The 72089-nt window shown below is 38.6% G+C and overlaps 1 protein-coding gene across 2 annotated transcripts; it reads right to left on the bottom strand.

Moving 5' to 3' along the window:
* Nucleotides 1-32471: 32471 nt before the first annotated feature.
* On the bottom strand, nt 32472-71595 carry LOC136857280 (ARL14 effector protein). Of its 2 annotated transcripts, XM_068225123.1 has the most exons (5): nt 71483-71595; nt 71252-71369; nt 55816-55878; nt 44936-45079; nt 32472-33198 (listed from the first exon to the last, which is right to left on the bottom strand). In XM_068225123.1, exons 2-5 carry the CDS (start codon nt 71356-71358, stop codon nt 33123-33125), a joined length of 390 nt encoding a protein of 129 aa, XP_068081224.1. In that variant the 5' UTR covers nt 71359-71369; nt 71483-71595; the 3' UTR covers nt 32472-33122. The 2 variants fall into 2 exon arrangements, with proteins under 2 accessions (XP_068081224.1, XP_068081225.1); XM_068225124.1 differs by lacking the exon at nt 55816-55878 and having other exon boundaries at nt 71483-71588.
* Between the last annotated feature and the right edge of the window lie 494 nt (nt 71596-72089).

Below are 72089 nucleotides of genomic sequence, written 5' to 3'. Positions count from 1 at the left end.
GAGCCAACATTATGGTATCTACACATCATTCAGACTGCCAGGCGAAATCGAAACCTTCAACACAATGTCCGGATATGTATATCTGATCCTCGTTGAAACTCTAACACATGAAATGAAATTCGCTACAAAAATGAACTTGAACCTGGAAATCGTAATTAAACAACATGTCCGAATAGTTTAATATATTCCTCAATACAATCTCAACACATGCAGTGAAGTTCGCTAAATAAAAGTAAATTCAAGTCCCGTTTGATATTACGTAATATCACTGAAAACAATAATCACTATCATCACAATATTCACGGCACAACTCGAGTATGAGGCTCCAACTGACCCTCCATGTTAACACTCCAAACAGGTATCACCGTGAACTGTCCAATGAAGTAACTTCCCATCGATCTACACAAGCTAAACTCTCATTCTAATAAAATTCATTTTTTCATACCAGCAATGTTTCCAGTCAGCGATATTTTCATACCATAAAGATACAGAATAGAATTCAACTTACAATAATTAAATCTTGACCGTGTGTCAGAATGTATTTTGTTCGTGACGTCAGCTATCGCCAAAATGCACTTCGCTGGTATCAAATAGAACCGTCACTTAGACTTAAATGCCGTTACCCACGGTCTTATATAAAATAGTAATCATGGGAGAAACATCAACTAGTACCTAAAATATACGTTAAAACGCGCTCACTTGGATTTCAGAACCTTTATATTCATCAATCGTTCTGGATTGCTACAGGACATTCTTCCTCTTATGCAGCCTGTCTCAGAAATATTACATCTCAGCCTATACACCATGTCACAAAAATTCCTCTCCGGCGAAGTACAGGGCTCTTATCTTCGATATCCTGCTTATTCTACAGTACATCACTTATAAAATACAGACTTACTCTCCCTTTAACATCTTCCTAACTATTCTCATATTTCATTTCCATTACAATCCATTACCTTCTTGCTGGAAACTTTTAAATACAAGTGATCCCACGATCAAACTAATTTATAATGATCTCACAAATAACTTCTCGAAATTTTTTCTGACCTCAGGAGCAAAGTGGCATACCGTGATGTTCTGTATCACAAATACACGGTGTCACAAAATTGAAGTTTCCCAAAAATGCCGACTTACGATTTTCTTCACTGGATTTCGATATAAACCGCAAATATCGCTGGACATTACTGCTTAACACGTAATTTATCATCTCAATTTTATCCTGATGTGAATAATATTATTATTACTATTATTACTGGATAGTTTGATATTTGACTTTATCACACTGCTAACCGTTTTTTATCGTTATCATTATTGTAACTTTTACCGGCCCTAACACTATTTCATTGATTTTCATTACAATATTTAACTTCACTTTGAATTTTTCTAAAGAAATTTAAACGCATTTTAAAGCCTCGCGTGCTGACATAAATAATAGACAATTCGCCGCCACGCTAGAATAACGACAAGACACATCATCGTCGTCGCGACACTTAAATTTACACACGCCACATATACAAGGCGATGTTATGATTCATTAATTAATTAATTTAAAGGGGCAAACATTTAAACTTCTAACTACCAAACATGATATTTAAATTAGACAGACCTGTAATTTCGTCGTTGGCATGGCGTTATCTTCGCTTCATTTTATGCCATCAATCTCGGACTTAGCCCCTCATAATTGTAGGACACATTCTTCGCTTAAAACACTGCCTTATAAATACACTGATTCTGCGCTTGGCTTGAAGCAACACACTTCAAATAATGTATATCTAACACTTGACAAAAAAATTTATTATGTACACTTACACAACAGTTAAACCGCCCCTCACCCCCCCCCCCATTAATCTCCGCTACTGCAAGTTAATAAAATACAGGTTGTGCTGAACCCCCTCCCCTACATATCTAACGCGATGTAAATAGATGCGCATATCGGGAGAACTGAGGTGCGGACCCCGATTAGGGAAGGCAGAAAGACAGCCCTGAACTGAAGATGGCCCTCGTTATTAATGAACAAGGATGATTATCCAAGACTACTATAAATGAAACGCTGAATAAACATAAGGACAGGGTTTATTAATAAAGTAGTATTTGAATCAAGAAGCATGGAAAAGAAGCCAATTGTACAAGACAAACCAATAAATAAAACATGAACATACCTTCTCAAGCGTACCTCTCGACATCGTGGAGTGAGCTCAACATAATTAATAATGAAACACTAAAAGTATATTATTACCAGCTCACTGATTCAGTAACAACCTCGTTACAATTAGCATTCCAAACAAATTGCCGTGCGCACGATAATATAAGCAGTATCCTTTTTACGAGATTACATTGTTCACACCACATATCTTTCCTTTTGCTATCCGCGCAACAACAATAGGAGCCTCCCACTCACAAAAGAATGTCAGCCCACACGTCCAGAGAGATCAACATAAAAACGCAAGAAATTAAAGGAAGGTATCAACAAGGCGCTGAGTACAGCATCTCTGGTCCAGAGGTATTAAACAACAGAGGATTACAGGCATGCGCGATGATAAGAAAATAAGAGTATAGACATGGCCGACAGGCGGTTAGGCCGAACCCAAAGTAAAGACATGGCCAAACAAATAACAATACTGTACCAAGAAAAGAAAATAAGGTACAGAAACAAGATCAAAAAATTAAAATCAAAATGTAAATAAACTAAACGATAGCCCACCTTTCACTTCGTTCAGACACCAGCATTCATTCGAAACATTCACACGAGGTGCCAATACACATCACATGATTCACCTTAACACAGTCCCAGGTTTCGCATATTCAACAAGTAGCGTGCACTATGGGAGCACAATATAAATGTATATGTATTTTTATATAATCGGGGAAAACAGGCAGGATCACGTACCAAAGCCCATCAAGCTCAGAATATTATCTGATCAGTGCAGCCACTTTATTTCGAAGATCTGGAATACCAAACTAAATGAACTGGGGATCAAAACTATATTTTCATCGGTACGTTGCCCGCAAAGCAATATGGTTGAAAGAACGATGCATGAAATAGGACGTATATTTAGGGCGTATGTGCATGACAAACACAACTCGTGGTTTTCACAGTTGAGTAATGTCGAACGTTGGTGTAATATCACGTTGCACGAGTCCACTGGATTTACGCCCTATGAAATTCATCACGGCAGGAAACCTACTGATGAAATTGCGAGTATGTTAGGCTTGGACTTGGGAGAGGAGAAAACTAACGATTTTTATATCCAGCTGGCTAGGGAGAATTTAAAGAAAGCAGGAGATAAACGAATTCGCCAGCAGAAGAAGACTAAGTTGGATGAATGTGAGCTTGGTGACAAGGTTTTACTCAGGGTGCCCCTGCCGTCATCAGCTGAAGCTGGTCAATTTTCTAAGTTTTTCTTGTTATATCAGGGATACTACACCGTAGTGAAACGGATTGGGAAATGTGCTTATTCATTAGAAGACAAGGAAGAAAAGATCGTAGGCACATACAATATAAGAAATCTTAAGAAAATATATCATGTGAGTTTGTTGATTAATTCTCATTACTATGTTAATTCACCATGTTTTATGAAGCTGGCATTGCGAACAGGACTTCAGTGAAATTAGCGTGTGTTGTGATATTAAGTGAAGCACGGCAGTGCAATAAACTCCAGTGCTTGGAGAAAGTGCATATAATGAAATGTCTACGAGAATTACTTTTGAACACTAAATGAACGTTTGAAACGACCGACGTGGAAAAGAAATGTAATCTCTGTATGTAAATAATACTGTATAATCAAAATGAAAATGGTATCTGATCTATGTTTTATATGTGTAACAATGAACATCCAGATGGATGATACTATGTATCCAATTTGTAAAGGGTATTTTAAACATGTATCTATAGTGTACCCGATTTCAGGTGATTATGTATATATTTCATGAATCAATCGATTCATTTCATCGATTATTTCATGAGGGAGGCGTTCTGTAACCGTACAACAGGGTTACAGATTCCATTCAGTATTTATTATTATTATTATTATTATTATTATTATTATTATTATTATTATTATTATTATTATTATTATTATTAACCCGATTCATTAGATTTTATATTCTGTTTCTCATCATTTAGACTGTAATAATTAGGTATCACGCATATTATTGTATTTAATCATAGGTTAAGTGAATTTTGTTTGTAAAAAGTGAGATTTGTTGGTTTCAAATAGTCATGCTGTGGCTTGTAACTCTGGCCAGATGAGCTGGCATAGTATTTTTCAATCGAGGCTATGTTTAACCGAGAATGTATTGAGCAAGTAGGTTTCCCGTGACACATGCAAGGTAGTCATCCGTAGTCCACGTGGGCACGCTTATACGACACGTGATTGATGACATCAGTGCGTGGGCACGTGATTTAGACCAAGTGTCTGTATTCGCCAGCTACTGTATGTTGAGGTGGAAGCGATGACCAGAGAGTAGGGATATGAGTGGTCATCACGAGGTTATAAAAGTCGATGGTGAGAGAGATCAGATGAATCCAATCAAATGGAAGAAGTGAGGGAAGAGTGATGGTCAGTGGTCTTAGAGTGGTGGTCAGAGCTAAGAGTTGTGTTTGAAGAGGTCTTGGAATCATCGAGGAGGTCTACAAGTGGTGGTTGGATCCGAGTAGAGACTGGTACTATGCTGATAGTGAAACATCATTTACTTGTGAGGATGGACTTCACAAAGTGTTTCAATAATATTTTCCAATTTCTTACGATATATTGAGTGGACGTAACTACATTGGAGCTTACTACACGCGTATATGGAATGTAGGTCAACTCCAGGTTACATCAGAAGATAACAGCAAACGGCTCCCGACTTCATCTCATTGTTTTTTCCAGGAATTTCAAGTTCAACAGCGGTGTGTGCCGACAGCAGGTAATTAAAGCATCAGACATGTTATGCATTAATAACATGAAGAAGAATTTAATCAGTGGCGATATCACATTTCACTTCAAGTTCATGACAATAGCTTTCTTTGTTTAGATTAAATTTTCTTTTTGAATGTTACAGCAAATCTCACAATATATATTTTGTGTTAAAGTAAAAGACGTCAATGCTTGTTCATTGTGACGTAAATTATAGTCATAAACTCAGTTTTATTTTAATTATAATAAGTGATTCTATTTCCAAGTACAACCCTCAATTGTGGAAATGCAACCGTAATTTACAATTGTCCTGATCCATATCCCTGTATATTGCCAGATGTGTGAGTTTATCACCTCATGCCTTGAGATAATTGAGATATGAGGCATGCTCTACCGAATTTTGTTGTTTTCTTAAAAAAAAGCAACTGGCGCTCAAACAAATGTTATTTATATTGTGTGAAAGAGATAAAGGTATAAGAATAGTGGTAAGAGTAGTCACAATATATGTATATTTTGGTGTTGATGAGGTGCTCATGCACGGATTTTATTGGGAATATAGTTAGTTACTTTAGAATCAGTGGAGTGATGAACCTAGGTATAGTTCCTACCTATTTAGTCGTTTTCAGAAGGTTAGGTAAGGCCTGAAGCAGATGTACCAGTACGCACCTTTTATGTACACGCCCTGAGATAGAGAGAATTATCATCATGCTCTATCAAAATTCGAGGGATCCATTCTGGTGAACTCTGGCGCCCATACTACGGACATTTCGATTAATTATTTTAATTTATTTATTTTATTAAGTTTTGAGTAATTTAATTTATGATTATTTTGTTATTAATAACAGTAAAGTTACAACAGAATTCAAATGAAATATTTTTCCAACTAGAATGCATTCGGCAAACCCGCAATGAACAACCTGGAGAAAGAAATTGAAAATAGTATAACTGGAATCATATTTGGCTTAACCACGCTAGGGTTAGAGAAATTGGAATTCGGAAACCTTACCTCAGTTGCCTTTACAGTATATTAAAATAGTCATCTCCAGGTTCTTAAGAGTAAGGTATCGTCGGTTTTCAGACAGCACGTTGCGAAACATCGAGAAATTTCTCTCCACATCAGCGGACGTTAAGGATTCATACTTGAATCAAGTGAGATCTTCCTCTTCAAAAACACCTACATCAAAACGTTCTCCGTTCAGTATTTCACGTAATTTGCACATAATTTGATGCCCCTGGTTGTTTTCAAGCATGAGTTACATTTTTCCATTTCATTTCAATTCCTCTCTTTTCAGATATGGTTCAAATATATGTTTTTAGTAGAGAAAAGATGTTTAAGAAGTGATGGCTGAACTAATGATGATTCGAAATGAGAATGTACAGAAATTATAGTCGAAAAAGTGAAGTTGCAAAAAAGAAAGATAAAACCTTTTAAAAGAGCTAAAAGTGACCAATAGGCTAATCCAAAAACGTCGAAAAAGGCAAAAAAGAACAAATAAACCCCACCACTTCCTGACCTAACACAATGACCCAGAATGAACACATTGGGCCACGTCGTCGGACACTAGAGAAAGGATTGCTCCTCAACTTCCGAGCTCAAGTTATGAACAATATTTGGCATGTGATGGTACATATTTTGAACACATACTGAACCAACTGGACCAAGCAATTTGAGATTCTGAAGGACCAGATATCGAGAACGAAGAATTATCTACAATCTGTATAAAAATCAGTCTGCAGTTATAAGAATCGAGGGCTTTGGAAAAAGAACCAGCAGTCCAGAAAGGAGTGAGGGAAGACTGCACTTTGTCCCTCCTCCTTTTCAATGTTTATAGAACAGGCAGTAAAGGAAATCAAAGAGAAGTTTGGAAAGGGAATCACAATCCAAGGAGAGAAAATCAAAACCCTGAGATTTGCCGATAATATAGTTATTTTATCTGACACTGCAGAAGATTTGGAGAAATTTCTGAATGGTATGGACGGAGTCTAGGGTAAGGAGTACAAGATGAAAATAAGTAAGTCCAAAACAAAAGTAATGGAATGCAATCGAACAAAGTCAGTAGATGCAGGTGATATTAGATTAGGAAATGAAGTCTTAAAGGAAGTAGATTAATATTGTTACTTGGGTAGTAAAATAACTAACGATGGAAGAGTAAGCTTATTTTAAGTTGCTTTACGTCGCGCTGACACAGATAGGTCTTATTGCGACGGTGGGACAGGAAAGGGCTAGGAGTGGGAAGGAAGCGGCCGTGGCCTTAATTAAGGTACAGCCCCAGCATTTGCCTGGTGTGAAAATGGGGAAACAACGGAAAAGAGTGGGGTTCGAACCTACTATCTCCCGAATATGGAAGAGTAAGAAGCACATAGAACACAGACTAGCACAAGCAAGGAAGAGCTTTCTTAAGAAACGAAATTTGCTGACTTCGAACATTGATATAGGAATTAGAAAGATGTTTCTGAAACGTGGTATTGTATGCAAGTGAAACATGGACGATAACTAGTTCAGAAAGAAAGAGAATAGAAGCTTTTGAAATGTGGTGTTGAGGAAGAATGCTGTAAGTGAGATGGATAGATGGAATCATGAATAAAGAGATACTGAATCGAATTGGTGAGAGGAGATCAATTTGGCTAAATTTGACGAGAAGAAGGTGTGACGTGCCCACTTGGCCCACAGATGTATGACAAAATAATAACGTGGCGGGTCACTTTAATATTAAAATAAATAAATGATATGTCATTGTTTCTCCATAAACAGTATCCCAAGGGCGCCAGTCTTCAAGCTTATGGCTTGAAAACAAAAGTAGATAATTATTATTAATAATAATAATAATAATAATAATAATACGTAATGAGACTCAAAAAACTCCCAGGGGTGAGGTGAACGGAACACAAACCATTAAGTACACTAACTTGGAATTTAAGGATCATTAATAATCATTTCATAAAATAAAATTAAAACAGCTATTTATTAAGATGAAAAACGTGACGTAACGGCGTTTTAACGACATCTGAACTTACGGAAGCAAAAGAAAAACTGAATGAAATTAATTTTAAAAATGAACTGTTGCGCGAAGACTTGCAGTAACTTATGCCATAAGTGACGTATCGGCGTTTTAACGACATCTGAACTTACGGAAGCAAAAGAAAAATTGAATGAAATTAATTTTTAAAATGAACTGTTGCGCGAAGACTTGCAGTAACTTATGCCATAAGCTCACCATATGTAGACTCTGTTGTCTTGAAGCTGATGATGTGTGGATCTCGTACCGGCTGCCTTCTCTGTTGTTGGATTCCAGTCCTACTTCTACATTTCCTGTCCTTAACACTTCCTACTGTACTCCTTATATAAAGTCGTAATGAGTCCTAATTTTAAATGCAAAACCACCATGGGTTATGTTCATGGAGAGAATACACTTGTATTCTTCCGTATTACGGAACAGTAGCGTAGCTAAATTCATAATAAAAGCTCTCCTCCCCTATACTAGTCAGAACCGGTCTCCCGTTGACTACCTCTCGTCATTGAGATAACAAGTCTCAATGAGAGTAACTTTTGAGTAGAATATACTCAGATGCGAAGTGAACTAAGTTAAAATCTTCTCCGACGTGCAGACGTAGAATCGTAGTAAGAATCTCTTCCAAGAGTGAGAATCAGAATGTCCAATAAGAATGTGAATGTGAATCTCAATCTGAATAAGAATGCTAATGAGAATCTGAATGTCCACTCCAGCTCTTGTTGGTGGTATATATCGGTTCAAAAGTCTCCTTCCATCAGCCATATCACATGGTCCAGTAAGATTCGAGGTCTCATCCCTTCTCCTATGTATTGCTGTGAATCCATCACGTTGCTTCATTACGTTCATTCACATAGGCTGAACTTTCCCGCTGAAATAACGCGTCCCGAAGCGGAATTTGAAAAGTGGGTGTTAATAATGTATCAACTGTCTCTTCATGAGGTAGAGAGGGTAAGGTCTCTCGTAACCTAGATGATGTACTTTTCCTGGAATTGGGCTGAAATTAGCCTGCTGACTCTGGTCACCTCACAACGGCTATTGGAAAATTTACTGCAAGTTATAAATATGCATGATGTTGAAATACTTTACCCAATAATTTGTTCGTTCAGAATACGTTATAGCCGCGATACAAAGAAATGAAATGATGATTGAAATGGATGATAAAACCCTATATATACATACACATATTAATTTAAAAATGACCTATCAGTGATTAAATATATACATCTTATCAATTAAATATATAGTTCAATAATTAAAAACATTCAGTGATGTCCCAAACATCACAAAGGGACAGAATGATAGGACACATCTTAAGAGACCTAGGACTCGTTCAGTTCGTTTTTGAGGGAAGTGTAGGCGGTAAGAACGGTAGGGGTACACCAAGGCATGAATATGACAAGCAGATTAGAGCAGATGCAGGATGCAGTAGTTACGTAGAAATGAAAAAGTTAGCATAGGATAGGCTGGCATGGAGAGCTGCATCAAACCAGTATATGAACTGATGACTCAGACAACAGCAACTGCACCAACGCAATTAAATAACATTTAAGTGACGTTTGTTTTGCCACATACGGTATTTAAGTAATGTTCATAATTGATGATCGCCAGCCTACAATCTCCGGCTGCAATGCTTATTCCACCACACACTCCTTTCCAGGAGGCGCAGGAGTCGGGGCCTCTTTAATGGCAATTGTAAAGTAAGTTATCTTTCTTTTGAATGGGAGCTCTACATCTTCTCCCCTCTCCATGAAAACTCCATTGAAAACAAAAGGAAAGCTTGATGCTCCATTCCTCATCTCAGAAACGAGATGGGCTGAAGCACTCTGCTCTCCTGAGACTGCGTGGTCTCGCTCGGTACTCTCCGAGCAGGAAACATCAGTCACAAACAAAAAGAGAATGTTTGCTGCTCACACTGACGTATCAAGTTCAACTTACCTTTCAACTTTTATGACTGAACTAACATATGTACGCGTCCTTCGCACGGGAATTGGTAATCGACTCACGATTCCTTCATGAATTTATGCGAAGTTTCATGCCTGTATTCAAATGTTATGCGGCGTGTTAAACTGATATTCTTCTTCGAAAGCACGTGGTAGAAACGTGAAGCATGATAAAGCTGAACAAAGTGGAGAGAGAATGAGGACGATCACAGAGTTTATTGAACGGTACAGTTCCTTGTCCCAAGTTGTGCGTAATTCTCCTTACCCCTTCTTCTTCTTTATCTGTTTACCCTCCAGGGTTGGTTTTTCTCTCGGACTCAGTGAGGGATCCCACCTCTACCGCCTCAAGGGCAGTGTCCTGGAGCTTCAGACTCTGGGTAGAGGATACAACTGAGGAGGATGACCAGTACCTCGCCCAGGCTGCCTCACCAGCTATGCTGAACAGGGGCTTTGTGGGGGGATGCGAGGATTGGAAGGGATAGACAAGGAAGAGGGAATGAAGTGGCCGTGGTCTTAAGTTAGGTACCATATCGGCATGGGAAACCACGGAAAACCACTTCCAGGATGGCTGAGGTGGGAATTGAACCCTCCTCTACTCAGTTGACCTCCCGAGGTTGAGTGGACCCCGTTCCAGCCCTCGTACCACTTTTCAAATTTCGTGGCAGAGCCGGGAATCGAACCCGGGCCTCCGGGGGTGGCAGCTAATCACATTAACCACTACACCACAGAGGCGGCTCATTCTTCTTACCCCTCGGTTACATATTCTTGTTGATCTGAAACCAGCAGTGGCGCATTTTATTGATTGTTTACTTTTAGGTATTTTATTAACTGCTAATTATGTGTGAATATAATTTTTGTGGATTTCGTTATTTTGACGTTGACTGATTAAGAACTATTTCGTAGTTAAGAAGTTATTGTTATGTGTTTAATTTCAAGTCTTATAGATTATTTTGTTTTGGATTGGAATAACTTACCAAGGGAGATGTTCAATAAATCTCCAGTTTCTTTGCGAACATTTAAGAAAAGGCTAGGAAAACAGAGATCGGGAATCTGCCACCTGGGCGACTGCCCTAAGTGCAGATCAGTAGTGATTGAAACATCTCGGTAAGTTTGGACATTTTCTTCATCACCACTTTTCGCCATGCCTACGCAGCTGAACTGGTACTTAAAACGGCATCCAGAGTGCCACAATACAACTCAGCGACCGCTGAAACTATGGATTGGACGCTCATATTGGGCTTTTTCGATTATTCGTGTACGTCATTCCCTCCCCTAGGTTTGCTAGAAGGAGTTTTACTCCTTCAGTATCTTTTCGAGATAGTAATTTGTATTTGTGCGAAGTTTGATTGAGAGCTATTCTGGAAGATACTGTACACACGTACATCTACAATTTTGGTCATTTTCTCTTTCGCGCCTTTCACTTGTAGTATTTGTAATACCAGTTTCAAGTGGGTTTTTTTAGTTTTCTTAATTGTAACGTTATAAAAAATGGCGCATGGCCTCCGGAGAGGGCTGGTGCGGGTCTTTTTCTCGTAGACGACCTATTAGGCGACCTGCATGTCTATGAAGATGAGGGCCCTACCTGGGATTATTCCTAATGCTGAATACGTCACACACACCCAGCCCTCGAGCCACCAGAATTAACCAATTAAGGTTAAAATCCCCGACCCTGCCGGGAATCGAACCCGGGACCCTCTGGACCAAAGGCTAGCACTCTCGCCATGATTGATTGTTTATGAACTCTTTTGTAAATGTGTACATTTAGAAATATTGTTATGTGTATAATTTTTACGTTTTAGCTTGAAATCATTTTGTTTTGCCTTAAAGTATTTCCTTGAGGCAGCCCAGATTGTCTGGGAAGTAGTTGATCCTTTCAAACAATAATAACAATAAGTTATAACGTAATGTATTTACGCGTCGCATGATAGATATGATGTACACGATTCTGTCACTGGGACTGTCACTAATCAGCCGGGCGACACCGAAAACTGTGTAAACAACATTGATCTAGGTGAATTTGGATTTTTCTCATTTATCACCCCTTCTAAATCACCATGCCGATGGGTGCTGAACTTGGACTTAAACGACATCTGCAGTGTCACTATTCATCTCAGTGACCCCGAAAACTAGGGATTCGACACTGAGACTTTCCTAAATCTCTGACTAACTTTTGAAACATATATATAAATCTGGATTTAACTTGAAAAATATGAAATATCTGCATTTAAAATGGAAATTATGAAAATTAACATTCATTAAATAAAATACACAATCGTCGGACCTTGTACTCACACTTACTTGTTACCTGCTTACTTACACATACGTTATTTGAAGGGCGCCAGCTGCCACTCAGTGCAGCAATAATAGAATGAGACTCTTGACTATCTCTAGGTTGTGGGGTAATAAGCTTACTTTTGACAACATACCATATAAGTTCTGGGAAAAGGAGATTGGCGTTCGGTTTCCTCATTAATTTTGAGGTTAAGATGTTTTACTGTCAATGAAATAAAACTATGAATTCATTTGATAGAACAATATATATTCTTTAAATAATATATCAAAAAATAGTGAGTCTTGTTGCGATAAAACAGATGAGAATATGAAATTATGACATTGCAACTGAAAGAAACTAGGCATGAATTTGTATTCTTCTTGACCGGACATTTAACAATTTATACGAAATATTTCCCTCACTGATTCACTTGACTGTACCTTCAACACTTTGAGTGTAATTACGACGTAATCCTTTGATCTGGTGTTTACTGTAGATGTGTCACGCCTAACTTGGTGATACATCCTTGTGACTGTTTCTTCTCCATATCATCTGACTTCTTTGTAAGTCAATATGATATTACCTCATAGTAGGTGGTATCCCTCTCTGACTCCATGGTAAGCCCTTGCATCCGTGTCTTCAACTAAGTGACGGACCAACCTTTGGCCTCACTCTCTCAATGACCAATGATTAATGGCTCACTGAAGTCTTCTCCATCTCTCGTTCACACTCGTTGACTGACCGACTGCGGCCTCTTCATCTAGTAGACTTCTTCACTGTACTGCTTCCGTTTAAGCTTAGCCTACAAGGAATACAAAGCCTGCCCAATAGCCACTCATAGTTGTCCGCCCTATGGATGCTATATTTGCCGCTAGAGGCGCTGCAATTCAACCTCACATGAACACCTCGGTTGGCGGTATTTCTACACCTTGTATGCTTAGTGGAGACGTCTACTACGAAAGTTGAATGTTAATAGTGGTAGAAATAATGAAACTCAATAATGATTTTATTTTGTCCGAATCCTTGGCTGAATCGTCAGTGTTGAGGCCTTCGATTCAGAAGTCCCCGGATTCGATTGCCGGCCGAAGTGGTGATTATAATCACGTCTACTTAATTCTTCTGGCTCGGGGACTGGTGTTTGTGCTTGTTCTAACACTTTTCCTTTCATATTCAGACAACACACTACACTTCCAACCGCCACAGGAACTTGATATAGTGATTACTAGACCTCGGATTTTTAGGTGCTAAAATGTTATTTTAGCTGCCTAAAACAGACTCTCAAATAGGCTCTACAATATTTTTAGGCAGCTGCAGTTTTACTTATCTCAATATGCATTACTGAAAATACCATGTTGATTTTGCTAAATTCATTATAATTCGTTAGGGGGAATATAAAACAAGTTTCACTCACCTCTTTGCTGCAAACGTCACAGAATATAATTTTACCATCAGATGTGAAATGGGTAAACTCTTGTAAATTAAGGATGATTAGAACCTGACACTTTCGGCTTAACTCACACACTGACAAAACGGGAAAACGGTATTGTTAAAATACGTCAATTATATTACACTGGTGTACTGCTGCGTACCGTTTTGTAAACAAGGCTCTAGAAATGAAGTTCCTGGAAGTAGTTTCCATGAATTTCCTTGCCAAGAGTCAACAAGGGAATTATGGATTAAAGCAATAAGCAGACAATGTATGGTACAGTAAATACGCAGACCATGTGACGGCAAAAATTAAATTACTTATTATTATTGCTCCTGTTCTGATGATAATAATTTCCTTATTCTGTTGTGTAGGTGGTACCAAAGATAAGTTATGGAACCCTAGTGACCGGTCCGTCGAGTGCTGCAATGGCATATATTGGAGGGTATTGGGTAAGAGTTGTCGAAGGCCACATGCCATGCCAAGAGTGTGTTGATAAAATTAGTACAGTAGTATCCAGAGTCCATCTCAACTAACGTCATTAATAAAAATCAAAGACAGAGGTGATCTCACGTCTCAGGTATCCGAAGCCAAGTTTTGTTTCACTGCTGATGAAACTGGGGCAAGTAAGGGACGAAATGTTATCGGTAACACTGTGCAGTCCAAAAATGGCACAAACATTAACCGAAATACTGTTGCCACGTGTTGCTAAAAATCCTGTTCTACAGTGTGGAAAAAGTGATTATCCTGAGGAACTAAGCGGAATAATACTGCAGAAGTTTCTGCGCCCCTCTGTCACTAACTACGCTAATGACATGACAGATGAGTATCGCCGAGAATAATTCTCGAGAAGAATAACAATTTATGAGAAGAAAATATCAAGAAAAATGGTTAAAGTCGTTCCTTTTCACTGAAAATCTACGGTGCGGTAGTAAAAATATCTAGTGCAGACCTTATATCCTTTTAAATGCCAGACATAAATTTTGACAGTTATATGTGTTATCTGAAATGAAAATCCACAGCTGAATTGAACTCCTAGGGGTAAAAGGTGAACATTTATTATTTTCTACTTCATTCCGCTCAGTAACGTATATAATATACAGGAAGTATAGTGTAGAGGTAAATTTGTGCAGGTTTTAACTCCCGTTAGCAATGCTATTGAGTGCTGATGTGAGGTGGTATACTAGCGCTACAGTGGTCAAGACGCGCACTGCCAGGCGGACACTGTTTCTGAAGAGAACACTGCGAGTGAACAGGCTTTGTATTCCTTGTAGGCTAAGGTTTAAGTAATGACTTATGACCGACTGAGGGCTCTCCTTCCCGTAGACTTCTTCACTGTTCAGCTTCCGTTTAACTAATGACTGACGCTACAATATGCATCCACCTTATATAGACGTTGGTTGACACAGCTACGTAATCTCCAGAAATAACAATGACATACTCCCACAACGCCTCAAACCGTTGCATGTAATGGTGAAATCCCCTGGGGCGGCCGACTCTCTGAGCGAATTTCTAAAAGCTCACGATGACGTAGCCATGACGTAGCAATGACTTGGCAGAATCGCCAGTAGTGCAAAATATAACAACGTCATATCAAACATCTGATACATCGAAACTCTCACTGTACAGGTATTTAATGTTAATCTACATATACGTATATATGCATACACTCAATTACAAATACGCAAGCAACAAGCAATGCATAATCGAATTGAATAATAATTATAACAAAATAATAGTAAGTAACCTCACAGATAAAATAATAATAATACGGACATAATAATAATAATAATAATAATAATAATAATAATAATAATAATACAGATAAATTAATAAAAATACAGATATCATCTTGTAACGGAATTTGAACCGTTACAACACTAACGTTGCCTGTTTTCGATTATTTTACATGTCACCTCTCCCCCAGGGGTCTTATCCCTTATCTTTTCGAGATAGTAACTCATATCCATATCGACTTGGATTGAGAGCTGTATTGGGGTATGACATTCAACTTAAAGGCATCTGGAGTGTCAGTATTCATCTAAGCGACCCCAAAAACTATGGATTCGACAGTAATATTCGTCGTTGTTTGATTATTTATTTTTTAGTATCATCCCCTCCGCCAGGGATGCTAGAGTTAAGCCACGTAATTTTTTCCAGATAGTATAGTAAGTCATGTGTGCACCAGTTTTAGTTGAGAGCTATGGTGCAATATAACACATACATCCATAATCTCGGTCATTTTGGACATTCTTTTTTTCACCCCTTCTCAACCTCCATTCCGACTGGGCCTGAAGTATGACTAAACAGCATCCAGTCACGGTGTTAGGAAAATCCTGCCCCCACAGTCATTGTTTGTTTGAAACCTCTGCTGGAACATACATCTATCCATAATCTCGGTTATTTTGGATTTTTTATTTTTCAGCCCTTCTCATCCCCCATGCCGATGGGGACTGAACATAGACTTAAACGACATGCGGAGTGTCACTGTTCATCTCAGCGACCCCGAAACCTATGGTCTCGACACTATTTTCGATTATTTTTATATATGCCACCCCCTCCCGACCACAACCCCTAGGGTGGTTTACTCCCACAGTGCTTTCTTCGAGACAGTCATATGTGTAGCAGAATCTCTCCTTGGCCTAGCCTACAGGCAGAAGATGTTTTTCTTGGTTCAATACCTTCAAGCGTTTTTTGATTTTTTGAAAAATCCAGACGCTTTTGGGAGTCTGTGAAAACTTATATTTAACAACATAAAATATAGCCTGTGGCACTCAGGGATAATGTATCTTTCTATTAGTGAAAGAATTTTTAGAATCGGTCCAGTAGTTTCTGAGATTACCCTCCAAATATACACAAACTTACATAATTCGCACTCTCTCTTTATTATATTACTAGCAGTTACCCGCGGCTTCTCTCGCGTGGATTTCGTGATTTGATAAAAGTAATCTTTCTTCGGCATTGTACTAAGATATTATCTGAAAATCCCCAAAATATAAAAACTCACCGAAAAATTGACTTTCATTTACCCCAGAAACTCTTTGTAAACCACGTTTGTGGTATTGCCTTTTGGGGCTAAGATGACCATGCGACATAGGACTGTACACGTGAGAACGTCTTTTCTCAAGTTAAAAAAAGGTTTATTTTTAAAGGAGATTCCAAATACCTATTTCCACATCTGTTACATCTTCAGGTTTTGAGATATAAGTATCCCCATAAAAAGAGTTCAACCCCTTTATCAGCCCTTCCTCCACCCCCACCTAAGTGGATTTCCCGAAAACAAAAAATACATGTTTCTTTATGTTTAAAGGACTTTTTACGCACCAAGTTTCATGTCTGTAACATGTTAAGTTTTTTACATACACTGTAGATATTCCGGTACTCATTTTAAAAATTCGCCTGCATTTTCAATTCCCCACCCACCCCCAAGTTGATATTCCACCCGAAATGCGTGGTTTTTTTATTATATAGCAGATTCCAAATACCCATTTTCATGTCTGTAACAGATTTCGTTTTTTTAATGTATAAGTATCCTCATACAACTAATTATGTTTCGATCCTTTCATCCCTTCTTAAGTGAATTTTATGGAAACAAAAGAATAAGTATTTCTTTCTTTTTAAAGTAGACTCCAAATGCCCATTTTTACGTCTGTACATCTTCAGTTTTTGAGATATCAGTATCCTAATAAAAATTATTCAACCCCCCTTCAGTCCCTTTACCCCCTCGTTAAGTGTTTTTTCCAAAAACAAACAATACCTGTTTTTTTATTTGTAAAATATAAAAGAAAATACCAATTTTTACATCTGTAAAATGTTAAGTTATCGAGATATACTGTAGATATGCTCATCTTACAAATTCACACCAACCCACTTTTCAGTACTTTTTACCCCCCACCCCGCCTTAAGTGTTTTTTTTTTTTTTCGAAAACGAAATAATAAATGTTTCCTTATTTTTAAAAGAGATTATAAATACCACTTCACATCTGTAACATGTTAAGTCTTTGAGATATATGTAGATATGTTCAGGGAGTATGTGTACCAATTTTGGTCGGCAGCTATGCCCGAACGTACATGCATAATCTCGCTGCTGTAAAATCCCGGAGCTGACGTTGCCATGGTTACGGCAGTTCATTTCTTTATTCGATTCCTAGAGCAGGGGTAGTGTGGTGGCAATATCTCCACAGCGGTTGGTTTTAGGGCCTTAAAACATAGACTTCGGGCCCGTGGGGCTTACCGAGTTTTGTTCTTTGCGTCAAGGGGCTTAAAATGAGCTTTGCCTCGTCCCTGTACGACAAATTCAATATTTCGCCTATTATTTTTATATCTCCCCCCGTTCCCCCCTCGGTTGGTTTTGAAAAAAATATAGCCTATAGCACTCAGGGATAATACATCTTTCTATTAGTGAAAGAATTTTTAGAATCGGTCCAGTAGTTGCTGAGATTACCCTCCAGATATAAACAAACTCAGACAATTCGCACTCTCTCTTTATTATATTAGTATAGATTAGTAATTAGTAATTAGTATAGATTACAGGCATACTAAATATGTGTCAATAACAAAAATGTTAATGTTGAAAAAATTTCTTAGCAGACAAAGTAGGTGTCCCCATACTACGAAAAACGTAAACTTAAGCAATTTCCTCAATTGTGCCGAAAGTTGAAGGGCTAAAAGGTCCGGAAAGGTTTCAAATTGTGAAACTTGGATAGCTCTATCAAACTTTTAAAAAATTCGAGAATTACTTCCGGCCTAAATGTAGTTGCGGAAAAACAGCCTAAAATCACTTGTTTCTTCCCCTGCTTTGGCCAGATGGGTCCGTCCCCCTGCACGGAGCAATCTGGGGTCAGGGTGGTAACGGGTTTCTACTACACTGCTTTATTCAAGTTAAATGTAAAGTTAAAAATTAGGTGCGTTTTTCTTTATTTTTTCAGATAAGTATATACATTGTAAGAAAGACAAGATAAATCATAGGCTACTGCAAGGGAAGAGCAACAAATCACTTTATTCAATGGAAAACAAATTTGTTTGTTGTTGTGCCAATAATTATGAAAGCCGGGTAGTGGTGCAATAAACAATCTGGCACAGAATGATTTAGTATAATGTTAATGCCCAGTGTCAAAATCATGCTAGTTTAGTGCCAACACTGGAATTGTTTAAGTTTTTTTTTTTTTAATCAAGCAATATCTTGCATATTTTCAAGACAAAGTGTTTAAAAAGTGTAAGTTTATTTTACTTTCATTACATCATGCATTTGGAATTTCGTTATTGACCCATTTGACTCATCTGACATGACGTTCATGCAAGCATTGGCCAGCCCTTAAACTCAAATGACAAGAAATTCATGCACTGTACCGAGAGTTAGAAACTAGCTTATACTTTGATCATCCCTGTAAGGCTTTTCCAACTGCGAACTTCTATGAATAGAACAGGAATGTGGCTTGTTTAGAGCTCTCCTTGTAAGAACTTGCACCATTATTTATAGCCTAATTGTAGCCTCTGAAAGCACAAACTGAAACATTTCATCAGGTGTCAAGTCATTCTCCTAGCCATGGCTCCAGGCGCAAGTTTAAGCAAGTGACAGCTATTGCTATTGCTGTGTTAATTGAAAGTGGTTTAGATTTGAGGACAGTGATGGCAATTATAACATTGAAGACGAAATTTGAAATGTAAGTGCTATTTAATCTGATACGAGTGACATTGAAATCATCCCACATGTGAAACCAAAACAATACCTGGGTGTGGGTTAGTAACAGAGATAACCAATTAATTATCCATTACAAGGTCTCCAGGGCCTTGTGGAGGAATGGGAAGATTGGAAGGGATAGGCAAGGAAGAAGGAAGGAAACGGCCGTGGCCTTAAGTTAGGTACCATCCCGGCATTCGCCTGGAGGAGAAGTGGGAAACCACGGAAAACCACTTTCAGGATGGCTGAGGTGGGAGTCGAACCCACCTCTACTCAGTTGACCTCCCGAGGCTGAGTGGACCCCGTTCCAGCCCTCGTACCACTTTTCAAATTTCGTAGCAGAGCCGGGAATCGAACCCGGACCTCCGGGGGTGGCAGCTAATCACGCTAACCACTACACCACAGAGTACTTAGTAATAACATACTTCACAATAAATATTACGTCCTTAAAAATAACGTTTGTTTAGCTGATGGTCCACCTAATCCTGTACAATAACTGTTCGATTCGATTTTTACTGTGTGTTTGTTGAACACCATTTGAACTAAGTTTTGTTCTGTTATTCCTTTCTGTAAATAAGCAGTTGTGTTCATTAAATATAAGATCAAAGCAAATATACTAACAAAGGGGCATTCCCTACTCGTCACCACCGATTTCGCTCAAATTATAGAACATGCAGGGCTTGGCTAGAAATGAAAGTACCCGAAGTGGGAACTCCAGATGGCCACGCGCATAGAAAATAAAGATTAAAAATGTTGAGGCGGCTCTCGCACCGTATAAGCCACTTACCTTAGTGGGTACGCCGAGCACTAGTTGGCGTAGCGGTAATAGCTCGGACTGGTAATTCGGTGGTCGTGGGTTCGACTTCCCGTGTGGAGACTGTTTTCTTCTGTCAACTTTCATATTATTCATTTTCCAATTACGCAAAGAGGTGAATAATTCATTTTATTTATTCATTTATACGAAAAAGGCATAGAAAAGGTAAAAAAAATCGGGATTTCATTGTCAGACCTTTTTCTACCTGTGCCAAGAAACTATTGTTTGTGTACGGTCACCAGGAGCAACCTTCACTTGTCAGGTGAAAACGAATCTTGCCGCGAAACGACTATAGCCAGTAAAGGAAAAAAAAAAAAGAATTTCTGTTTGAACACGTTCTATATAAATAAAATAAATTAAAATAAATGAATAATATAAAAATTGAAAAAATATCCTCGACACGGGGAGCCGAACCCACGACCAGCGAATAACTAGTCCAAGCTCTTACCGCTACGCCAGCAACTGCTCGGCGTGAACGCTAACATAAGTGGCTTATACGGTGCGTGAGACGCGTCAACATTTTTATTTTTATTTTCTCTACGCTTGGCCATCTAGAGTTCCCACTTCAGGGACTTTCATTTCTAGCCAAGCCCTGCATGTTCTATAAATTTGAGCGAAATCGGTGGTGACGAGTAGGGAATGCCCCCTTGTAAGTGTTCATGGCAGATCAATCAAAAATGGGGTAATGTAAAATAACTTGAATGCCACGCTTCAAAACGTTGTAACATTTAACATTTTATAGTAATTCGGAAATTAACATTAAAAAGTTCCATATTCATGTCAACTATACATACACATTCGCTGAATATACTTAAATTGAAAAAGTGGAACTTTTACATTCTTTGTACACGTATTTTGCAGCACTATTCACTCTCTCGAGATGCTTTGCAAGATTTGAGATTTTGGCTATTTGTCTTGAGATTCTCGAGCGAGAGAAATTCCCGTCCCTACCGTCCACTATAACGCAGGTATGACTTCTGCCCATCACTTTTGTTTTCATATGGTTTACACATAGCCCAACAGATTTGGTTTGAAGTGAATGTCTGAAAATGGGTCGTCTTCAGCCACGCTACAATTGGAAGACATATGCACACATATAACCAATAATAAATTAAACACTTTGGTATGCCACAATGTCTGAAAATGACATTCACTTCAAACCAATTTAAACAATAGATCACTACATCTGATGAAAAGGAGTACTTATTCAAATTACGAATGTTCACCTTCAAGCTACATAAAAGAAATTACCCATATTACATTGAACAAACATAAATTATAAATCAAGTTGCTCGTCTATACAGATAGGTATGTCAGCTCCAACAACTCAGGAACATTTGGCTGCTGTAGGAGCGACGACATAGTTCGGCATCAACCACAGCAGTTTTGATGTGTCATTTAGTTTCAAGTTTGGATGTGTTGTTCATCAATGTTTTAAATTAAGATTGAAAACTGTGGCAAACCAAAGTGTTTATTATTGATTATATGTGTGCATATGTCTTCCAATTGTAGCGTTGCTGAAGATGACCCAATACATATGGGGTCGAAACTAGTCCCAGTTTTAAAGACAATATATAAGCTTACAGTATTGTATAGGTGGATCCTTCTCTACCATTTGATAGTGATCAGTTTTCAGTACGGACCATAATGAAACTCTTAACTTATGATTTATCCTTTCCACACTGATTTCATTCATCCCTGTTGCTTTTCCCATCTTTATCTTTTGTACCACTACTCCACCTCCATCATTGTTATATCATCCTCTGTTGTTGAGTCCTCACACGGCATTGCTTCTATCTCCCCTGTTGTTGAGTCCTCACACGGCATTGCTTCTATCTCCCCTGTACAGTTGTTCACATGCAAGAGCTTATCAAAATACTCCTTCCATCTTCTCTTTATGAGAGGTGTACAACAAGGCAGTGCACTATCTCCACTACTTTTCCTTGCACCCATGGAAGTAATCATTAAAGAAATTAAAGATGTAGAACCTAGAGATTTGAATGCATTAGTGTTTGCAGATGATGTTGCCGTTTGGGGAGAAACAGAGCAAGAGGTCCAAAGGAAATTAGATTGCTGGGTCAACAAATTTAAGGAATATAAGTTAACTGTGAGTAAGAAGAGTGCCGGCCCCGTGGTGTAGGGGTAGCGTGCCTGCCTCTCACCCGGAGGCCCCGGGTTCGATTCCCGGCCAGGTCAGGGATTTTTACCTGGACCTGAGGGCTGGTTCGAGGTCCACTCAGCCTACGTGATTAGAATTGAGGAGCTATCTGACGGTGAGATAGCGGCCCCGGTCTAGAAAGCCAAGAATAACGACCGAGAGGATTCGTCGTGCTTACCACACGACACCTCGTAATCTGCAGGCCTCCGGGCTGAGCAGCGGTCGCTTGGTAGGCCAAGGCCCTTCAAGGGCTGTAGTGCCATGGGGTTTGGGTTTGGTTTGGTTTTTGTGAGTAAGAAGAAAACAGTAGCAATGAAATTGAGTAGAACACCCAGCAAATGTGACCTCAAACTTCATGGAGAGAGAATTGAACGTGTAGAAAGCTTCGACTACCTTGGAAGTATTGTATCGAACCAGGGGAGTGCTAAATTGGAAATCCAGAAGAGAGTGACAAAAGGTTCCACGTTCTTCTATCAGGTACAAAATCTAGCAGTTCCCGTAAAAGCCAACAAACAATGTTCAAATCTTACCTCCTGCTGTTAATGAAAAGAGGCATCAGCAAACTGCAAACATGTGAAATGAAAATTTTATGATGTGCTATGCAAAAAACAAGAAGAGACCGAATTAGAAATGAGTGCATTAGAAATGACATGCAAGTGACCTGTATGATAGAAATGGTTTGGGCAGGTGCAAAGGATGGAAGAGACTAGAACCCCCAGACAATACTTGGAAATGGCAGTACCTGGAAGGAGACCTGTTGGATGTCCCAGAAGAAGGTGGCTGGACCAAATAAATGCAGACCTTATCAAGAAAGGAACAACACTGCAGGATGTGAAAGAGGAAAATGACAGGAATCAATGGAGGCATATTGTCCACGAAAACCCTACCCGGCCCACTGGGTGTGTTAATTCCCCATCTTCCTTTTTCACTAGATTTGTGATAACTCTTTCTGTCCTCTTACTTCTTATAAGTCCATACAGCATCCTTTTACTGTCACTAACATCCACTTCCATTTTTTGTGCAAATTCTTCCTAACTCTTCTTCCTTTCTTCCCCAACCACCTTCTTACATCTCAGTTTTCTGTTGAGATACTTCCTTTTGCTTTCTTCTGTTTGATCTCGGTTCCATTCTCACCAGGCCGTCTTTTCTTTCACCACTCTCCTCACTTCCTCCTTTTCTTTCCCTCTTGTAAATGTCGTGCCACACTGCTGCACTAACAAATGCCTTTTTTTTTTCAATTGGCCCACTCCTCTTCTCTGCATTTTCCACTTCAGTAACTGGGATTTGTTGCTTCAATCTCTCCTGAAAATGTTCCTGTACAATTTTGTCTTTCAATTTCCATACTTTTATTTTGCTTTCTCTTAAAAACAGTTTTCCATTTTTCCCAACCGTAATTTTGACATTACAACTGTATGGTCCCCATCAAATGCTTCTCCTGCTAAAGCTGTCACATCCATCAACTTCCTGCAATTTGTCCTTTCCACCAAAAAATAGTCAATGACTGATTTTGTTCTTCTGTCACCCCACCCATATCTCTTAATTTTCCTGCTGTTTTTCTTTCGAAACCATGTATTCCCCACTATACGTCCATTCCTTTCACGTAAGTCCACTAGTTCCTCTTCTTCACGATTCCTTTTCCCATATCCATAGGGTCCAATGACTTCTTCCTTTCCTTGCCTCTTGTTTCCGACCTGCACATTCTGACCTCGCATAATAACCACTTCCACACCTGAAATTTCTCTTTCTACTTTCTCCAAGGATCCTTCAATATCATCTTCCCTGTTTCCCATCTGTCATGCATACACTTGTATGAAGTCCATCACTTCATTCTTCATCTTTAGTCTAACCTTCATTATTCTATCACTTCAACATACTCCTCCAATTGCTTCGAAATGATTAGTCCCACTCTGTTTATTGCCTCTTGGCCACCACTCCAGTATAATGTGTATCCTTTCCTCAATTTATTCCTTCTGTTACCTTTCCATCCCACTTCACTCAGGCCCATTATTTCCACATTCTCCTTCTCCATGAAATCTACCACTTCCTCTGCCTTTCCTCTCAGGGTCATAAGATTTACTATTCCTATCTTAATGTTGGTTACTGGTCGCCCATTTCTCACAGTTCCTCCAGTACCCTGAGAACTGCACATCGCATTAAGCAGGGGACGCCCTAACCTTTTCCGAGGTTGATTTCCTAGTACCATACCATATATAGTCTATTATTATGATGGGGTCGCCACTCCCAAAGGCATTTTATACCTACTGCCAGGTGTTATTCTAGGCCGCTCCACTGGAGTACAGACTACTCCTATAGCTGCTCCTCTGGAGTACAGACGCTACAAGTTTCCCTCTTCCACCACCGATGCCGTACCGAAGTCCACCTTCTACGCCACTGATGCCGTTGGGATCTTCACTCATAACCCTGAGTTTGGGCCCTCCATATTTGTGACCCCTGGAGAGAGGGTGTCCCAGTATTTTAAAGCCCCCAGGAACTGGGCTGCCTGTTGATCCGCTGGTTGTATTGGGTATTTCAACCAGCCCTACTGAATTGTAGGATTGTAGGATCCCCCTATCCGCCACCCGAGGACGCGCCCTCTGGAGGTTAACAGGCTCCCTCGAGCGGGCAAGTAAAGAATATAGACTAAACAGCAGTAAAACAAAAACTGTTAAAATGACTATCAACAGGAAAGGCACAGTTTCAAACATTTTCCTGGAGGGAATTCTGTTACAATGTTTCTAATTTCAAATAGCTTGCAAGTATCATTTTTAAAAGATAACACAAAAAACCAAGAAATATTAAGACTTCAAAAGCTTCCCAATTTTATTTTCAAGTGAGAAACCTACTCTGGGATGATAAAATACACCAGAAAGCAGAACAACCATGTTTCATATCTACTTCATTCCCATTCTCACCTATGGACTCGAAACATGTACCCTTCATAACAAGGCCAATAGTAAAGTCCGGTCAACAGAAATGAAATTCATTAGAACAATGAACCAAAAGGCCAGGAAAGACAAGATTAGAAATGAAGAAAACAGGAAGAAAGCTGGCATCAAGCTTTTAGGAAGAAATAGTCTACAATGGTTTGGACATGTTATGAGAATGGACAGAAAAAGAACCGTAAGGAGTTACTTTGACCGAGAAGTGAAAGTGGGGAGGCCAGTGTGGGGGGTCAAGGAATCAATGGATAGACACAGTGAAATCGGAGGTCAACAAGAGGAATATAAGTGGGATGACATAGAGGAACGGAAACTATATTTTGACAGGTAGAAATGGCGAGCGCTTGTACACCACACCAGGGAAACAGGAGCTACAAAATTATTATGATGTTAATAGGACTGAAGTGGAATTAGAAAACTTTGCAACTTCGACAGAATCAGAGTAAACTGATTGAGCAGAATATGCACAGTGTGTAAAAACAATGCAAACAAAATTATGGATAGCATCGAAAGATCATCATCATTTCTTTGCTCCAGCAAGCCGGGTGCGGTTGTGTATGAGCCTCCTCCAGTTTGTCCTATCCATCCACAGATGCTGCTCATATATGCAACGCCAATTCACATCTCTAATTTCAAGGTCCTTCAATATCTGCTTTTCCCAAACATCACAAGGTCTTCCTCTTGGTCTCTTACGAGGAGCATTGTGGTCAAAGTATGTTCGAGGAGTCCTGCGAGGGTCAATTCTTTTCATGTGACCATACCATTGCAATCTCTTCACTTCTAGAGTCTCAGAAAGCTTCTTTCCAATCCAAGCTGTTGCCGGATATGCACATTCCTTATTTTATCCATTTTTGTTTTTTGTAGACAAGAACGGAGGAACTTTATTTCTGTTGCCTGAAGACGACTCTTTGTTGGTCCAGTAAGTGTTGCTGCTTCTAGGCCATACGTCAATGTAGGTAAATATATTTTGTACAAGCTGATCTTGGAAACTAACAGAAATGTTTCATCCCAAAGTATTTGACGTACAGCGTGACAGAATTTGGAAGCTTTCTGTATTCTGTTGCTAATCTCTTGATGTATGGTATTGTTTGATAACAGAACACTACCTAAATATTGGAAGTTGTCTACAATATTCATCTCCTCATCTCCAATCCTTAAATGAATAGTTGGAGAGTTTCTGCTCATCACCAAGCCAACTGTCTTCATTTTGCTGATTTTGAGACCTAAGGTTTTAAAAGCTTCATGCCAGAGATCTAGTCTAGTTTGTACTTCCGCTTCTGTCTCGCCCCATACCATTACATCATTAGCAAAAACTGGGGCATTAGTTGTTGGATCCTTTCTCTTAACCGCTTTTAAAACTTCATCCATTATGATTATAAAGAGAAGTGGTGAAAGACAATTTCCTTGCTGGACTCCACTCTTCGTTTCGAACCAACCTGACCTTCCATCCTGGACACAACACTTTGTTTCATCATAAAATCATCGTACTTTTGCTATGATATCAGGCACTTTCTTATGTCTTACAACATTCCCATATATGCCTGCATGGTACATGGTCATATGCTTTCTCGATGTCCAGAAAAACAGTTATAAGTATTTTACCTTTCTCCCAATACTTCTCATAGAGCATTCTGGTGGCAAAAATGAGGTCTATAGTTGAACTAGGAGACCTAAATTTATGTTGTTCTTCCTCAAGTATAGGTTCAACATATTTTCTAATCCTGCTCTCAACGATGGATTCGTCGATTTTGAGGCCATGTGACAGCAGAGTTATACCTCTGTAGTTGGTACATTTCTTTCTATCACCTTTTACTAACAATGGGATGACGACTCCTTGCTTCCAGTCATTGGATATTCCATTCTCTTTCCAGATTCTATTTAGTACCCTGTACATGCACTGTTGTCCAACCTCTCCTAGGGCTTTGATCATCTCAACACTTAATTCATCTGATCCAGTTGATGTGTTGTTTTTCAGCTTAGGTATTGCTGTCTCTACTTCCAACCTTGTCAGACTAGTGGTATTTGTGCTGCCATAATCATAAAGTTCGTCGTCTAATGGAGCGACATTTTTGTAACAGTTCAGCATAGTGATGGGCTGTCTGAGGCTAGGTCTCGATATTTCTCGAGACTAGCGCAGGCACTGTTTCTTGTGAGAAATTTTGAGAGATCTCGAGAGTGTTGTACCCGCATTGTGCGGCAAGCAGCATGTCGTAGGCCTACAGGTAGTCGAAGCTGAATGTTGTTTGTGCCAAGTATGCGAATAGCCAACCACGGGCCTTCTCCATTTCGTAAATAAGTGTCAACAAGCGACTAGAACGTTCATTTCTACAGAGTTCCATTTTGACGCAGTATAACATAATTATAAAGGATACACATTCTGGCACTGTATGCACTGGTACGTACACGAATGAGTGGTTTAAGTACAGGATGGACCTGACGGCTACTGTAGGTACACGTACCTGGATACTAGAGGCGTGCATTATTCGAACTTGAGACGAGGCAAGATGTGCCTTGCTGCGTGTGCAACCACCATTACGCATTAGTGTAATGTGTAATCTAAAGTGCTTCAGTTTGTTCCAATTCTTTCGAAAGATAGGTTTACATCATTATCAGACCCCCATATTCAATAACATATGAGCAATGCTTGTGTTTACCGATATTTTGCTGACGAAGGATGTAATTCCTTACAATGTTATAGAGTATTCCCGGCATAATTAGGTACTTCGATATATGATGGTTAGGGAGCGGATTTTTATGTGCTAAAAATGTGAAAAATATTTATTTTTTTATGTGCTGAAAAACTTTAAAATATGTGATAAAAAATTGAAATTATTTTCCTTTAAATATCACATAACTAGTCGCGCTCAAGAAGTAAATAAGTATAATGTTTTGTATTAGAATATGGTGCTACAAAACGTGCTCCTTAAGGCAAAATGATGTCTGTGTATGGAAACGTGCTGTATGGTATATTAATTTTTGATATGCCAGTGTAGATATTATGAATGGTTATTTATTTAAAGGTAATGTTTTGTTTAAATATGGCAAAAGCAACCTATCATCTTTGAAAAAATAGTACCAGTTCGTAATCACCCATCATACGCTGGAATATTAGTTGCTAGAAGTAGTCTCAGAATTGCAGTGAACAACAAAGGTCATCTCCAAATTGTCCATCACAAATGCATGCCGATTATCTCTAAAGAACGCCTTACACTGCAAAAACGATCGCTCCACATCACAGGAAGTCAGACGAGCATAGTTAGAGAGAGGAATGTCACCAACAATAACGCCATCAATTTCGCCAACATGAGCACCTTCTAATACATTAGAAATTTGGCACATTGTTTGAAATCCTCTGTTTTTCCTGAACAAATTTTGATATTTGACCTTTAACAGTCCCTGTACCTGCGAAGCCGGGAGTGAATCTAATTTATTTTCAACAGCGCACACTTCCTTCACTGTTTCGGACAACAGGTTAGTGGATTTTTCAAGTATGTCTATAGTTTTACACAAGAAGCTTAGATTGGCAGATATAAACGCCAAATCATTTTTCAAAGAGCTGTCTTTTAGTATCTCTTAAAGAATCTCAATTGACGACGTGTCGTTATCTAGCACGTTCACAACGGATGCAAAACTTTCGAAATTGTCTGCGTAGTATACCACAGCGCTAAGCCAGGTACCCCACCGCGTAACAATAGGTAGAGGAGGAAGTGCAAGATCCGGGTTTTTCTCTTTAAAGAGATAGATTCTCGAGAGTGCTTTTATGAAGACTTTTTTGCCATTAGACACTAATTTATCCACTTGAGGATACTGAGCCTGCACAGTTTCACATAACCTGTGTAGAGCATGAACAACGCAAGTTACGTGTATCATTTTCGAAAAGCTCACAGAAAGGCCTTCGGCTGCCTTTTTCATGTAAGCTGCATTGTCAGTAAGGAAAAGCAATACATGGTGGTATTTTATACCTTTTGGCCAAAGTAAGTGCATGGCTTCATTGAATAACCTAGCTACAGTGACATGGTTTGCAGCAAGCATTTCTTTACACGCTAGCGATAAGAATGTTCGCAAGCAATTTTGTCATTCTTCAACACACCAACTACAACATTTCCTACTTTTCTGCCACTTGAATCAGTGGTTTCGTCAATGCTCACCCACAATTTTTCGCTATCACATACTGCCCGAATTCTCTGTAAAGTTTCTTCGTAACATTTTGGGAGATAGTTTTTTCCTTAATGTGGATTCGTCTGGAGGCTCAAAATTAATGTACTTTGTTAGGAAATTTCTCAGTCCCGGATTATTTATTTTACCAAGAGGAATGTCGGCACAAACAAATGCTCTGCACACATCTAAATAATACTGGGAATATTTAGATGGGCCTGCATTTGAAGTAGATGGTTCAGCTATTAGTAATTGTCACGAACGCACACGCGACGCAGCTGCAGTATGCTTATTTCCAGACAAATGCTGGATTACTTGAGAACGTTGATCTTCACGTACTGTTTTACCACACAGTTGGCAAAATAAATACTTTTCCATCGGTAGTGAAAATGCTTTTAAATTCCACTACATATTGTTGAAGACGCGACCTTATACTCGACTTCTCTTTTGGCATTATTTTGCAGGTTACGACACATGCATTTACGGTGAATCACTGTTTCAATAAAAAGAATAGCAGCGGACATTGAAGGAAATATTTCTTATAAATCCATACAAAATATGGATATATGGACCCGAACAGCTAACCTTACTCTTAGGAGTGATGAAATTTCACTACCTAATGGTGGGGCAATATTCTTCCGAGTCTCCCATGTTGTAACGGAATTACGTCACCTTATCTCTCCGTGATTGCCTTTCGCTGATATTCTATAAACAAAACCTGAGAGGGCTGACTCATAAAGAGTTGGAATGACATCATGCAAAGAAATACCTTGTGCAGCAAATCAAATCGCTGTCTAAATGTAACGACGTAGCCAGTGACCAGCAAGTTTTAGAACTTATGAAGGGAAGTCCATAAATAGCCGAAACATTCAGATACATTATGTTAAATACACTGTTAAAAACAATACCGTAATCGTAAAATGAAAATATGAGCACTGTTTTATAACACAGAAGCATTTTAAATTTTATTGATCAACAAATATTGTCGATTTATGTGCTTATTATAGATTTTCTTAAAATATGTATTTACATAAAAAAATGTGAAAATATGTGTTTTTATGTGAAATAAGATTCAGTTTTTACACTTGGGGATGCACAATAGGAATAATAAACTTCATAACTTGCGTTAAAACTTACGCAAAAAAATATGTAATTACATAAAATTCCGCTCCCTAATGACGGTGCAATGTGAAATTGTACTTGTACGCGACAACTTGAAGACCATGTCCGAAACGCAACGTAAGTCGTGGATGTCTGTTATTTTGAAGAGATGACACATAGCACACCTCGCTGTGTTGTTTATTCAAAAGAAGTAAAATACATCGGCAGAAATACTTCTGGGATGATCCGACACTTAAAAACACATAATAAAAATGAAGAGGAATAGTCGCAGAACACCTCCGGCCCGGTCTGAATCACAAGAAGCTACCCTGCCGACGATTGTGAGGCATCCAGGTAGGTTTACATCCTAATAACAGTTATTAACAAATTATACGTGTTATTCAGCAAAGAAGTCCACCTAAAATAACTCGTGAACAGTTTAAGATATTGGCATTCTGTCTTCACTTTAATGGTATGAAGGAGCTCATAGTTCAACATGCAGTGCTTTCCTATGCTTTTGACAAAATTTATCGTCACACACGTTTCCATATTAGAACTGCTGATGATAACTACCAAGCTTACACTCGTAGTACTGGGACATCGCGTCGCAAAGCTTGCAGATACAAGAATCCGTCTCTAGAGCGTTGCCCATCACCCCTGCTGAAAGAATTGGAGCAAAGTCGAGAATTTTAGATGACACGCTTTGAAACTCCTGTAATATTTTGGGCTTATATTGTAACAGTATACATATACGTACCTCAGATATTAAAATGACCCTGCTAAACTAGGAATTCAAAATTTTATTGCTGAAGCTATTTGTACAGCATACCCAGAAAATGTCACTCTCCTCAGTTTAAGATATTGACATTCGGTTATCACTTTCGTTAATGGTATTAAGGGGTTAATAGTTGAACATGCAGTACTTTTCCAGTCTTTTGACAAAATGTATTGGCTCACATGTTTTCATATGAGAACGATATACTATCAAGTTTACATTCGTACTTACTGGTACGTCGCATAGCTTGCACTACAGAAGGATCGGTCTCTAGATCTGCGACATCAGTCTAGAGCAAGAGTGTTGCCCATCACTAGTTCAGCAAAGTTTCAAAGTGGCTTTGAAACTCCTGTAATATTTTGGGCTTATCCCTAGTCACCTCACCATTAGGAAGTTCTACAGATTGGATCGATTCATTTTGAGTTGTTCTATTCTTAACAATACTGTATAACTTCTGATTTCTATCCTGTGTTATTTTGGTAGCCAGATCTTCCTTGCATTTCTGCTTTCAGCTACAACCAACTGTCTGGCCTGTATTTTTTTCTTTCTGTAAAGTGACAGCTTCTCCTTTATTTCATGTTGATCTCTTCGTGTTCTTGCTTGATCTAAGGATCTTCTTGCACGGTTTCTGTCATTGATAGCTTTTTTCATTCCACCAGGCAGTTTCTTTAGGTTTTCTTATTTGCACTCTCTCTCTCTCTCTCTCTCTCAAAGCAACTCTTAAGTGAAGTTCCACTTCACTAGTTTTCTTTCCAACTGTACTACATGTTACAAACACTTCTTTATGCTCACAGGACAGATTTCTTTTCCTTTCATAAATATGAAGTGACATAAAATTGTTGAAACCCTCAATACAAAAATAATGCTTCATATTGTAACAGTATACATATACGTACCTCGAATATTAAAATAACCCTGCTAAACCAGGAATTCAAAATTTTATTGCTGAAGCTATTTGTACAGCATACCCAGAAAATGTCTCTCTCCTCAGGAAATTTCTGCATCATGCTTTGACAACAAACCAATATCGTCGTTGCCGGGACGAAACCTCCTATGTGTTAATATTTTTGGAGATATACTGACCCGCAGCACATACACTATGAAGAGCGAGAATGCCTTGATAACTGTCACACAATATTGCACCTTAGATGACAGAACCTTACCGGCCAAAGTTCTAAGCTAAATTATTTCACATAGGAGGTTTTGTCCCGGCAACGACTATATTCTGTTTTTAACAATGGTGAAGATTAAGGGACATCAAGTATAGGTCTCCATAGAAAGTTCAGATTCTAAGAATGCTGATAAATTCAAAAGAATCCTTTAATGTCCTTTGTTTTCTATACAATAACAACGTAAGCTATATTTTAGTAATTAATATACATACTGAAAAATTACAATAATTCTCATATTTCCATCACTTCTATTTAATAATGAGCTACAAAATTACATTTTACCCAAACAGTCTTCTGAGGCATCATACCTGCAGGTATTTGCTCCCTTTTGAACCTAAGTATTCTTATGAATAACAGGAACATTGAGCAAGTCTAGTATAAAATCAATATTACAGTAGGCTTGTTTCAGAGTTGAAATATTAGTATGTTCACACTTTTTTTTTCAATTATTCTGGATATATAAGAGATTCACAACTTTTTGGTAGAAGGTCACTGTTTCAGAATAGATCAGTTAAATTAAAATTCTTCCCTGTTCTAATGTTTTGCTGTATCAATAACATTGAGCTTTTAATTGAACAACTTCTGTATGATAAATGACACCTGGCAGTAATTATGACACTCAAGTATACAGTACATTAAAATGTTTAATCTACCCTCCTTCATAAATAACAACATTGTCCATTTTAAAACTTTACTTCATAGAAGCAGGAAGGCAAGAACATTAAAAATATTTGCATGTTTCTTTGAAGTGCCTATAGTCATTCCATACAGACACTAAGCTTCAACGAAACTTGTTCCTAATGACATTATCAGTTCCTTCAACTTCAATACAGTCGTACATCCACTTCCTGTTTTGCCTGCAACAGACAGAGACACTATATTTCACACAAGAATCAATATTTCATCCAAGGAAAACGAGCTCAACGAGGTATTTGCTAAATTTTTTCCTATGTTGAATTTTATTAAACTCTCCTCGCCCTTATGAAGATGTTCAGATTTTATCAGTGTTTATCCTGACAAAAATTGAACAGAACGAACCACTGTACTCTCTTCCTTAATCCAGTTTTCTCATTTATGTCATCACTAAACATTTTACACAGTGAAGCAATGGTACAAAATATATTCCATTGCATTTAAAATAGTCCAAGTATTAAAATGTTACACTAATAAAACTTTTAAGGCACAGTTTATATTATTTTCCACACAACACTTCAATAGGAAGTTTTTAACAATCTAAGATTTTGGACACATCTGTACACAATTAATATTGATTAGCTGATAGGTTATGTTGACAGAATAACATATATTGAGAAGTGCTGTATTTTTGTATCCTATTTACAATAGTTGAAGGCAACGGGAAACCACCACTGTAATATTTTCCCTAGACAATCCCATTATAGTTTTGCTCACTTTAATGTTTCGTAGCTTCAATTCCGCCGTGTAGCTCAATGGAGGGGCCTGAGAGAAGCCCCTGTATCAATTAGCAAGTTAACTTTGTGCGTCATTCAAAAAATTGCAACATGGGAATGTTTGTGGTCTTTCGCAACCACATAAGCTCGCAATTGGCAAAAGAGAAATGAGCATACACGAATTGGATCTTCTTGGACTCAGTAAAACACATTGGAGGGAATGTGGACATTTTATGACCCTCGAGAAGAACACCGTGTACTGTTCATGATGCGAGAATCACAGCAGGAATAGTGTTGCCGTAGTGGTCCCCAAGAGTCGGAATAATGCTGTCCTGGTATATGAACCCATCAATGACAATCATATCAATCAAGATGAATGCGCTGCCCCTCCACCATAAGATTAACTTTTTTCAGGTGTACACCCCTACCGAGAACATGCCATCAACAATATACCAAACAGAGAAGTACTAATAATTCAAGGAGACTTTATTGCTAAGATCAGGAATACTACTAAGGATAGTAATTTGAGATCTTTACTTGGATCATATGGCTTAGGTGAGAGAAATGAATGAGGAGTGTGCTTATTGGAATTCTGTGCTGACAATGATCTGCAACATTCTTTAACCTTTTAAGTGCTGAGTTTCCAGTCGACTTTTTGGTACCTCAGTGCTGAGTTTTTTCATTCATATGTAAAAAATTTTGTAGTAGCCTCAATTTTTAACTTATCGTTGGGGTGATTAGCTTAAAATGTTTATAAATGTTGGTTCTTTATAAATCTAAATGCAAATGGAAAATCATACACTTACGTTCAGTATTATTTTGAGAGAAAACAAAATTACACTTTTGTGCCCATGCATACAATATTTTTATACAAAGTAAAGTGCCCAAAATAATATTTCCTGAAATCCGTAAATTCTTAAAAGTACATAAGTTGTTTTAAAATACTTTCCAAACCTGGAATGTGATGATATTTAAATGGTTTCTAATGGTTATTTGTGATGCTGATTTGTTACTCTATCTGCACCAACTCCACTGGCAAAAATGTTTTTAAAAAATCAATGATTTTATGGTTGTCATCAAACACTACTTGGCCCTCACACAGTTACTTGAAAGTCTGGTGGTGAAAAGTAATCTGTCTGCCACGAAAATAGTGAAAAAATAGCTTTTGAACTCACCGTGTTGTTGTTCTTTTGTTTAGAAGAGGCTCTGTTTCTCTCTCACATACAATATTTTCGGCACTCTCTGTATCATTCTCACTTTCAAAATCGCTTAACAATAGGGATATATAGAACTAGCACCGACAGAGTGCACTGCCGCTGTACTGGGTAAGCATAAGGCGCTCTTCATTTGTCTCCTGTGTACTCATGTCTCTAATATCCACGAATTTAAGTTGTTTAAATTGTTATAATCGTGGCTATGCCAAGCTATTGCAGTGTTCCTCTTTGCAAAAATCAGGGAAGCCCCTTTTCGTTTCATCAGTTTCCACAAAATAAAGAAATGAGGAAGAAATGGTTACATGCTATTAGAAGGAAAAATTTTGATGAGAAGCTGATACAGATGTTGATTCCCATAGGGAATCTGAAATATTTGTTCCGAATGAGTAAATTTATAATACCAAGTGCAAGGCCAGCTGTTTGTTACAGGCAGACATTTTTGTAGCTTTGCTGTATACACTGCTGTTGTGCTAAGTTGGGTTCATCGTTGGTACTTAGCACACCCACCAAGACTCATGGCTAGTGCATACCATGGAGGCCACTGCATAGGCTACTTGGAGCCAAAGTCTCTCATAGTGCACTGGCTCCAAGTAGCCTACGCAGTGGCCTCCACTGTATGCACTAGCCATGCGTCTTGGTAGGTGTGCTAGGTACCAACTGATGTGCCCAGCCTAGCACACGGGGGCGAAACGCTGGCAACCAGGAATGAGTTAGCTGGAAAATTTATAACGTCCAATAACGGACCATTTATATTGGTATTATAAATTTACTCATTCAGAACAAATATTTCAGATTCCCTACGGGAATCAACATCTGTGTCATCTGATGGCCAAGCAGGCATCAATTTTTGGTAATGAGACAAAGTCTCTCATAATGCGTTGGCACTGCCGGTGGCTACAATTAGCCTACGCAGTGGCCTCCACGGTATGCACTAGCCAAGCATCTTGGTAGGTGTGCTAGATACCAACTGATGAGACCAGCCTAGCACATGGGAGCGAAACACTGGCAACCAGGAATGAGTTAGCTGGAAAATTTATAATGTCCAATAACGGACCATTTACCGTATTTACGCGAACAATCCCCGCACCCTAACTTTAGGAAGGCTAATTTTGAAAAAAATGCCAACATTGAAGCAAATAAAACCCGCACCCCAATTTCGTGCCTCAATTTATTTTTTAAAATGTGCGGGTATTATTCGCGTAAATACGGTATATTGGTATGAGAAGAATCTGACCGAAAATATTAAAGTGTGTTCCCATCATGTTCAACCCAGCGACTTCATGACTTTGTTGGGTAAGTGCGATTTACGAACGGAAATAATTCCTATTTTCTACCTATAAAGTGATTAGGCATTTTGATAACAACTACCGAATTTATGCGTTTGTATTTAAAGGTGAGAGAGCAAGATTAAAACCAGGCACTATTCCATCGCTTTATCCGTGGACCTCGAACACAACAAAAATAAGAAAGAGGCCACACACCAGAAAATTGCCAGATTACCAAGATAAGCCTACAATATCGGAATCTGCAGAAATCATCCCCACTGAAGTACAGGAAGAAATCGTGAATATACCTGAAGAAGTGAATGTAACATTTGTGACTCCCATTTTCAAAGACATCAGTATTCAGACAAATATTACAGGTAATTTGGTTGTTGAGCAAATAATTAATAATCCTGATGCCGTATTGCTATATACAGGGTTTGTAGACATCCAACATTTTAATTTGGTGTTTGCTGTTTTGGGAGAAAACAGGTACAATTTACAGATATTCCCTCTTGAACCCAGACTGTTTCTTCTTGACAGTCATGAAGCTAAGGACCGAAAAATCTAACCAGAAACTACGCCTTACCTTCGGAATCCTTAAAACTACTGTTGGGAGAATATTTCATTTTTGGATTAATTTCATGTACTGCCAATTTAAAGAGTTGAACATTTGGCCTGATAGAAAAAACTGTCCTCGAGAACAGCCCCCTTGCTTTTAGACAGAAATACCCCTCGACTAGAGCAAGCTACATTTTCTACATACAAAAATGCAAACACAACAAAGGTATAAATCCATCTGGTTTCATAAGTTTCATACCTGATGCATATGGTGATGCAATATCAGATAGGCAGTTATTTATCAGGTCAGGAGTGTTTGATCTCTTGGAAGAAGGAGATTCAGTTATGGCACACAGGTGGTTTAACATTCAGGATCTGTTATGCACTAAAGGTGTAATATTAAATATCCCACCATTTCTGAAAGGCAAAAGGCAGTTTACTCCATCAGAAAACACTGAAACAAGGAGATAGCCTCTTAAAGAATACACATCGAATGGGCTATAGGACTTGCTAAAACATACAAAATACTGCAGCCCTAATTGCAGGTTAGCAAAAAAAACTTTTTTTTAGGGAGGTTTAATATTTGTATGTTTTATGTTGTGCAATTTCAGAAAAACCATTGTCACGTTAGGATGACTGTAACAAAATATGCATGGTAAAACTTATCTAATTTTGCCACCATTTTATGAATGAAAATGTCATCTCTCTCTATTTCCAACACTAGTATGTCAACAGCAGTGTATACAGCAAAGCTACAATGTCTGCCTGTAACAAACAGCTGGCCTTGCACTTGGAAGTAATGGTTGTGATTTTTCTTGAGTATCACTGCACCACTGCTCTTTCCGAAGTATGGAACACATTTGATTGAAACTGCTTCATTTTTATTAGTTGGCAACCCTTTAAGCTCCAAGACTCTATCCTGTCCAATTAATCCATCACAAAATGCTGCCAGATAATGTCTGGTAGCATGAATAATGAGGCCACATTTTTGGACTCTGTGGCGTGTTAGTTGAGAACACCTTTGCCTTGCTGAGTCTTCCATTTGAGGTTCCCATTTCATATCACTGGAGCAAAACAAACTTCCCTTAAATAAGGATTTTGTTAGGGCTTTAGGAGTTTTTGAATGACAGATTTTCCCAAAATTACTTGCTGTCAAACAATATTTCCTCTCTTTGAACCATAGGCTTTGCTGGGATTGTTGTCTAGTATTTTCCTCAATTTTATTCCTTTCCTCATCACTGACTCTTACAAAATTTTCAGCTTGTGTCGCACATGGATCCATACCATAATGGTGGTCATGAATGACATCAAAGTAGCTGACCTGTTCTTGTTTTTGAGAGGAAAAGGAAAACTTAGCTTATGTTGGGAACTTTTCACAATACCTCCTGAAAACGGCCTAACATCAGGGCAAGGTTCCTGGAAAACTTGTTCCAAGGGCAAACATTCCACTTTCATAGGGCTAACTGGCCTCAACCGTTTGGAAGGGGGATGGTAAAAAGTTTGTAAATTTTGGGTACATGTTTCTGAACAATGAGTAATACCAGTCTTGGAGAAGTGTTTTAATGCATAGCTTACAGCAGCAATATGCTTACAACATGCCTTGGGGCCTGTTCCAGCAACACATTCACATTCCCCTCCCATGTCACCAGGTACTCCTAAAATAAGATTCACATTATAGGTCTTATGTTTTGTGTACTCAGATTTCACAGCACTGCATATTAGAATTTCATCCAATTGAAATAAACATTTTATAAGCAAAACAAACTTTTCACTGAAAAGTCTGTATCCGGCATCACACAATGATTTGTGGATGGAAACAGGTGCTTCATCTATTTCCAATTTTCTAAATACAAAATTATCCGTTAGATGCATATTTGTGATAGTGATCTTCACCTTATGGCTCAGGGTCAAATCTTCAAAGGAACAGACACTGGGAAACAAGAAATTCACATGCCTTTGATGGTGGACAAGGCTGTATCTGCAGTTTCATGTAAGCCATCAACTTTAAAAAAATACATGAATCGAAGTCTATAAGTGGAGCAAGCGCGTATTTAAATCTCTATTTATGATTTAAGTCTTGTGGAGGTATATTTATATATTTATCAATGTAGAATACTCAAGTAATTGTAATTACTCGGATAATAAAGCATGTTAGAATTTTGTAATTACCGCTGTACTAATTCTTTCTTCCTCCCCCTAGTTTTAGCGCCTCTGGTCCGTAGCTTATTTTGCAGCTGTTTAACACTTAAACGCTGAAAATCGTCCATAATATACTAGGGGATATACCTGTACAATTAATTAGTATAGTATTGGAGTAAAATTAGAGAAGATATAATCCATTTTAGCTTAGAAAACTCTGTCACAATCTGTATATTTCTCACAGCTGACTGGGAGGAACATAAGACGATCACCTTGCACTTACCCGGTAATACACGAGCACTATCTGGCGCGAACTTTCTCTGCTTACATCCCTATTCATTAAAATCATCATCTCCATCATCACTTTCCGCTGTGGTTAATAACTGAAAGATTCTTTGATCCAAAATAACATCGCTGCAAGAGCAACTAGATTGTTGTTCCGCCATGTTTGTTTACATCACAGATGAACTCCACAGACAAAAAGCTCTAAGTTACTTCCTGAAGCTATAATCTGTGATCATTATTAGTTCTACATAATGCCCAACAGATGGAAGAACACGTCAGAGATCAAATTGGCACTCGAGAGTGAACTGGAAAAACTCTAAAAATTAAGTTCTCGCGCACCGTCTATAGACGGGCATAGCCGTGCTGGACCGGCCGTGACAGTCCGTCTATAGGTGGGCGTAGCACTCATCAGGTTAAGCATCATGCAAGACTAATTTATACATGGATTTTGCCTGGTGACAGAGTCAGGAACTAAATTGATTTCTTATTAGTAAGACGACGACGGAGATCTTCTGTCCTAGTTTCAAAGACTTTTCCCGGAGCAGATTTTAGTGGCAACCAAAATATGTTAAGCATTCACAAAAGTCTCTCGCATCACTCTGAAGTTTAAACCCTGCATTTGGGCAGCAGATGATTAAAATGGCATCCTCATTAGAGACAAGAAAGCAACCATTGAGAGGTGGAAACAATATTGTGAAAAATATTTTCAGACGGTAATACCACCACCTCAGGTGGAAGAGCAATACAGAACCTTGAAATGAAGTTTACAATTCTGTGCAGTGAAATGCAGTGAAACATCTAAAGAACAACAAAGCCCCAGGTATTGATAATATCACAGATGAGATGATTGAAGAGATGGGGGAGGATGGCATAGACGTGTTTCATTCACCATATAATAGAATATGAAGTAACGGAAAATGGCCAAAAGATTGGACATCTGTTTTCATTCCACTGCACAAGGAAGTCTCAGTCAGAAACTTCTCTAATATGCCTGTAAAATCCTCTTAAATTAGCTCCTAAAACTGGCATTCAACCTCAGATATCCACAGAACAAGCCAGCTTTGTCTAGGGTAAAGGATCACATGAGCAAAATCTCAACCTGAGGAAAATGATAGAAAGAGCTCAAGAGTTTTGTGTCCCTATATTCATCTGCTTCCTCAACTACAAAAAGGCCTTTGACTGGCTGATTGGGAAAAGTAGTGGCACGTGCTAGATGAACTTGGTGTTCCACCTCATCCTATATCACTGATGAAAGGTCTGTATGACTGCAACACTGCAGCTATAAAGGTAGATGAGATCTCAGAATACTTCAATGTGTCCCATAGCATCAGATAAAGCTGCAGCTTGCCCCCTCAACTTTACATATACAGTGAGTATATCTTAAAGAAATCACTTGACTGGGTTGGAGTTATCTAAATTGGTAGGAGAAAAATTAACAACTTGCAATTTGCTGATGACACCACCTTGCTTGCCAACAGTGAAAGAGAATATATTTTTAAAATCTCAATTTTCAAATTTCCCTCCAATCTAGGCACATTTTTCTTTCCAAAAAGGGAAAACTTGTGATTCTAACCTGAAACGCGTTTTTCTGACTATCATTTGTTTCAACACTTATTTTTTGACAAAAATAACAGTTGGCTAAACTGTTCATTGTTGCTCCTAGGTCATCACTTCTAAATGTCATCTGAAAGTGTTGTTTACCTTTGTTTATTCCTTGTGAAGGTATGAATGTAATTTTATCTTTATAAGAAATTGTTTTGTACCTTAAAAGTGCAAATTTATAAACAATAATACAATTGTCTTGTTTTTTGGGGTTACTATGGTCATGAGTATCAACTCATTGCATTTGTCTTATGGGTTATATTAGATTACTCTTGTTAAATATTGTGTACAATTAATATATTTATATTTTATTATTCACTTGTTTCTTTCATACTTCATGTTTGTGTCCTTTTTATTTCAGTGTTAGTGGCAAAATGGTGAGGTCTGTCCTAGAAACTGACAGTAATTCTTCAGTTTTTAGTGACATTGCTGAGTCAGTTTTAAATAAGTTTCTTGGAAGAAATGCGCTATTCAAAGTAAAGGAATGGCCCCACAAGAAAGAAGAGATGTTTTGTTGAGTCAGGAAAAAGTGTCTCTTCGGAGGATATTGAACCTTGTCCACCTCTTCAAGATCAGTTTCAAGCAGGAACACGTGGTGAAACATCAGTGCTACCAGTCTTCAGAAAGAAGCAGAAAAGGCATACAAGAGAAGATTCATCAGACTCTGAAAATGATGTTGAAATTCATTTAAATGGAAGTGATGATGAAACTTGGAAGAGATTAAAGTAGGCAGGATGGCAGAAGAAGAAGAAGATAATGATGAATGCTGTAGGAAACCAACAGCAGGAGACTATGTTCTGGTTGAGTTTAGTACCAAAAAAACAAAACTACATTACATAGTAAAGTGATAGATGATGATGGTACTTGTCAAGAAGATGAAGTGAAAGTTACTTTCTTAGAAGATGTCATGAATATTTTGTGTGACCAAAGGAAGCATACATTTCTGTTATCAAAGTGAAATTCTTAAAATACTACCACCTTCAGTTGAGCAGAGGTGGGGGTAAGCTAAACTTCTATATAAAGTTTACTGGCTTCAACTTGAAATGAGACAATTATAAATGAAAAGGACAAATTAAACACATTTTGAAAATTTTTCTTTAATGTTTGTCATAATTGTAATTTTTAGCTTTAGACTATAGTTAAATATAAGATTTCTTACATCAATATGCTTGTAAAAACATGTTCTGTTTGACCATAGTCACCCCCTACTTATTCCTGCATATTTAGTAACAATTCTTGAGTGATTTTAATATATGACCATAGTGTCCCCACCCCATGGGATTACTATGGTCACTACATTTTCAGATGTGAGACAATTACCGGATGTTCGAAAAAATTATTTTAGTAAGGAGATGATACCCAACACTTTATACTAAATCATATTTCATTTTTACATGGATATCTCATAAAATGTGCAAGATATTCACAAAAAACTGAAAAAAGTGACCATAGTAACCCCAGTTGACGGTAATGAATATGAAGAAAGCGAGTCTTGAGTATGGACTGGAGCTCAACATCAAACTCATGAAGATTGAGAGAGCAGTACAAGTCGAGCTCAAAGGCCATTTGAAAAAGTTTGATACAGTGTAAGACTTCATGTACTGTGGGTCAACTATAAGCTATATAGCAAGTTCCAAAAGAGAGAAAGGAGAACGCTTTTGCTAAGGCAAGCAGCTATGATGAAATTAACAAAGATTTGGAAGAACAGGGAAATGACTATAATACAAAGCTCCATCTTTTTAAAACCCTTGTATTCTCTGTTCTCATACAGCAGCGAGACCTAGACCATAAAGGTTTTGGACAGAAAATGCATCAATGCCTTTGAAATGTGGTGCTGGCATAGAATGCTACATGTGCCTTGGGCTGTAAGAAGTAATGCATCCATTCTTCAGGAGCTGAAGATTTTAAAACACCTTTATTCTTGTATCAATGCAAGAATACTGCAATTCTTGGACACTGTGTGAGATGACCTGGAAAAGGTCTAGAGATGTTAATCATGGTAGGGAAAATGGATATCAGGAAGGCATTTCAATTTTGATTCACAAAGGGTAAACATAAGGTACATGTGAAATACACATTTCAGAGACATAGCTGCAGAAGTCATGCCTACAGAGAGGAAAAGGAAAGTGTCCTGCCCTACATGATATAATGTTGCCTACGAAGTATTCTAATGGTAGGATGACAAAGAAGGCCCAAAATATGATGACAATTCTATTGTACCTCCTGTGTACCAAGCACATTACAGTGACTTTCAGATTATACAGACGTTGATTCCCATAGGGAACCTGAAATATTTGTCCCAAATGAGTAAATTTAAAATACCAATATAAATGGTCTGTTATTGGACATTATAAATTTTCCAGCTAACTCATTCCTGGTTGCCAGCATTTCGCCCCAATGTGCCAAGTTGGGCTCATCAGCTGGTAAATAGCACACCCCCCAAGACGCCTATAGGCATCAATTTTTGATAATGAGACAAAGTCTCTCATAGTGCACTGGCACTGCTGGTGGCTCCAAGTAGCCTACGCAGTGGCCTCCATGTTATGCACTAGTCATGCGTCTGCTGCAGAATGAGGGTTGCTCATATTACCACCAGCAGTTTTTCTTTGGCTCTTATTTCTGCAATTATTTGAAGCAATACATTGCAGTAAATGGAGTCATAAGCCTTTCTGAAGTCCACAAATGAACACACGTAAGTTCGGCCTCTCAATATACGATATCTCATTATCGTTTTAAGATTGTGGATCTGCTCTGCTGCAGATCGGCCTTTCCAAAAACCTTGGTATTCTGCAAGCAAGCATCCACTTCCTGTTTTCGTCGTTCTGGGATGGATAATGATATATCTTCAAATTTTTCGAGTTGGGATGGGTAGATTTTCCACTGAGGCCCCCCAACCACATGATTTCATGATAAGCGTGGTTTAGGTTAGACAACTCTGTTTGAACAAGAAAACAAATGTCTGCTGCAGAATCCTACTACTGTATTACAAATTTTAAGAATGAAATTGAACACATGCATTCCCAGAGTATCAAAATTAGAAAATAACTAGTAAGTAAGCCACGCTATGGGAATCATCAGCAAAAACACAAGTTTTAAACAAACAGATTGCAATTTCATAAAAATTTTGTTTTTGTATCTTTTCCTACTTTTACAAAAAATCAACCAGCACACCCGTGATTCTGGTAACATGAAGTGAGCAGGATTTCAGCTGTTATAAGTTGCATTCGACATGAAACTGGTATTGTCACACTGACATGCAAACTGAACAATATATTAGGAGACCAAATGTGAAAATCACGTCCTACAACGGCACCAGATTTAAGCAATATTTTTACGAAAAAATGGAGGAAGTATCTGGGATTATACAGCACTTTCTTTTGTTAGCGGTTAACGTCCTAACTCAGACTAGGGTCAGGCAAATAACAAGTATGCTTTCCAAGGAATCTTTTACATACCAACAGCATGACACACAGTGCAAAACTGCCTCTTAAAAATTTGACCCACTACCACTGATTCACAGAGAGAGCTACTTCAATCACTGATAAATATATTTATGTCAGTACCATGTTTTGTTTATACACACTCAGCAGCTGTAGTTTAATAGTGAGGGCGGAAACATTTTTTTTTTGTTCGCCTTATGTTGCTTTAGGTCTTATGGCGGCGTGGGGCAGGAAGTGACCACGGCCTTAATGAAGGTACAGCCCCAGCATTTGCCTGGTGTCAAAATGGGAAACCACCAAAAACTATTTTCACGGCTGCCAACAGCGGAATTCAAATCCACTATCTCCAAAAGCAAGCTCACAGCTGCGCGCCCCTAAGCGCATGGCCAACTCGCTCAGTAGGTGGAAATACCAATGGATTCCACACTACTCTGGAACTTGTAATAACAACTCTACCTCTAACGACAACCTGTAGTTAAAATTATCAAAACAGTTTTATATACAGATTTCTTTACAATATGGTATAGAAAGGTCTCATACGGAATGAAGTAATAACTTCCCAATTATATAGGTTTGTAACCTTAACACATTTGGACCATTCCCATACCTTCATCTAAGTAATGAAGAAGTACAATAACTGATCCAAATCCTAACTAATGATTAAAATATCCTTCAATCTCACCTGCACTCATGTCCACACTTGCATGAACGACACTTGGGACATGGAAAATGGCACCCAGGACATGTATCATCCAAGCAGTCACATAGATCCCGATCCAGAGCAACTAAAATCCCTTTTTCATCATATAAGCTAGATGACTTCCTCCTAGGATGACAAAAAGACATTGCTTAATGATCTTGATATCAATTTAAAAAAATTGTGATACATAGACTTATAATAACACAAGAAAAATTTGGTGAAATTTCAATAATTTACTGCACATGCTACATGCAGCACCAAAATTAAGTTTCACAATATTGAAAACACTTCAGAGTAAACTAGCTACATATTGAAAGAAGGAAAAAGAAGCAGAAGAAGAAAGCATTACAAAAGCTACTGGCCACAAGTATACACTGAAAGAGTGATAAAAGTATTTCATACAACAAACAAGATACACAGGATTTAATTGGAAGAAGTTATGTTCGTCAAACCAGTAACAGAAGAGACCTTCCTAAGCAAATTCAGCTGATAACATTTTTGCTTACTTTAAAATTTAAAACTGAATTATACACAGTAATTGCTTTTAGATTACTAGTAGATCATATGTTCTGTTAGCTGATGTTCATCTTCAGTTTACTGAAAGTTACAGGCATGAACAACAATACAGCTCAGCAAGAGTCATGGATCTTAGTGCTGGGTATGTCAAGAGGCAGATTGCTGTGTATTGCAAATAACAAGTATTGTAGTTGATTTTGGGATTTCTGTTACCTCGAAGGTAAACATATAACTAAAATCAATGTTTAGGTTCAACACAAAAGGTTGCTGCAAAACATTAACAAGTTACATAATAGAGAGTGATCAGTATGAAAATTTAAAAAACTAATAACTTACTTAAACTTCCTCAGCAAAGCAAAGGAAATTATCTATGCCTATAAAATGTCTGTCTGTCTGGATTCTGAGAAAACTAGAATGTTTTAACAGCTGAAATTTGTACCAGATATAGGTTATTCCCTCTCCTTTAGAAGAACAATACAATAAACCCCTCACAACTATGATTGTCATACTTTTTAAAGAAAAATAATTCATCTCACCACATTGAAGTACCGACTCCATCCATTGGCAGAAGTTTAAACTAAGTCTGTCTCCGAGTTGTCACCTTTCAATTAAACACTACGAAAATGAGAAAAGGTCTTTTTTGTTTAGGTTGCATTTGCTGTGTCTTTGTAGCATGTTTGTTCTGAAGACTACTTTTAGACCTTGCTTTTTAAAAATGTAGCTATCTTGTATGAGCTCTTTTTGATGTACATGAGGACTATATATGTTTACAGGTGTGGTTTTTCTTTCATATTTTTCTTTCTTTAATAATCTATTTACTGTCTTCTTTCACAACCTTTTTTTTTTTTTTTCTATTTGCTTTACATTGCACCGACACAGATAGGTCTTATGGCGACAATGGGACAGGAAAGATCTAGGAATGGGAAGCAATCGACCATGGCCTTAATTAAGGTACAGCCCTGGCAAACCACCTTTTCTATACACAGGTCAATGAAATTCCCAATGGAACCAGAAACTTATTAGATGGTCAATTTTTTAAGACATCAGTAGAAAAAAACAAACTGTCACTCAAAGTATATAGGAAACCCACTCCGACATCGCACACAATAGAGAACAAATCCAGTGACCCAAACACACACAAATTATAAGGACCAAATACAATGATTCACAGAGCAATATCCTTTCCAGAGAGCACTACAGGTTTCAAAAACACAATATGAATAAAACAAATCAGAATCTCAAGAACAAAATTGCAATGCCACATATATAAGCCAAACAAAATGCAATTTCCACACCAGATACAAAGAACACAAAAATGCTGATAGAAACAATCACCATTCAAACTTCAGAGAACACACATAACAGCCCCTATAATTTCACAGACATCACCGCAGATCTGAAATATTTACTCATCGAAAACATAAGCAAATTATTAAACATAGAGGAGGCAATAGAAATACAAATACAAAAAAAAAAAAAAAAAAAAAGCCAGCCAAACCAACCTCGAAGATCACACACACTGGAAAAAAAATTCCCTGCCCATCTTTACGCTACTAGATGTTGGCAAAACAACATTTCACACTATTTCTCTTTAGCTCTTAATTAACCTCACTGAAGTTTACTCTGCTGCAAAGTACATCTGGAATGTGGTTTAGGTTATACCTATCTGTACTAAATACTGTGAATTCAAGCAGCAGTTCACCACTCAGGACCATTTTGTAAGCTATTATTTTGTCACTAAAGATAGTCGTACAAAATACTCTAATTCATTGCTGCACAAAATCAGTATCGTGCATTAATTTTCTAATACATGTAAATGCAGATGGTATACAGCCACATAGCCCTTCTCCCTCTCTGCTGAACAGAGTTGTCCTCCCCTCCATCTGCCTTCTCCTACCTTCCTTACAGACATATTTATGTTACAATCGAGGCTGGTGACCTAACATCAGTCCAGGCTTGGTCGCTGGAGATAACAGACATGGACCCAGGGCAGGCTTTCTCAAAACTACTAAAATACCAATAACAGACTTCAACTTTCATATAATTTGTCACACTTGTTCACACTGCCCTTCACGATTAATGACAAGTTTATGCAATTTAAATAATATTGTACACATAGGCCTATATATGTTCATGGTTAAAAGTGATTTGATAGAATCCGAGGATGTTCCTGCAGAACGAAACATGTCTTTCTGTTACTAATATTTTTTTTATTTTACAGGTACACCCAACTCTCGATTAACCGGGATAATGTAGGGTTAAGGCTTCCCGGATAAGTAAAATCGCGGTTAACCTGCAAAAAGTTAAAAATAGAACCTAATACGTTGCAGTAAAAGCAGCACTTAGCACAATTAATAAATGGGAAAATAAACAGCACTTTTCGTTGAAACTAATAAGGCAAAGAAAAATATTCAGACTACCTGAAAATAATCAGTCACAGTTTTCTGCTTTTATGCTGAGAAACGCTTTTTCTTTATTTTGCTTCTCAAGTTTTTCAAAACAAGTTTTTTGGTGATGAGAGCATCATCCTGGCCCTCCATGTACTCCAGCAATGATTCAACATTTGCCAAGGCATCCGTACGCCTAACTAGTTTGTTGTGCTTGTGCGATGCGAGCAGCAGTTTCTCTCTCCTCATCACTTTCACTTCCCGCTCCCTCCCTGCCCTTTACTTTGTCAACAACCTGTTCGTCTGTCAGCTCTTCGTAGCCTTGGTCGTTCTGGTCACAATCAAACCAAGGACGAAAATTGTCTTCGACAAATTCCTCTCCACCTGGGACAGTTTTAGGGCTTCAGTCACTGTACTAGCTGTATTGATTTCATCAAATCCGAGAAATCCATCATCTTCAGAAATATCTGTATTTCTGTAACTCCTCACACTCGTGAACTTTTAGTGTTTTTGATATTGCGGTTAAGCTGCAACGCAGTTGACCAAATTACGGTAAATTGAGAGTTGAGTGTATGTTGTATTCTCAGTACACAAAAGTCCCATTTAACCCAATCCTGATTAGCTGAACTTCCAAGTGAACCAAATCACTAAAAATCATGCTTGTATCATGCTTTACATGGAAGAACCAGAAAAGGACTTCTGAAAGATGTATTGCTGATCCTTTTCATCATACAGTACTGTAAAATTTTTTTTTTTTTTTGCTAGTTGCTTGACGTCGCACCGACACAGATAGGTCTTATGGCGACGATAGGACAGGGAAGGGCTAGGAGTTGGAAGGAAGCGGCCGTGGCCTTAATTAAGGTACAGCCCCAGCATTTGCCTGGTGTGAAAATGGGAAACCACGGAAAACCATTTTCAGGGCTGCCAACAGTGGGGTTCGAACCTACTATCTCCCGAATACTGGATACTGCCCGCACTTAAGCGACTGCAGCTATCGAGCTCGGTCTATAAAATATTAAAAGGGGAAAAAGACAAACTTTTATTTTAGTACACCAACAACAATGTAGGTACGTATTTGTTTTATTCTAACTGTTGTGTATATATTTTTAAAAAGTAAGTTCACTGTTGGTAAGGCCAGCTGTTTACAACGGTTCTAACGCTATAATGTGTTGACTGTACACAACATCCAGCCCAATGCACACTACAGTACAGGGTGCCGGTACACTCCATCTATGTTTAGCACGTGTACCATTCTGTACCCTGTCAAGGACAAGAGACACCTGCCAGCCAAGATTTGTAAAGTTCAGTACTGTTTTATACTTCATATTTAGCAAGTTAATACAGTAAAAATTATGCCTAGTTTTGTTAAACTATTTTGGTTTATCTGAATTTTCATTCAGTCCCATTAAATTTGGTGAAATTACATTTTGTGTTTTGTCAGACTGGAAAAATGTTCAAGTTATATTAAGTGAATGAATCATTTTCACCATTCCGCAATATGCAACATCTACAAACACCAGACAGAATTCTCATCTTTGAGTTTGCGGAGTGACATCCAACAAAGTTCATTGTAGGTATTTGGACCATTCAGGTGAGGTGAAATTTCACTGGCCTGGTTCTTTCTCAATACGCCGGACTGAGTGGCTTAGACTGTTGAGGCGCTGGCCTGCTCTGACCGCAACTTGGCAGGTTCAATCCTGGCTCAGTCCATTGGTATTTGGAGGTGCTCAAACACGTCAGCCTAGTGTCTGTAGATTTACTGGTACGTTAAAGAAATCATGCGGGACTAAATTCCACCATCTCGGCGTTCCCAAAACCATAAAAGTAGTAAGTGGGACATAACGCCAATAATATTACTAACCTCTGCAGAAACATGCAATTATGAATACATCATTCCACACACATGGTTGACATCAGGAAGGGCATCCGGTCATAAAACTAGACCAAATCTACCCTATGTGGCAGCCCCATTAAACTGGAAAGAAGACCAGGAAGAAGAGTGATTATCACTTAATGTCTCTATGCTACATACTTATATCTTCACTAGCAAATGTACCTGTGCTTCGTTACGGTATTCTACATTGTATACGGATTTCTACGTAAATTACTGTACTCACAGTAAGAAAGATTATATTAAATTGTGTCTGTTGGCATTATGCAAGAAACACCATGGGGAGATCCCCATATGTTGTTTCCGATGTAAGGTGTGTGTTGGGGAGTTTTGATGATAATGGCAGACCATGTTTCCTACAGCCATTCACAATCGAGTTGGGAAGATTCTACTATAACAGCAGGCTCACTTGCCTACTGCCATTCACGATCAAGATGGGGAGTTTTTGTTATAAAGACAAGCCACTTTTCCTAATGCCAGTCTCAGCGGAGTTGAGGAGATTTGATTATAATCTAGAAATACAGCTTTACCTAAAGTATAAGGGATCGAGATACGACAAAAGTCATAGGACAAAAGCTGTAGATATCTCCAAAATGAGCTGTGATTGTGCTATTTGTTTTATGATAAGTCTTACCATTTAGCCAGCAATCACCCTAAACAAAGGTCTGGACCAGCATTAAAAATTGCCTCCATATTTGGACATTTTTCGGGGACAAAAAGTTACACATTTGAACATCTTGAAATGTTTCCTCAAAGGAAAGTGGCCAGGTTTGGTATTGGCACTCTCATACATATGGAGAAATCAAGAAAGAAAGTAATACAGTTAAGAACGTTGACATAATTGGAGATAGGATAATAACACTGAGGACAGCTAGATAGGACAAATATGTAAATACCAAGTGGATGTATAGGAAAATGAAATGTTCCAAACTAGTAAACTCGTGTCCTCATCCCCAGGTGGTGCAGCTCTTTTCAGGCACACCCACATTGGAGGTGAGCAGCATGTACCATTTCAACCACATACCAGCCCTCCTGTCATTCTTAAATTTCTGGCAGTACCGGGGATCGAACCCCACATTGGAGGTGAGCAGCATGTACCATTTCAACCACATACCAGCCCTCCTGTCATTCTTAAATTTCTGGCAGTACCGGGGATCGAACCCGGGCCCCCGAGGACAGCTGCTAATAACACTAACTGATACGCTACGGAGGCGGACATGTCCCTCACTAAATTGTGATTATATGAATTACAGATTTAAGAAAGCAGTAACAGAGGAGAAATTTGGCTGAGGGATTCTTAGGTAATCAGATAAGATGACAACTTATAGTGTTATTACTTAAGCTTGTAAGAGGCAAGGCAGAGGCAAGAAAGAAAGCAGAAAACAGAAGTAGAAGAGAAATACAGTAAAAATTATACCAAATGCCAGAAAATACCTTACAGTGTGAAATAATGGGCTACATTCCACAGTACTGTTGAAATATTAACAGTCACCCTTAGTGCTATTCCCGCAGAATGTCAGCTTGACGCCTCCCTCGCCTTCTACCGAAGGAACACAATAAGTTTACAGAAATGATGATGAAAATGGCATTACGTTACATCCCTGCTAACAAGGAGCCAGAATTGTTGCCATGGTAACTTGCAGGTTCATTATCGGTCAGCGAGGGTGTCCACCATCCAACGCAGAGCGTGAAACCCGCAGAAAATAGTAATTTTCTCCATCATTGGAAGAGCAAGTGAAATTACGTAAATAACAAAAATTATTTAGAATGAACGGTTATTTCACACATACTCTACAAATTTTACAGAAAATCAAGTGTATGAGAAAATATCAAATAACTTGTTTCATCTATCTATAAACCCCCACTCTGTTCCATGATTTTTAAATCCCATGCATATGAAAACTTGCTCCTGGACGAGTATACTCAAAATATGAAGTTTGATAGAGATCTATCCCGCAGTTTCACCATGATGGTGGAACAGACACAAAAGCTACAAACCACTGATACGGTCTTGAATTGACCTAAAACGAATAAACATCTAAAAAAATTTGCAAAATAAAGTAAATAACAAACAGCGGACCCCTTAAAAAAAAATTATATAGATTATAGACTTATGCCTCTTTGCATTCAGTCTACAAGTCTCTGTGAATTTACAAAACGCTGCCACAATCCTCTGTTTGCAACTAGCTCTGTGGCCTCATTTAGTTCTATACCTCTCATCCTTAACCCGCGGTTACTCGCATGGTGAGCGCGGCGCTCACCTTCGTAGTATTTTGCTTCTTGTTGGAATGTTACAAGACCTCCACCTTTGAAAGTCCCTGTACCTTTGTAACAGATTGTTATGAAGGGGATGTGTCAGTCATTTTCATTATCTTTGAAAATAAACACCCGCAATTCATTATTAGGCACGGTAGTGTATGTTTGGTGAGCGGTGCACTCAGTAGCGAGGAACTGTGCTACTTACATTTCGCGCATTGTAATAAGTTAGGATTTGTTTTATGCTTGTGTTTAATATGAAATGTTTATACTGTGGCTGTTGTTAGACAATATTTACAAGTTATTGTGGCATCCGGTGATCAGATACTTTCGTGGTTGGGCGAAACGAAGGAGGAAAGGTCTTGAACATCGAGACTGATGGTAATGAAACAGATGAGGTTTACGAAAGTAATCATAACTCTGTTTCAGAGTGTCTGCAAGTTCTGGGGAAGGAGAGGAACTTTCGTTTATAGCAATCTCTGATATCAATGTACATAGCTTGTTTTACGGCTGGATGCCCTTCCTGACGCCATTCTCAGATGAGGAGTTAATAAAGATGAAATAAATGATGGTGAATAAAGTTGGCTATATAGGTGGAAGGAATCGGCTGTAGTCTATGAATAGAAACTGCCCAGACATTTGCCTGTAAGCGTAAACAGAAAACCATTCTCAGGACACCTAACGGTGGGGATCGAACTCGCGCATCTCCCGAATGTACAGCTTGCCTCCATAGCCACTCCACTCGGCCGTGTTCCTAAATAAATAACTATCTCAGATTGACGTATTAAGAATACCTGCATCATTATATGGGCATATTACAGCCTTTAAACCTAAAGGTGAGCGCTGCGATCACCAGCGAGTAACGGCGCACGTAAAGACCTAGCGAGTAATGCCGGGTTAAGTCATTAGAAACTGAGTTTAACCATTCAACGTCTTGGTCTTTCTCTATTTCTCGTACCTCCATGACTGAGTCTATTATTCTCCTGGGTTACCTATCCTCCTCCCTTTGCCTCACCAGACCCCCTCACCGAAGCTGGTTTATGCATAGAGCTTCATCAAAAGAGTTCATTCCTAACTTAGCCTTTATCTCCTCATTCAGAGTACCCTACTGCCACTTTCCACCTGCTTGCATGAGCATTCATTCTTGCTAATTTTATGTCAGTTACTTCTAACTTTTCAATAAGATATCCTGAGTCTACCCAGCTTTCACTCCCGTAAAGCAAAGTTGGTCTGAAAACAGACCGGTGTAAAAATAGTTTTGTCCAGGAGCTGATTTCCTTCTTACAGAATACTGCTGATCACAACTGCGAGCTCACTGCATGAACTTTACTGCACTTTGATTCAATATCCCTTACTGTACTACTATCCTGTGAGAACGCATGTCCTAATACTGTACTTGAAATTATCTACCTGTCCCAGCTCTGTATCCCCAATATGACATTCGATTCTTTTGGATTTCTTACCTAAACTAACCCCATGGCACTACAGCCCTGAAGGGCCTTGGCCTACCACGCAACCACTGCTCAACCCAAAGGCCAGCAAATTACGAGGTGATGCGTGGTCAGCATGAAGAATCCTCTCGACTGTTAATCTTGCCTTTCTAGACCATGACTGCCAGTCAGATAGCTCCTCAATTTTCTCACATAGGTTGAGTAGACCTTGAACCAGCAGTCAGATCCAGGTTTTTTAAAAAAAACCTGGCCAGGAATCAACCCCAGACACTCTGGGTAAGAGACATGCACACTACTCGAGTACGGAGCTGGCTGAACACACAACCGGGGAAACAGTTCATGGGATGGGCTAATTTCATGTAATGAAAAGTCTCTGAGTGCAGTGCAGAATATAACAGAATACTAAACTACAAGGACATTCCCTCAAATATTATCCATCAAGAGAAGTGTTGTCTTTCAACTACTTCCTCAGTCTTCTTCCCATCAAGATGTGGGAGCACAGCCTACTCTTTCCTCCATATGTCTTAATACTCAAAATCACAAATAAAATTATTATGCACGTTTTAACTGCCTCGGTTCCTAAGGATATATCATTATCATCCAGCAATATTCTACTCAAAATGTAGAAAGTATTGAGATGACTTCTTGAATACAAAGAGAGGGTCTCAAAGGCAAGACAGAACATTATGAAAATTAAAACATTCTAGTGGTAGTGATTCTTGGTTTAAGGAACAAAACTTAAAACATTCTCTACTGACTAGGAGACTTCGCCAACATATCTGCGCCACTTGATCCATTCCCACTACACATGCAGGCCATGGCAAGAACTTGCATCAGTTCAAATTGCAAGACACAACTCCAACCCAATTTCCAGAAAATGAAATTTAAATATTTCGCTTGCGGCACATTTCCACAAGGAATGTGCAATACCAACAAGCAAGCTCTCAACTTCATAAGCTTGTGGTTCATGGGTCAAATCTCACCTCCGTAGTGTTTTTGGAAGTTTGGTTTAATGTTCAGTCCATACATTATTTGAATTTCAAGCTCATTGAAGATACGCACAGTAATATGTATTTACCAATATTGGTTGACTAATGTGCATATTGTCATCTACTTCTCAGTGGAAAATCTGAAATAATGTTCTGAAAATACGAATACCTTATTGTCAAACATTGATTGTTTGAAGAACAATGTATGCCAGTTGTACCTGATGATTACGAGTTTGATAACACAAAGGAATAAGCTGTTTTGTTGTATGTTTGAGTACGGGATTGTGATCAAAGCATTTGCAAAATCTTTTTGACATGTTTCATCGATGTACTTGTCTTGTCATTTATAGAACGGTATATATCATTGTAAGAGTTGTGTTATGACTACGGATTACTACATGAAATTGTTAGTAAACTGATTAAGCGAGTCATTCAGAGAAAGAGATAGGGAATCTGCCACCTGGGCGACTGCCCTAAATGCAGATCAGTATTGATTGATTGATTGAAAGCCCCAAAACATCGGACTCCCAGATTACTACATGAATCCGGGTGGTGCTGAACATAAAAACAAGAGAAACATACGGCAAAGGGCACGTTTTTGCATCCACAAGCAGTATTTAAATCATGAGGAATACTGCGAGCCTGTAAAAAGTCCGACTCATTGGCTGAATGGTCAGCATACTGACCTTCGGTTCACAGGGTCCCGGGTTCAATTCGCGGCCGGGTCGGAGATATTAATCGCTTCTGATAAATTCTTCTGGCTCGGGGACTGGGTGTTTGTGTCCGTCCCAGCACTCTCCTCTTCATATTCACGCAACACACTACACTACCAACTACCACAGAAACACGCAATAGTGATTACAGCCCTCTATATAGGGTTGGCGACAGGAAGGGCATCCGGCCGTGAAACAGGACCAAATCCACAGGTGCAACCCAGTTCGCACCTGCAACACAACATGTGTGGAAAAAGCGGTAGGAATAGAAGAAAAAGAAGACTGCGGGCCTGTAAAAAACAGCAATAAACAAAAATGCAATGTAGGCAAGATCTGATCCCTGAATAATGAGCTCGCTTGTTGCACTGGGCATTCATGGTAAGAATGTGTTGCGTGCTCATGTGTAGCACTCTCAAAATATTCAAAATCTGTTTTCTCCTAAATGGGTGGGAGTTGCACCTCACAATTTGAACTGACAAAGTTCTTGCCATGGCCTGTACATTTATTGAAAATGGATCGAATCAATGGGGACATGTTGGCAAGGTCTCCTTATGAGAATAATTCTCACATGATTTGGGGCATCATGCTTTGCACACCACATCACAGCAACTAAAGATCTACGTCTGAATCTAATTTATTCACCTCTTCGAGATACTCACCTATTGAGCTGCTGCTTGCTCTCTACCATTTCCTTCCTAGTTGTGTATATTGTTGACTCCACACTGCATTCCAAATGAACCATTAAAAAAGACTATTATACTGCACAGTATCATGTTAAACAGAGTATAAGAAAATCTCCACTCTACATTTTCACTTAGAAAGAAGTTCAGATGTTCTATATCAATAAAAAAATTTAAAACGAAATGTCAGCTGAGCTTATACCCAAAGAAGGAAATTATTTCTGAAATTCTTTTCATTGCAGTTATGGCTTGAGTTTTTTTTATGGTGAAAAGCATAATATTTGTAATCAGAATTTTGTTTTAAATCGTAATTATTACTTCTCTTATGATGGAAAATGCAGAGAAAATGGTAACATTACAATTTACACATTTAATTTACATATATATGCTACAGCTAAAGTATAATAGCAGTAATGGTAAGTTCTCCTCTCACATAATTAGGAGAACTTTCTAAGTAGGTCTAGTTATGATACTACGAGTGCTGACCACTGAAAGAACTATTACAAACAAACAAAAAAATAAATGTTCACTGCCATGGTGCTTAATCATGTCAATATCATGAAAAAACAAGAGTTTAATAAAACCAATCCATATTTGAAGGCAACTACTTTTGTTCCTCCATATGGCTCTGGAAAATGTACCTAAATTCAAAATATACTTGCAGTTATTTTGAGTAATGTAGCATGTAAACAAACCTCAACTTCCTCCTTAAATTGCAACATATTAAGGGTAATAAATAATAATAATAACAATAATAATAATAATAATAATAATAATAATAATAATAATAATAATAATAATAATAATAATAATAATAACATGAGCTACATACATGAAAAACATCTACCAAAACAAAATTAAAACATTACAAGACAGTGGTTCAACCAGGGATGACATACGGAAGCAAAACTTTTTTAAAGTCCCTCTGAGAAACAGAACTGAAAAAAAAATCCTAAAAGTAGAGAGAAGATAGCTAGAACATGCACAAATAAAAGATATCAAAAAGATGGACAATGTTGGATAGTGCCAAATGAAGTGGTATACAGAGAAATGGAGCCCACCACAGATACTAGCCTATACGGAAGACGACCTCTTTTTTTTTTTTTTTTTTTTTTTTTTTTCCCTTATACAAGGGGACAACTCTGGAATCTGAAGCAACAAGTAGTAGGATACATACATAATCATTATACACAGTTATGCCTTGCAGAGTTCAGTTTGCAAGCCTCTGTGAATTTACTAAATGTCGCCACAATTCTCTATCTGCAACTAGTGCTGTGGCCTCATTTAGTTCTATACCTCTTATTTTTAAATCGTTAGAAACTGAGTCTAACCATCGTCGTCTTGGTCTCCCTCTACTTCTCTTACCCTCCATAACAGTCTATTTTTCTCCTAGGTAACCTATCCTCCATTTGCCTCACGTGACCTCACCACCGAACCTGGTTTATGCGTACAGCTTCATCCATCGAGTAGTAGGATGGATTAAGAAAATTAGGGAGAATATGGAAGAACTAGAAATAACTCTGGACAATTTACAAAACCATACCTGCCAACTATTAGAAATCAAAAACAGGAAGATTCTTTTCCATTCTTGGATTTCATCACGTACACTGCGCCGCGGTCTCGATGTAAAAAGGACAAGATATAAGGCATACATACAATAGTTACAGTTACAATGCGACTTGACCATTAAATTTAAAATCTTAAACCAAGAAAACATAAAAATGGTTACAAGAAATTGTACCTAATCATTCTCATTTATGATGCACACATACGAATAATATTTATATCACACCGACATACGGAATAAAATGCATAATGGTTTCCTTTATCGGACTGTAAAATTAACGGAAATTCAATTTTATACGCATCTCTGAACACTTCGAGATAACATTTATGTTTTGTGGCCAAAACTGTCACCGACACAACTCCCTGAAATACATTCAAGTCAATAAAATTATGAAGTAAGAATGAACTTTAATGCACTGAATTAAGCGAAACTACCACATACAAAACCGATGAATATGTCTCATACATTATTACGACTTTAACACAGGGAAAAGCACAGAACCACAAGAAAAAACACGTGGCCTACATCTCCCATGAAACTATGCACAGAACGATGTTAAACAGTGCACGAACCACACAATAAAAAACTCATTCCTTCGTCCTGATTAATTAACAGAGTCCGTGGCCTCTCTCACTTGTAGGACGATTGCCGTCTGGAATTCCCAGATGTAAGGCAAACACACTGCTATAGCGAGAGGGAAACACGATACACGAAGGCGGACGGACTATACACGCCAAATAAAGCATCAAATGAATACACCTGAAAATGACGTTACATAAATTACACAAGCACAGAAAAATTTATCCTAGGGCAGGGATGGCGAACCTATAACGTGTGCCACTAGGTGACACGGGAACACGCCTTCTATGGCACGTCAGACAATATGCTAACATATTTTAATGTTTTTAACATGTAATAAGTGTAAAATCTTGCAAGAAAGTATATTTCAACATTACGCTTTAATTTAAAAAAAGTCTTGACAATGTTTTGGCCAATTTCTTTACAAATTTTGTTAGGTTAAAACAAAAATATATCTTATTCCTAAATTTCACCTTTTTCAGTGATGTTTCCAAAGTAAAATCATGAAACATTCAGTCTAACATTTCTTTTTCTTTCTGCAATTTGATTTACATCGCACCGACATAGATTAGTTTTATGCTGACGATGGAGTAGGAAAGGGCTAGGAATGGGAAGGAAGCAACCCAGCATTTCCCTGGTGTGAAAATGGGAAACCACAGAAAACCATCTTTAGGGCTGCCGACAGTGGGGTTCGAACCCACTATCTCCCAGATGGAAGCTCACATCTGTGTGACCCTAACCACACGGCCAACTCGCCCAGTCAGTCTAATGGATTTATATGTAATGCAATCTAAAAGTGAAGTCAAATGAAGGGTTTTCATGATTTTAAGGGAAAATAAACAGTGGCACACTAGACAGTAAAATGTAATAAACAGGATCTTAACTGACATGCTAGTCAGAAGAGGTTTGCCATCCCTGTCCTAGGGAAAGATTATTGACCGTACTGGAGGTTATATTGTTAAAAAATAGGAAGAAGTAAAATTAAATTGGAAAACCGAAAGGCGAATTAAAAAACTGAAGAACTAAACAAAAATGCGATTGCTGCAGAGGGAGTTCTTGAGTACCACAATGCTGTTCATCATGGGAGCTACTAAACTAAATTATTTCCTGATTCTGAAATAGGGAAAAATATTCACTGTGCTCGTATAAAGCCTGAGGCCATTGTCAATAATGTACTTGGACCTCACTGTGTAGAAAGTGCCATTAAACAAGTCAAAGACGTATTATACATTGGTGTTTGTACGGATGGCAGCAATCGTGGGAATATAAAACTGTTTCCTGTGCTCATGCAGTATTTCGACTACAGGAATGGAGGGCTGCAAGAAAAGTTAATTGACCTGCACAGTGTTAGTAATGAAAAAGCTGCAGCAATCTCTTCAGTGGTGTTAAATGTCCTGCAACAAAATAGAATTTTGGAGAAGTGCATTGCTATTGGAGGAGATAACTGCAATACAAATTTTGGTGGCCTAACCTCAAATCTCAACTTAATGGAACCTTGATTGGAGTAGGCTGCCCAGCACACATGTTGCATAATTGTGTTCAACATGGAGTTGATTTACTGTCGATTGACGTTGAAAGCATTGTGTTAAAAGTGTTCAACTACTTTTCTACAGTCACCATAAGGAATGAAGAGCTAAAAACTTTTTGTGAATTTGTTGATGTGAATTACAAATCCCTATTGAAGCATACAAAGACTCGTTGGTTGTCACTTTTTCCAGCTGTTGAAAGGATGCTTGAACTGTATCCAGCACTTCGGTCTTATTTTCTATCTGTGGATAACCTGCCAATAATTTTGAACAAGTTTTTCACCAATAAGTTACATGAAATGTATTTAATACTTCGCCAGTCTTTAATGTCAGCCTTTCAAGAAAACATTCTTCATGTTGAAAAGGAGAATAATTCCATTATTGAAGTGAAACAGGCACTTGAAGAAACTGTTGGCATTTTACAAGCTTGTTTTTCAAATAATTTTGTTCCTACGAAAGTGAAAGAAATGACGAAAACTTTGAAGGAGGAAGGGTTGCAGGAAGACTGATTCCTTCATGAAAGAAGTCCATGATGTATATAAAGTATGCCTGGAGTACCTTGGAAAATGGTTACAACCACTTGAAGAATTCAGTACTTTTAAATGGATGACCTTAACTTCAGATTTCAACTGGACTGACCTTGAAGATGCTGTTAAATATCTTAGTGCTAAAGGTGTACACATTGATGATGTTAGATTATTTGACCAATTTGTAAATCTTCAAAAATATGTTACAGTGCTAAAGCAGAATGAAACTTTCTTGAAGGAACCAGTCCATAAAAAATGGGCTGGTTTTCTAAATAGTATCAATATTACATGTTCTTCCAAGCTACTGAAATTGGCAATGTATTTTGCAATTCCTGCACATAATGCCAACGTAGAAAGAATTTTTTCTTTAATAAATGCACAGTGGACCAAAGAAAGAAAAAGGTTAAGTGTTGACTCAGTGAAATGGTTGGTGTCAGTGAAATTTAACATGAAATACTTCACTTGTGACTAGTTTTATGACTATTTAAAAGACAATAAGGAGTTGCTCAATAAAATAAGCAGCTCTGATAAGTACAATCAACATGAATAAGGTGTCAGTGACATTCCTGCTTTCGAGACTTCACTTGTGGCCAAGCAATATGAATAAGGTACGCTAAATAAATGGTTTTAACAAAAAATTTAAGAAATTTTAATGATGTCTTGGTTTTGTCCTGCATTTTGAACTCAAAAGTCCTGCTTTTGAGCCGTTGTCATCTGGCAACCCTAATTTCAATAGGTTTAAAAATCAGATTCTGCCTCTCTGAAAACAGAATCTTTTTATAAACAGATTGCTCAACATCTACTGAAACTAGTGGTGAAAATTTAGCTTTTATTTTAAACTCTAAATTAGCACACTTTATTAGTTTTCCAATTTCTGGATTCTTTGATAAACTTTACTTCAGTCTGTATTATGTAAATCAATCCAACATGCTGTTCACAAACTCCACTGGGTCTCCTTGGACATTGTTGCTTCACGATAGCACTCAGCAGATTTGGATTCCTCAACAAAGCCTTTGCTTGCGCTGCAGCAGCAGATTCTTTATCATCTAAGCACAACAAAAACTATTTAATCTTGTTAAAATTCTCACTTAGAAAAATGGCACACAAAATCCATGTTCCCTAACTGGTTATAAAGGGAAACTTGGGCAATGGCAAGCATGTCATCTCTCTGTAACAGTGTATTCTATTGCGAGCCTTAATGAGCATCTTCTTGAGTTCGCATTTGAAGGAATTTGCTATTCAGCTCAGACTGCTTTGCATACCCTGTGTAACGTGTGAGCAACACATGTTACGTGATAGAAATTGGGATATAGAGGTTTCAACTGTCCAAATGCTGAGAACTTAAGTTGTGCCTCACCAGTAACAACTTGCCATATTTTCTTGTACAGTATTATTGAGGGCCAGAGCTTGCTGCAGCAGTCATTGAAACTCGGCACATTGCAAACAACATTGGCTCTCACAAGGACATTCAAAGACATTACAGCCAACATATAAATGCACTGGACATTCGATGTGAAAATATTTGTATAAAATAAAATTAAATACAGCGTGATCAGATATGCTTTACTCTAGCGCGAACGCCGTTTTTCCTATAAGCGAGTTCCTTGCTCATTCACAATGCATGCAAAGTGGATGATGCAGTATGCCACCACATGGTTTGCTCCCCGAACTTGGCCTTTGTTTTTGTATGCCCACACATCCCTGCTAGCTCACCATGTAAACGTGCCCAGTGTCAGTCTTATTTCAACTGTTCCCAAGTGTGTTCTTAATCCTGTAATGAGCCATAAGGGGTGTATTATGGCTCATACCTTTTGAACGGCACAGCATGTCTTCATGAACGATTCATGTGTGTTAAACCAGCTCATTTTCAAAGACGATTTCAAGAAAGATTCCTGGGCGTACATGTTCCCAGTCGTAAAACAGTTCACAATCTTAATAATGAACAAAAAAAAAAAGCAGCATAGGGTTCTCACCAAAGAAAAATTAGATGGGTCATAGTAGTCTTCAACAAGTGGGAATTCCATACGAGTCTGTGCAAAAAGTTACTGAATTATTGCACTTGAAGCTGTTCGAAGATGCAAAAAATCTGTGTATGGTGTGCCATCAGTGGTGAAAGAATCTTTGGATTTTTTTTTTAGAATATGGCTGATTCTGTTATGTATGTCAATACCACACTAACACCCTTTATCAGAGAAATAACTAAGCGGGAACATGATTTTCCATTTTTACAACAGGGCTCTACGACTGCTCACGCTGCGAACAATCCCAGGAATTTGTGGCCTCATCACCTCCACCCCTTCAGAATTTATCAGCCTGAGATGCAAGTTAGCTAAAGAATGGGGTGCTTTCTCCCGTGTGATCACGAACGTCCAGGGGATCAGATATGGCACTTGAAGAAGAATAAGACTATTATATCTGGGATAAATTTAAAAATGCTGAGCACTAGACAAACCCACACACCATACAAGACCTGAAACCATATTCATCAGGAAATTGCTAGGATTTTTCAGTATGAACTACAATGAGTGATGAATAATTTCTTATGTCAAAAACAGATCAGATGTAAGGCTTTTCAGGCGTTTGCTCTATTAACCAGCGTTTCGTCTCAGGTCTGACACTAGACTCATCAGAGTGGGATGTGTCGGACCCTACCCACTGACGCTGGGGTGTATGCAGGTGAACTTATCAGAAGCCCTTATAAGAGGCACAGTCTGATAACTGCATACGGGAGATAAATCTCCACAATGGAATTATTGCCCACCTAGCAATTCCAAATGGAAAATTCTAAATTCCCATGGAGGAATTAGATATTTTTCACCAATAGAGCACCAATATCTAATTCCTCCATGGGAATTTAGAATTTTCCATTCGAATAATTTCTTAACAAAGTGCCACAAATGAGTGGGAGAATGAAGGCATAATCTGATAAGTAATGAACTTAAAATTGTTTGTGTTACTGTTGTTTGGTTTATTTTTCTGCTACTGATATAGAACTGCATGCAGCAAATGAGCGTGCGTTAGCCCATAGTAAAAACAGTGTGCCGGAGGGAAGCAAGTCTGATAACCTTGTAGTATCGTATTACCTTTCTAACAGAAGTTCCCAGTTTAGGCTAGCTTCCAAATCAGCATTGTGAAGTAATGCTAAACTGGCATAGCAGCTAACATGTTAATGCATTTATTCTTACATGAATAGACTTCAATGTGGTAACTAATCACTCAATAGTCATAATAAAATGCCCATTACATATACTTCCTAAGTACAATCTCCTTCTGAGAATTTGTGATCAATCACTAATATTAATCTCAATCAGATAGCAAGCTGATCTATTATCTATATATATATATAGGAACATATCCTGACTGACTCAATCATCATCACCGAGCCAAAACTAATGACATAAAGAAACAAAATTTTGAGGATACATTTATATTACAATGTAGGTGCTCGCTAAGGGAGAATTTTTGGATATTCCATCGCTAACAGGATGAAAAGGGGGGTGAATTTTTAAAATATCTATATCTCATAACTTTAAAAGTTTACAGATGTAAAATTTGGTATTTGGAATCTCCTTTAAACATAAAGTATTTTTTGTTTTTGGAAAATCCAATTAATGGGGATTAAACAGGAGTGACAAATGGGATGAATTATTAGAAAGACTATATCTACAGTATATCTCAGAAACGTAAAATGTTTACAGATGTAAAAATTGGTATTTGGAATCTCCTGTAAAAGTAAAGAAACATAGGTAATTTATTTTCGGAAACTCCACTCAAGGGGAACTAAAAAGGGAGTGAAATTTTAAAATGAGCATGTCTACAGCATATCTCAAAAACGTAACATGTTACAGAAGTGAAAATTTGTATTTTTTTTATCTCTATTAAAAATAAAGAACTTTTTTGTTTTCAGAAAAAAACAATTCAGTGGGAGGTAAAAATTACTGAAAACGGGGTTGAATTCTTTTTATTAGGATACTGATATCTCAAAAACTGAAGACATTACCAATGTGAAATTTGGTATTTGGAATCTTCTTTAAAAATAAAGAAATACGTATGTTTTGTTTTCAGAACTCCACTTAAGGAGGGGGGGGGGAGAGGGGAGGGTTGAAAAATTAGTTGAATTATTTATATGAAGATACCATTATCTCAAAAACTAAAGATGTTGCAGACGTGAAAATTGGTATTTGGAATCTGCTTTAAAAGTAAAGAAACATGTATTCCCTTGATTTTGGAAAATCCAATGATGGAAAGGGGGGGAGGGGGTGAAAGAATTGAAAAATAAATAGAATTAATTGTATGAGGATACTTACATCTAACAAAAACTGAAGTTGTTTTCGTTTTTCTTTCTTTACGTCGCACAGACACAGATAGGTCTTATGGCGATAATGGGATAGGAAAGGCCTAGGAATGGGAAGGAAGCTGCCGTGGCCTTCATTAAGGTACAGCCTGGTGTGAAAATGGGAAACCACTAAAAAACACCTTCAGGGCTGCCGACAGTGGGGTTCGAACCCACTATCTCCCAGATGCAAGCTCACAGCTGCGCAGCCTTAACTGTAGGGCCAACTCACCCGGTAACTAAACTTGTTACAGACATGGAAATTGGTATTTGGATCTCCTTTAAAAACAAAGAAAAATGCATTTTGGGGGGAAAAACATCTTGGGGGTGGGGGTGAAAAGTAGCTGAAATCCTTTTGACACATATCTCAAAAACTGAAGATGTTACAGTCATGACAACTGGTATTTAGAAGATCCTTTACTAATAAAGAAACAAGTTTTTTCTGGAAAAATTCACTTAAGGGGAGGAATGTGAAAGGAAGTGAAAAAAGTGAATTCCTTTAATGAGGATACTTATATCTCAAAACTGAAGGTAACAGATGTGAACATTGGCATTTGGAATCTCCTTTAAACATAAAGAAATACCTTCTTTTTTTCAAGGGGGTAGGGGATAAATTTAATGGCAGTGGGGTGAAAAAGGAGTTCAGACCAATTGATTTTACTGTTCATAATGTACTTGATTCTGATCATAAACCAATCATTTTATAGTGCTATTAAAACAATGTGCGTGTTCTGACAGTTCGCAGCACGTGGCGCCGAACAAAGGAGTGGGAGCGCTGTGTTGCCACATGATCCGGCAGGAGTTACTACATCACAGTTAACATCTCTCGTTCTGCGCTAGGCTCTGTGGAAAATAATATCAATTAACGGCGATCATGAAAGAGTTAGAAAAACGTTAAATATCGTTGCTATTATTCCAAGATGGCTCAGCAGTAATTTTATCAGCTCAAATATCGTAAGACAAACTCCTCATTCCCCTTCCTCATAGGCTTTAACCAGTCGGGTTTTGCCCGGTGTTGATAACCTGTCATGTGATGGTCCAATTACATCCACTCCCTCTCTTTCCCCTTCACCTTCTTCCCAAAGCTCCTTTTCTTTCTTTTCTTTTTCTTTCCCTATTCTAATTATTGTAGCTTGAGAAATTTTAAAGCTGCTGCTGTTCTTTCTACAACTTTGTTAACGTCTATCAGTGGGCCTCCATTTTTCCCTTCAGCCTCAAAATATTCCCGTAAGGCACATACCATATCGCGAGCTTGACCACGAATAGCGAAGCCATGCCTCCCCATTACGCTCGCCTTTTTTCTAGGCGAATGAATTCTAGGTCGCCCTCGTTGTTTAGCGGCGCTCTGAACGGATTGCAACATTTTGAGTTCAGTAAATGAGACGGTGTTAAAATTACACTATACTACACAATACTATAATTTACACTACACTAGAATGCCAGCCTCGATAATGATACACTTATTAACACGAACACAATAGCACTATAATATTTAGTTGATTTAAAAAACACACTATACAGACAATGAAATCTCTCAAAGTAGACATTGTTAGCCCAGCCACATGTGCTACGGTATACTATATTGGCAACGTGGAACTCGGACCGACCGCCTCAGGAAGCTTTCAGACAGCGGGGATAGGAAAAGGGAGAGTGCATGCCGAGCTGGGATTGGCTGAAACGGGAGGCGTGTACTGGTTGCCATAGTAACTGCCACCTCCTACTACCACGCTGAGAGCTGTCAGAACACGCACATTGTTTTAATAGCACTATAATCATTCCTAGGTTTGTTTTCAAAAGCCATCTTTTCCTTTAGAGAACTTAAAGTTGGATTACAGTAGATTCTCCTGGCATATAAATAAAAATTTAAACACATATGAAATAAACAATAGGAATGATATTGACCGTGCAATTGTTCACCTCTATAATAAGGTCAATAATGTAAGGAAGTATATCATTTGTATCACCAAAAATCCTGCGCACTTGTTTACGTGCGACAATGGTGCTGATCACATTGTCAGCAATGACAATGGCAGCAGATGTAATTTACAGCCAAGTAGCGGTCTTGCGTCTTGCATCTTGCTGCGGAATCCAGAACATCAATATTAATGAAAATCCACAGCCTATTTCCAGTCATTCAACCAGGTCAGGAATGGTATGAATGAAGCAGCGAGCGAGGATAAGAAATGTGCCTGCTGCCGAAAACTGTCACACGCCTCTGGGGCAATGATAAATGAATGACAGATGAAATGAAATGTTAATGGAGTGTGTTGCTGGAATGAAGGATGACAGGGAAAACCAGAGTACCCGGAGAAAAACCTGTCTTGCCTCCGATTTGTCCAGCTCAAATCTCACATGGGAGTGACCGGGATTTGAACCGCAGTACCCAGCAGTGAGAGGCCGGTGTGCTGCCACCTGAGCCACTGGAGGCTTTCAATATTATTATTATTAATAATAATAATGATAATAATAATAATAATAATAATAATAACAACAACAATCATTATCATCATCCCACTCCAGTCGCCTGGGTGTGGTTAATAATAATAATAATAATAATAATAATAATAATAATAATAATAATAATAATAACCTAAATTCAACTAATATCACCCAACCTAATAATAATAAATAATAATAATGTTCTGGTCCGTCGTCAAAATTTGTAGACCGTGCTGAAAAAGGGACCTGGCCGGGTAATGACTAGAAATTCAGTCCGGCCGCAGGTTCAGTACCGCCAAGGCACCCAAGACGACACTACACCGGATCTCCTCAAGGATTTGATCCATATTTAAAATGCTTATAGGGAAAAATGGCAAAGATTTAGGGACCCAACTGACCGGGCGGAATACCTGGAGCCAGCCCGGGGAGTATGAAATCGATTGCTGGAAAGAAAGATTGAAAAATGGGAGGAACTTTGCCGTCAGATCGCGAATTTTGGCGGATTATATATAAAATGTTAAGCATTCAATTATAAATTTCAGCATTAAAATAGATCACATTTTTAGGAAGGTGAAAACTGATGTAAAATGATACGGTATCCAAAGTATATGAGAGGACAGATCCTTCCTTTTATGCTTGCCAGGGACCCACCAACCTGCCCCTAAAATCATTCTTTACTATATAGAAAAATGAAATCAGATACTACAACAATCTGTGAAGTGCAGCAATTTCCTGTGTTGATATTGGCTACAGGGCAGTTACTTTTGCTTCAGATACAACTTGCATCATATCTCGTCCACTGCTACCCTATTCCATGAAAATGAAACCGCAGAATTCAAAAGTGACCTGTTACAATATGTGATGGTTGTAGTTACACTCAATGGGACCTAAGGAAATTAAGCACCATTGTACAGCATGCAAGAAAAACCTACAACTTAAAATCAGTGGAACTCAATTTTTAATTACCAAACACCCTTTGCTTGCCCCCAGCCCAACGGTCTTGTCACTAGCCATACCTAGTCAATCCAGACCAATGGTCTTGTCAGTAACCAGGTACTGACAGAGGATACTAGAGGCCTGTGGACCACTTTGCGGCTCTAACCAGGAGACATTTCCCCCAGCCCAATAGTTTTGAAATAGCCAGACCAAACTAATCTAGACCAATGATCTTGTCACTAACCAGACCTTATCAGTCCTGACCAATAGTCGCGTCACAACCCAATTCTTCGTCACTAGCCTGACCTAAGTTCATAAGTTGGCACCCATGGGTAGTACGCTGTGATGCTGTGTGAGCTGCACCATGTTGTATTCTTAACCTCTCTTTTGCAAACTAGTTGGTAAAGATTTACAGTCTCATCCTAATCTGCTACACACCATAATTTTAAGTGGGTTACAACTCTACACACCACCAATAATAATCATCTGGTTCTCTTGAGAACAGCTCCCGCTGACAGAATCTACTGTAAAGTAATCCAACATAGCCTTCTACAGGCTGTCTCAATTTAATTTAAGGAAATATTGACTAATAATTTTTAGTAAAAAAGGCATATAGGCCTATGTCACTGCTAACAATATCACATTTACCACCCTTTCATTAATTTATCAATCGCCTTCACATTGTTGATTAAAAAATCAAACTAGGGGGCGCAGGGTTAAATTCTAGGGACACCGACACACAGGTCATCATTCATGGACAGATTCCGACTGGTTGGCTGAATGGTCAGCGTACTGGCCTTCGGTTCAGAGGGTCCCGGGTTCGATTCCTGGCTGGGTCGGGGATTTTAACCTTCATTGGTTAATTCCAATGGCTCGGGGGCTGGGTATTTATGCTGTCCCCAACATCCCTGCAACTCGCACACCACACACAACACTATCCTCCACCACAATAACTAGCAGTTACCTACACATGGCAGATACTGCCCACCCTCTTCGGAGGGTCTGCCTTACAAGGGCTGTGCTCGGCTAGAAACAGACACACGAAATTTTTAAAAATCGACAGATTATGCATCGTTCAGGTGTGGCCGTTTGTATACATTTCAATACCACCATTATTCGAGATGGGTAGCCAGTGGTCGAGATGCCACTGGCCTCCACAGACTGATCGGTACATAAATGTACTCAACAAAGTACTGGGCGAAGCTACAGAGAAGAGCACTCACGGTTTAGTAACATTAGCGACCGCTAGGTGGCGCACGCCAGTTCACTGTCGCACTAGCAGCGCTGAGAGGGAGCGCAGAGAGGAACGACAATGCTGCCAACTGTTGGTTGGGGTTACTTTCATTCCTTATAGCTGTCTTCTTGTTGATTAGCAATGGCTGTTTGTACTGGGTGTGACATTAAGGTGAATACGTTTTCGGTTGATTTTAAGGAGAATCAAGACAATTTAATTCTCTTCCTTGAAGGACATAGCTTGATTAGTACTACTAGGAATTGCGGCAAGTGCGGTCATAGTGTAAAATTGACTACACTTAAAAATAAGAAGATTTTTTTTGCGTGCTGTCGTCGTGTTGAAGGCGGGAAACAGTGCGGCTGGAAAGAGAGTGCTAGGAAGAACACTTTCTTTGCCGGCTCAAGACTTCCATTATTTGACATCGCACTCTTTTGTGTACTGTGGTGTAATTTGCCGAAACCTATTACTGCGTTCGTAAAGCAGGAATTAGGTTTCGCACCAAGTACTATTGTTGATTGGTGCAGTTTCTGTCGGGAGGTGTGTATTAATTGGGTACACACCAAGAAGAAGAAAATCGGTGGTCCAGGCATTTTCGTCGAAATTGACGAGAGTAAGTTCGGCAAGTCTAAATACCACAGAGGGCGGCATACTGAGGGACAGTGGGTGTTTGGTGGTGTCGAACGGGGCAATTGTAAAAACTTTTTTGTTGTGCCGGTTGAAAGACGTGATAAGCATACCTTACTGGCTGTCATTCAGGAATGGGTTTTGCCCGGAACTATCATCATCAGTGACTGTTGGAAGGCATACGATTGCCTGGAGGATGAAGGTTTCCTTCATTTACAAGTGAACCATTCGGTTCAGTTTATAGACAGTGGTCGAAGCGGGCGTGTGAACAGGCGGAATAGAAGGGTTATGCCTAATGATAGGCCACCTGTTCACACGCAAAACATTGAAAATAGGTGGTGCCATATGAAGCACGGGAGTTTCTCCGTTCCAGGGTTTGGAAGGAAGAAGGCCCACTTTGTCGGGTATCTGGCCGAGTTTCTCTTCAAAGCGAACTTTCCATTACACATTCGTGTACACGAGTTTTTTAAGGCCGCTGGTGAACTATACCCTCCTCTCCATTAAGTCAAGTGTATGTTTGTTTGAATTACGTTTTTTTAATTATTAATAAATTTTGTAGTATTCCTTGCATTTTAACTATTCATTGAGTAAAGCAAAGGGGGACTCTGGGCCTAAGCCCCCCGGTACGATTATTTGAGGAAAAGTGAGGTTATCGTGAAGTATTACTTGCATTTCAAATATTCACTCGGTAAAGAAAGCATAGGGGGTCTGGGGGCCTAAGCCCCCAGGTACGAGGATTTGAGGAAAAGTGATGTTATCGTGAAGTATTACCTACATTTGAAATATGCATTCGGTAAAGCAAAGGGGGTCTGGGGGCCTAAGCCCCCAGGTAGGAGGATTTGTGGAAAAGTGAGGTTATTGTGAAGTATTTCTTGCATTTTAGAACCTCTGAATGACTTTTTTTCTTGCCGTGCGGACAGTATGCGCCGCGGCCATAGTTAAGAGCCTCTTGAAGGGAGTGTGGCTCCCGAAGGGAGTGTGGCTCCCGAAGGGAGCCACTGTTCTCATGACAGAGCTTGGCCTGAATTTAAAATGATAGGTTACAGTTACTAAATTACATTTTTTTCTTGCCGTGCGGACAGTATGCGCCGCGGCCATAGTTAAGAGCCTCTCGAAGGGAGTGTGGCTCCCGAAGGGAGCCACTGTTCTCATGACAGAGATTGGCCTCGAGGTGCAAAAATACCTTAAAGCTAATAAAATAATGATCTTTATATTTCGCACCGAGGCCATTTCAAACTTCCCTGGCCGCTTCGTAGTTTTTTTTTCTGCAACGGTTGGTAACAAATTCTCGGCCTCATGCTAGGTGTCACTGACGTCATCCTCTTACTTACGTGAACCAATCACCGTTAGAAGTGGTTAGAAGCAATGGAGTATGGCGTCTGAAACAGTATTTCTTATTATAAAAGTAAATATACTTCTAGGGGCGGGTGGGTTGGTCTCTGGCAAGCGTATTGAACACATCTCTCTTCCTCGATCATTATAAGGTAAAATTGGAATCATTTCAAGTAACATTCTATGTAATAATCGTTGAGTGCCCTTCTCTGTATTTTTACCACTACTTCATTAAAGGGCTGCAGGATGTGAAAACCAGCCAAAATACAGTAAAAGTTTACCATTTCACATAATATGCGGATGAAGGCGAACTCTTACCCAGTGGCGCTTATCTTCCTGTTTAACTTCCTTCTCTCACGATTGCTTTTTTCGGGATCAAAATTTTCCATAAACTTCATGTTCTGGCCTCTTCTCGTCTTTTCCATTTTGCTGCGTCCTGAAATAAATATCGATCATAACACTGGGCATTGCATTCATTGTACAGTAATTTCAAATAATACCCAATTAACGGCAAGAATTTCCTATGTCCTAAGCGAAACAATAACTTGCCTTAATCACACCTGAAACACGACAATACGATATACAGGTCCGTCGTACAATCACTCAATCTTGCACACAGGCACACACCTTGTTGATAGCCGCTCTCTCTGTATCGCTCTGTGTACCTGTCACCGCCGTCTCGATCCTCCTATACTGCCTGCTCTATGCGAGCCTTTTTGCGACTACGCTGCGAGAAAATTTCTCCGTTAGATGGCAGACATAGACGCACAATGGTCTAAACTTATTCTAATGATGACAGCCTACAAAACACCATGCAGTATGGTCATATGTTCACTGAAGCTCGTAAAATGCATCAGTAATATTAAATATCGGCAATATTACCTGCACGAAGTCGCAGTTGGCCTCTTCATGCACAATTTAAAGATTTTCCTGGACGAAGGCTTGGAGTGGTACCGTACTTTTTGTGTTCTTGCCAACGCAATATCAAATAATAGAGGTCTTACGAACTTGGTTAGGATAATATCACTAACATTTTGCTGATGTTCTTTGACCTCACACTGTAACAAAACACATTCTGAAAGATTTTTAATATTTGTTTTACGTTGCACCGATACAGATTTGTCTTATGGCGATGATGGGATAGTAAAGGCCTAGG

This window comes from Anabrus simplex, chromosome 1, assembly GCF_040414725.1.
Source record: "Anabrus simplex isolate iqAnaSimp1 chromosome 1, ASM4041472v1, whole genome shotgun sequence".
Lineage (NCBI taxonomy): Eukaryota > Metazoa > Arthropoda > Insecta > Orthoptera > Tettigoniidae > Anabrus > Anabrus simplex.
The sequence above is the reverse complement of the archived record's forward strand: the minus strand, read 5'-3'. Positions and strand labels throughout refer to the sequence as shown.

Coding starts and splice junctions, on each gene's coding strand:
- LOC136857280 (XM_068225123.1), bottom strand. CDS start 71,358: ATGGAAAAGACGAGAAGAGGCCAGAACATGAAGTTTATGGAAAATTTT. Junction 55,879..71,251: donor AGGAAGATAAGCGCCACTGG/GTAAGAGTTCGC, acceptor TTTGGAATGCAG/TGTGGAGTCAACAATATACA. Junction 33,199..44,935: donor AAGTGTGGACATGAGTGCAG/GTGAGATTGAAG, acceptor TGTCTGTTGCAG/GCAAAACAGGAAGTGGATGT.